At 37.9% G+C, this 72,089-nt stretch overlaps 1 long non-coding RNA gene and 2 pseudogenes across 2 annotated transcripts; all 3 read left to right on the forward strand.

The window, feature by feature from the left end:
• The first annotated feature begins 17,452 nt into the window (after positions 1-17,452).
• Positions 17,453-18,138, forward strand: LOC127104029 (PHD finger protein ALFIN-LIKE 4-like; annotated as a pseudogene).
• Positions 18,139-29,468: 11,330 nt separating this feature from the next.
• On the forward strand, positions 29,469-30,007 carry LOC127104250 (PHD finger protein ALFIN-LIKE 4-like; annotated as a pseudogene).
• Positions 30,008-39,375: 9,368 nt separating this feature from the next.
• Positions 39,376-42,613, forward strand: LOC127107423 (uncharacterized). Of its 2 annotated transcripts, XR_007795719.1 has the most exons (5): positions 39,376-39,630; positions 39,744-40,407; positions 40,639-40,854; positions 40,930-41,220; positions 41,301-42,613. It is a non-coding gene; the product is annotated as an uncharacterized LOC127107423 (long non-coding RNA). The 2 variants fall into 2 exon arrangements; XR_007795718.1 differs by having other exon boundaries at positions 39,376-40,407.
• Positions 42,614-72,089: the final 29,476 nt, after the last annotated feature.

Below are 72,089 nucleotides of genomic sequence, written 5' to 3' on the forward strand. Positions count from 1 at the left end.
TTATCTGTTTGATTTGATTCTTGATTGTATGTTTTGACTTGCTTCGGCTTGTCCATCACCACACGACGCATTCACAAGCATGATTGCAAAACACTTGCACATGTCATGATATTCTATCTCTAATATGCATTCTATCTCTTATTCGTATCCTATATGTTATCAGGTCTTCACCACTACACTGCATTGTTTAGTTTATATGCATCGTGTTCACTACTATCCCACGTGGATGATCGGGTTTGATTGCATTGCATTCTTCATTTACATGCACCGTTATCATATACGATCGTTACGTTTTGTCTCTGTTATCCTACACGGACATTCTGCATTTACGTGCACCATTATCCTAAACGGTCTTTTTTGTCTCCATTATCCTACACGGATATTTGGCATTTCCGTGCACCGTTATCCCATACGGTTGCTACATTTTATCTCCGTTATCCTATACGGACATTGCATTTTGTGTGCACCGCTATCCCATGCGCATGCTACATCTTCTATGTTATCCTACATGGACGATCCTATTTGTGTACGCCGTTATTCTATGCGGATGTTACGTTCTTTGAATGTTGTTGTTTGTTGTTGTTTCCATGAGTTTGGATTTAATTTGAAATGTCATATCAAGTTGAGCTCAAGTATGCATTTGTTCATAATTTTTTATCCGTAGCACTTGTATGCATTTTGTAATAATGGAAATCGCATCGGTAAGTGATTCCGGAAGCATTCTGATGATTTATTTTTGATTTCAGAATTTTACTTTTGGAGGTTTTTGGTTCTGTTTTTTTAAAAGGCTTAAAAGTCGTGCTTCCACTTGGGTTTTGGCCGAACCGAGTTCGTTTTGGGGTTCCTTATCCCGTTTTCTAGTCACCGTGCAATTTTTGTCTCGTTCGGAGTCGGTGATTTTTGACGCTTATTTTCCGATTTTATCGATTTTAAGTGTCGTTTTGTGTGAATTTTGTATTCTCACCTCCCTATTTGCATATGCTTATGTTTGTGTGCTTGTAGATGTTCATTGTGATTTTATTTGCAGGTTTTCGGATTAATTTTTCACGCATCTCAAGTGGTAATACGCGGCTGCCCCGGACGTTGTTCCGTTTTGTTTACATACTATTACACATGGATTCTTGGTTTCCTATTTCTCAGGAAATGTGCTTTGTTATCTATATTTGTTTGGTATTTACGTGATGCAGGTTCGCGTATACTGACGTCGTTGCGATTTATTTTCATCGACGGATTCCATTTGCATTATGGATTATGTTCCTCCTTCTAACTGCGTTTGGTTTGGTTGATGCTAGCTATTACGCGATTCTCTGGTTTTCTGTTTTTCTGCATCGCTTGCTCATTACGAATTTGATATCCGTTTGCTATCTGATGCCATGAGAAGTAGGGTAGACATTTATCATTGATTCCATGAGAAGTAGGACCTAGAGGTTCATTGAATAAGTCCTACTCTATAGGTGATGTTTGATGGGAGTTCGTGCCATGTGGGTAAGCAATCTGATTTATTTGTTTATTTTTGTGCTAAAGACCCCCAAATTGGCGTCCCCTTCCCAATACCCCTAATAAGCTCTCAAAAGAAGGCAAGCGGAGAGGGTCCGCAATCGACCCCCGCACTTTCGTTTGTGTCGTTAATTGGCTCGTATTACACGTTCACGCCTTTGAACCGATTCCCCCGCTCTTATTTTCTTGTCAGTCAAGTGAGAAAGGATCTTGCAATCAGATCCCCACACATTGCCTAGCTCGCGTCGCCCGACGCTGATGCTTTGTGCTCTAACGCACAATGACTGATATTCCTCATTTCCGCATTTGCCTTGGTGACTTGATACCATGGTTAAGGTAACATATTTCCAAACAGATGAGCTTGTTTGCATCGATCAACACAGCCTCGAAGCTAAATCCTTCCTCTATCCTACTTTGATCTAATATCACTGCTAGGTGCCCCATTTCCCTTAACCAACTTTGTTAATTCGATATCACTGCTTGACCTCCTTCTCCTTTACCTAACATTGATGTCATGTCATCTCGGTAAGTGTGTGCTACTCGGTGTGAATGGATATTCCTCAGGCGTGTGATTGTAATTGATTATCTGTTTGATTTGATTCTTGATTGTATGTTTTGACTTGCTTCGGCTTGTCCATCACCACACGGCGCATTCACAAGCATGATTGTACAACACTTGCACATGCCATGATATTTTATCCCTGATATGCATTCTATCTTTGATTCGTATCCTATCTGTTATCATTTCTTCATCACTACACTATGTGGTTGAGTTTATATGCACCGTGTCAACCATTATCCCATATGGATGCTCGCGTTTGATTGCATTGCATTCTTCATTTACGTGCATCGTTATCATATACGGTCGTTACGTTTTGTCTCTGTTATCCTACACGGACATTCTGCATTTACGTGCACCGTTATCATATACGGTTTGTTTTGTCTCCATTATCCTACATGGATATTTGGCATTTTCGTGCACCGTTATGCCATATAGTTGCTATGTTTCATCTCCGTTATCCTATACGGACATTGCATTTTGTGTGCACCACTATCCCATGCGGATGCTACATCTTCTCCGTTATCCTACACGGACGATCCTGTTTGTGTTCGTCGTTATTCTATGTGGATGTTACGTTCTTTGAATGTTGTTGTTTGTTGTTATTTCCATGAGTTTGGATTTAATTTGAAATGTCATATCAAGTTGAGCTTAAGTATGCATTTGTTCATAACTTTTGATCCGTAGCACTTGTATGCATTTTGTAATAATGGATTCGCATCGGTAAGTGTAGCGGGAAATTCATGATCATCAAGCTATTGACAAGCTAGAGATCAATTAACAAGAGTTGCCACCGCGCTTTTATTGTTTCCAAGGGAAAAGGGAAAAAGTATGAACAAAACCCAATAAGTAAGAAGTTTTCAAGTAAAAACTAATAAAAGTCAGAGATCACAGGTAAGGGGATTGGTTACACAGAGGGAAGGTGTTAGCACCCAAAGTGTCCTAGGTACTCCTAGGGAGCCCTTTTTTTGTGCATATGTATTTCGTACAAAGTGATGTTTACAAACAAATAGAATGGAGGGATGAGAAAAGAATTCATTAATTATATTTTTGTGTTTGACAAGACCTTCGTTCGTGGGCCTACGTACCAACATATAAATGAGGGATCAAAACCTCGTAGTTCATGCTACAAATTTCTATGTGGATGCATTGATTTTAACAAAGTTTAAGTTTGAAAGGCACAAAGGCATGAAAATGATTTGAATGAGTTAGATGTTTTTGGCTTTTTGAAAGTTTAACTCAAGTATAGTTAAATTTATTTACAAGTTTGATTGAAGAGAAGAAGTTTGAAATTGCAATGGCATAAGGCCAAAGTTTCTATCTTTTTGCAAAAGTGGTCAAAGTTTAGAACAAAAATAGTTCACACAAAGAAGTTTTTGAAAATGGAGGGAGAGATTTTGAAATTAAATAAATAGGGAGAAGATGAAGAGAATATCCTATGCACAAAATTAAAAGTTTAGAGTTGAAAAGATTTGACCAAAATTGGTAGCAATCCAATAGACAAGTATGTCAATAGAAACCCAGAATTCCCTTGGATTTTTAGAAATAAGCAACATACAAATGCACAATTATATTATCTTGAATAGCAAGGCATCAAATAAATATGGCCTCATCCAAGCTTATCCACTTCATGATCTTCTTCAAAATAGCCCATGCAACAGATGAATTCCACAAGTCACAGGTTCAAAATAACAGCTTAACAATGATCAATATTACAGATGAATCTTAGAGAGATCTTTAAAGATGTATCAGATGAATTTCAAATTGCAAGAACTTAGTTCTTCAACAAGTTTCCATTGGCCAAGTCCATTAGCATAGGATGTTGCCTAGATTCTAAGTCCATTTGCTCAAGATCCAACCAACAGTCCACTCAAAAGTTTTTTAGTGTTTTTGTTTTTTATTAGGTACATTAATGGTCAAAGACCACACAAACAAACAAAGTATACACAAACAAAAATATATCACACAATATGGTCCAAATGGACAAAGTGAAAGTTACATTAACATAATCAATTAGAATGATATGTACAATGGCAAATGAAATAGAGTGCTAAAAGTAAATCGCATTAAAGTAAAAGCTTGAAATTAAAAGTTAATAGTTAGTAAGTTAGAAGTTAGTTTTGTTTTGCTTTTGATTTCAAGACATTCTTTGGAGAATACTCAACCCACTTATCACAAGCATGGATCCTTGAACCAAAACATCTTCCAAAGGAAGGAAAGAAGGCCAAGTTTCCATACAATACCATGAAAGAGGGGAGACTTACAATCTTACTAACTAGAATGCTTATGCCTTTTGTATCACAAATTTAGCACTATGTTAAGCAATCGTAATTGGATTTATGTAGAATTCACAACTATTTGAGGTCGGGCAATAGACTTTTGGTGTTAATGCATGTTGGAGCCATAGTATTATGAATTATGCTTATAAAACATACCACACACACAAAATATGCAAAAGGTGTGGCCTAATCTCATCCATACTCATGTCAATTTTTCAATCAACTAGCATTAGGACTTTGAGATGTCATTGACCAAATGAAAATGAATGGATGAAGAAGGGGAATTAGATGAAGAGGGAAGGGGATGAATGAGATCACAAATTGGTCAAAGGAGGACTTTTACCAAATTAATATCATTCATTCATTTTGGGAGATGGAATGTACATTCCATTAATCCCCTAAATCCAATGATATTAACTTGACAAAGTCAAATCAACCTTGACCAAGGCCCAACAAGAAACAAGCAAACTCAATTAAGTCAATACAAATGGTCAACAAAATTTAAATGACATTTATTCAATTAAAAATAATAAAATAGTGCATTTAATTCAAATATGTTTTATCTAATTCCTAAAATATCATCAACACGCCAAAGAAATGGCCATGAGATTTACCATAGGTCAAGCAAGGTCAAAGGACCTTGGAGAAAAAAATTCATAATTTTTGGACATTTAACAATATTTTTAAACAATTAAAAACAAATGCAAAATCAATTAATTCATGAAAATATTAATAATGATCCAAAAAATAATTTTAATTCAGAATGTGAAAGAGAAAAATATTTGAATTTTTTTGGTGAAAGTCCCATATTTTTTGGATCAATATTAAATTTAATATGAATAATTGAAGAAAAGGAAATTAAAAAAAAAATCAGAAATTCTACAATACGTGGACCATCAGATCTCCCTCATTAATTGAGGTGGCAGATCTGATGATCCAAAACGCGCGCTCCACATGTACATGAGTCAACCACGTGGCACAAATGGTAATTCAAAGAAACGCTCAGGATTAGAACATAAGACCTGGATCCTATGGTTCAGAGGTTGTCCAAGTCATCGCCGGAGCCAGAGCTCCGATCATCTTCTCCGATGAGCCTCACCGGACTGGTCAACATAAACCATCACCAAAAAAAGAAACAAGGACATGATTTTAAAAAGAAAACATCCCTGAGCACGAATATCACCTCCAATTACTCCAATTCCAAATATATTAAGAGATATGTGGAATTGAAATCTGAGGTACATGAACTGAGTTGCTTCGATTTGACCTCAAAGCAACTCAATCTTCTTGCCTACATTGGGAGGACTTCAGACAACCAAAGAATCAATGGAATTGAGCAAGAATTTAAGAGAATCAAAGAGTTTAAAATTTCTGCAAATTACCTTCAATGGAGGTCTGAACTTGATGGATCTTGAGCTTGCTTGCACTTGGACTCACTTCAATTGCTTGCAGGAAGAGAATGGAAAGTTTTAGAAGCTATGGATTCCTGTAGAATTGAATTCCAAAACAGTGGAGATTCAAGCTCAAATTCAAATGAATTTATCAGGTTTATCCTATGAGAGTGAAGGGTTTTCAATGGGGAATCAAAGCTGACGCAAGAGTGTTGTGATTTCTAAGCAATTGAAGCTTTATATATAGCCAAAACTTCAGTCATCAACAAGTCTGCTTCGTGTCTATCCACACATCTGAGCAAAACCATGTCGAAGTTTCTCTTACACAGTATATCACCATTCAAGTAGAAATTGGCGGCTAATCTTCTAAAAGTCTTCTTATCTTTCAAAGATGCCCCAGACGGGTAAATCTGACTTTGGAGGAAACATTTGATGTCATAATACCACGGCTTCCCGTCCTTGATCTCTTCAATAGCAAACACATGAGATGGCCTATCAAGACGCATCACCAACAAATTGGGAACCTCATTCCAATACTTCACTACAATCATTGACGCCAATGTTGCAAGAGCATCTGCCATCCGGTTCTCATCTCGAGGGATATGATGAAACTCAACATTTGTAAAGAAATTTGAAATCCTCCTCACATAATCTCTATATGGTATCAAACCGGGTTGATTCGTCTCCCATTCTCCTTTGATCTGATTTACAACCAAAGTTGAGTCTCCGAAGACATCTAAATACTTGATCCTGAGATTCATGGCCTCTTCAAGCCCCATAATGCAAGCTTCATATTCTGCCATATTGTTTGTACACTTGAAAGTCAATCTAGTTGTAAATGGAAAATGCGTGCCTTGAGGAGTAATGATCACTGCCCCAATGCCATTACCATACTGATTAACAACTCCATCAAATACCATGCCCCAACGGGAACCAGGTTCTGGCCCTTCTTCAAGCAATGGTTCATCACAATCTTTCATTTTTAAGTACAAGATCTCTTCGTCAGGAAAATCATATTGCACTGACTGGTAATCCTCAATCGGTTGGTGAGCCAAATGGTCAGCCAAGATACTACCTTTGATCGCTTTCTGAGATCGGTATTCGATATCATGCTATGATAACAACATCTGCCAACGGGAAATTCTCCTAGTTAAAGCAGGCTTTTCAAATATATACTTGATTGGATCCATTTTGGATATCAACCAAGTGGTATGATTCAGCATATACTGACGCAAACGCTTAGCATCCCAAGCCAATGCGTAACAAGTCTTCTCTAGCATAGAATACCGAGTCTCGTAGTCGGTGAACTTCTTGCTGAGGTAGTAAATTGCAAATTCCTTCTTTCCAGACTCATCTTGCTGACCAAGAACACAACCCATACTATCTTCAAGCATAGTCAAATACATGATCAACGGTCTTCCTTCAACAGGCGGAGACAAAATTGGAGGTTCAAGCAAATATTCCTTGATACTATCAAAAGCTTTTGGTAGTCTTCGGTCCAATCACAAGACTGATCTTTCCGAAGAAGCTTGAATATAGGCACACATGTGGCAGTCATGTGTGAAATAAATCTTGAGATATAATTCAAACGACCGAGAAAACCTCTTACTTGCTTCTCAGTTTTGGGCGCAGGCATCTTTTATATTGCTTTGACCTTGGCAGGATCAACTTCGATACCCTTCTCACTGACAATAAAGCCCAACAACTTACCAGAACGAACACCAAAAGTACACTTATTGGGATTCAAGTGGAGTTTGTACTTCCTTAAATGCTGGAATGGCTTCAACAAATGCTCAACATGTTCCTCTTCATCAATTCATTTAGCAATCATGTCATCGGTGTAAACTTCGATCTCTTTGTGCATCATATTATGGAAAAGAGTAGTCATTGCTCTTTGGTGAGTTGCACTAGCATTCTTCAAACCGAAAGGCATCACTCTATAACAAAATAGTCCCCAAGGTGTAATTAATGTGGTCTTCTCCATATCTTCAGGTGCCATTTTAATTTGATTATATCCGGAAAATCCGTCCATAAACGAAGAGAATTTGAACTTAGCAGTATTGTCTACCAACATATCAATATGTGGCAGAGGGAAATCATCTTTCAGACTGGTTTTATTCAAATCTCTATAGTCAACACACATGCGGACTTTTCCATCTTTCTTCGGCACATGCACAATATTGGCCACCCATTGCGGATACTCAACAGTCACAAGGAAATCGTAGTTAATTTGCTTCTGCACTTCTTCTTCGATCTTCACAGCCATATCAGGATGCGTTCTTCTCAACTTCTGCTTGACTAGTGGCCATTCTGGCTTCAACGAAAATCTATGCTCCACAATCTCAGAATCCAAACCAGGCATGTCTTGAGGACCAAGCAAACACATCTAAATACTCTCGAAGAAGATCAATCAACCCCTTCTTAACATATGGACATAGGCGAGACCCAATTTTGACTTCCTTCACATCATCCTCGGAACCCAAGTTGACTAGCTCAATCTGTTCTTCAAACGGCTGAATGATTCTTTCATCATTCTCAAGAAGACGAGATAATTCATTACTCACTTCTTCATCACTTTCCTCATTGGCCTCAAACACAAGGAATTCAAAATTTGGAGAAGGAGAAGGATCATTGTATTCAATGTGGTTAGAAACCAACCTGCATAATGATTTGATATTTTGATTTTAGAGAAGTGAATTTTGGGACCAAATATTATGCAGATGGACATTATATTGTTTATTTATGTTTTTTGTGATTACCATTTTCAGAATAAAGCAAAAAGTAAAAACAACACATCATAGATGTGGATGAATAGAATTAATTTTATTAACGATCAATTTGAAAATGCCCAAACAATGCTCACTTCTCCCTTAGCATATGAGAAGGATATTAAAAACATATAAAAGCAATTACTTAGATCGATGCAAAATAACAAGCATATCAACAGCAGTCCAATTGTTGCAAGCCTTTCCATGCGTCACAAAATTGGCACAATCTTCCTCTTCGTCATCCTCTAGCACAACAGCTAAGTGTTGTTTATTGCCATGAATGAACCCTCCGCTACGGAAGCTAAGTTGCATATCTGTAGACCTTGCAGTTGATGAACCTCGCTAAAAACCCAGACTGGTTCTGCCTTTGTTGTCGGAAACCTCTACCATGTGCACCCACTAATCAACATTGCCTTCTTCTACAATCTTCTTTGCATCTTTCAATGAGGACATAGGTGCCCCAACTCTATCTTCAGCAGTAATAGACAAGACTTGGAACGGAGTTCCAACCTTATCCTCAGCTTCAACATAAGAGAAAGATGACAGGTGGCTAACCAACAGTGCCTTCTCCCCGCCAACAATCACAGGCTTTCCATTCTTCACAAATTTGAGCTTTTGATGCAATATGGAGGTAACAGCTCCCGCCTCATGGATCCATGGTCTTCCCAATAAACAATTGTAGGCCGGGTGGATATCCATTACTTGAAAAGTAATTTGAAAATCACTCGGACCTATCTTAACTGGAAGGTCGACTTCACCAATAACTGTTTTGCGCGAACCGTCAAAAGCTTTGACGATTACTCCGTTATACCTCATAGGTGCTCCTTGTAGCGGGAAATTCATTATCATCAAGCTATTGACAAGCTAGAAATCAATTAACAAGAGTCGCCACCGCGCTTTTATTATTTCCAAGGGAAAAGGGAAAAAGTACGAACAAAACCCAATTAGTAAGAAGTTTTCAAATAAAAAATAATAAAAATCGGAGATCACAGGTAAGGGGGTTGGTTACACAGAGGGAAGGTGTTAGCATCCAAAGTATCCTAGGGAGCCCTTTTTGTGTGCATATGTATTTTGTACAAAGTGATGTTTACAAACAAATAGAATGGAGGGATGAGAAAAGAATTCATTAATTACATTTTTGTGTTTGACAAGACCTTCGGTCTTGTGCCTACGTACCAACATATAAATGAGGGATCAAAACCTCGTAGTTCGTGCTATAAAATTCAAAATGATTGTGTTGGTTTTAACAAAATTTAAATTTGAAAGGCACAAAGGCCTAAAAATGGTTTGAATGAGTTAGTTCTTTTTGGCTTTTTGAAAGTTTAAGTCAAGTATAGTTAAGTCTATTTACAAGTTAGATTTAAGAAAATAAGTTTGAAAATGCAATGGCATAAGGCCAAAGTTTCTACCTTTTGCAAAAGTGGTCTAAGTTTATGACAAAAGTAGTTCACACAAAGAAGGTTTTGAAAATGGAGGGAGAGATTTTGAAATTAAAGAAATGGGGAGAAGATGAAGAGACTACCCTATGCACAAGAATTTAAAAGTTTGAAGTTGAAAAGATCTGACCAAATGGGAGCAATCCAATAGACCAGTATGTCAATAGAAACCCAGAATTCCCTTGGACTTTTAGAATCAAGCAACACACAAATGCACAATTATATCAATTTTGAAGAGAAAAGGCATCAAATAAAGATGGCCTCATCCAAGCTTATCCACTTCATGATCTTCTTCAAAATAGCCTATGTAGTAGATGAATTCCACAAGTCACAGGTTAACATAACAACTTAACAATGATCAATGTTGCAGATGAACTGGAGAGATCTTGAATGATGTATCAGATGAATTTCAAATTGCAAGTGTTTGGTTCTTCAACAAATTGGAATTGGCCAAGTCCATTAGCAAAGGAATGTTGCCTAAGTCCTAAGTCCAATTGGGGCAAGATCAAACCAACAATCTACTCAAAAGTCTTTTAGGGTGTTTGTTGTTATTATGTACATTAATGGTCAAAGATCAAACAAGCAAACAAAATATATACAAACAAAATAATATCACACAATATGGTCCAAGTGGACAAAGTGAAAATTACATTAACATAAACAATTAGAATGATATGTATAATGGCAAATGATAATAGAATACTAAAAGTAAATTGCATTAAAGTAAAGACTTGAAATTAAAACTTAAGGGTTAGTAAGTTAGTAGTTAGTTTTGCTTTGCTTTTTGATTTCAAGACATTCTTTGGAGAACACTCAACCCACTTGCCACAAGCATGGATCCTTGAACCAAAATATTTTCCAAAGGAAGGAAAGAAGGTCATGTTTCCACACAATACCATGGAAGAGGGGAGACTTAAAATCTCACTAACTAGAATGGTTATGCCTTTTGTGTCACAAATTTAGCGCTATGTTAAGCAATCGTAATTCGACTTATGTAGAAGTCACAACTATTTGAGGTCGGGCAATAGACTTTTGGTGTTAATGCATGTTGGAGACATAGTATTATGAACTATGCTCATTAAACATACCACACACACAAAATATGCAAAAGGTGTGGCCTAATCTCATCCATACTCATGTTAATCTTTCAATCAACTAGCATTAGGACTTTGAGATGTCATTGGCCAATTGAAAATGAATGGATGAAAAAGGGGAATTAGATGAAGAGGAAAGGGGATGAATCAGATCACAAATTGGTCAAAGGAGGACTTTCACCAAATTAATATTATTCATTCATTTTGGGATATGGAATGTACATTCCATCAATCCCCTAAATCCAATAATATTAACTTGACAAAGTCAAATCAACCTTGACCAAGGCCCAACAACAAATAAGAAACTCAATTAAGTCAATACAAATGGTCAACACAATTAAAATGGCATTTATTCAACTAAAAGTAGTAAAATAATGTATTAAATTCAAATATGTTTTGTCCAAATCCTAAAATCTCCTCAAAACACCAAATAAATGGCCATGAGATTTATCATGGGTCAAACAAGGTCAAAGGACCTTGGAGAAAAAAAATCATAATTTTTGGACATTTAAAAATATTTTTAAACAATTAAAAACAAATGAAAAATCAATTAATTCATAAAAAATATTAATAATGATTCAAAAAATAATTTTAATTCAGAATATGAAAGATAAAAATATTTGAAATTTTTTGGTGAAAGTCCCATATTTTTTGGATCAATATTAAATTTATTATGAATTATTTAAGAAAATGGAATTAAAAAGAAATTCAAAAAATTCAAAAATACGTGGACCATCAGATCTCCCTCATTAATTGAAGTGGCAGATCTGATGATCTAAAACACGTGTTCCACCAATGTTCTATTCAAACGCGCTGCAACATGAGTAATCAAAACAAGCGGTCCAGATTATAACGTGAGAATTAGATCCCATGGTCTAGATGCAAGCCACGTCATCGTCGGAGCCAGAGCTTCGGTCAACTTCCCCGGTGAGCTCCACCGGACTGGTCAAGATGAAACATCACTAAAATTCAAAACAGGGACATGATTTTAAAAAGAAAACATCCCTGAGCACGAATATCACCTCCAGTTCATCTAATTCCAACTATATTGAGAGATATGTGGAATTGAAAAATGAGGATGATGATCTGAGTTGCTTCGATTTGGCCTCAAAGCAACTCAAACTCCTTACCTACATTGGTGTTATCGCACAAGCTAAGGAGCCTAGATCTCACCAACGATCCAAATACATACTTAGGCGTTGTGTGAAAATATGTAAAGTACCTACGCTTGACAATATAGCTGACCCACTGACAAAGCCTCTTGCGCAGCAGAAGCATGATGGCCATACTAGATCAATGGGCATAAGGGGTATGCCTGATTGGCTCTAGTGCTAGTGGGAGATTGTTGGTGTAAGCCCTAGAGGCCAATACTTTTTGGTACTTGTATCGAATTAATAAAAGGCTTTTTCTTTATTATGATTGATTAATAAAGTCCCTAGAATAGATAGTCCGTTTAATGTATTAAGTGTGACTTAATCATGAGAACACATTAAACATAAGGGCGTTATTCTTAAAGTATCCGTAGTCGAGCTTTAGTGTGAAGTGGGATAACATTAAAGCATTAAGACTATTATGTTTGTAGACTGATGATCACATCTCATGGATCATGGATAAAGAGTTATCAAGTCTTAAACATAGGTATGAATATTAGGAGTAATATTTATACCGGATTGACCCGCTATGAGAATACTATATAGAAAGTTATGCAAAGTGTCATAAGTTATTCTCATGGTGATAATAGTGTATTCCACTCTTCGACCTGAAACCACTATGGATCCTAGATGTAGAGTCGAGTGCTTTATTGCTGATCCAACGTTGTCCGTAACTGGATAACCATAAAGACAGTTGATGGGTACTCCACGAAGCATGCTGAGGGACATGAGTGACCTAGATGGAATTTGCCCATCCTGCATAACAGGATAAGTGTCTATGGGCCCAATATTGAACTGGACAAGGATGACACGGTCTATGCCTTGTGTTCAATATAGACATAAGGGCAAAAGGGTAATTATACACATAATTATTATCACAGATGGTTTTGTCAGATCACATGACATTTTCGTGTCTTGGGTAGCAGTGATGTGTTGCTAGATACCGCTCACTGTTTATTATATTAAATGTGTGATTTAATATAATTGCCAACGTCACGAAAACCTACAGGGTCACACACAAAGGACGGATTGATGAGAGATAGAGTAACTAAGGAATACCGTAAGGTACGGTGCCCTTAAGTGGATTATAGAACATCGTAAGGTACGGTGTACTTGAGTAGAATACGAAATATGGTAAGGTACCATGGGCTTAAGTGATTTTGGGCATATTATAAGATATGGGCCAAAATACACTTAAGTGGGCTTTTAGCTTGAAGCCCACACAAGTGGTTCTATAAATAGAACCCTTGTGCAGAAGCACAGCGTGCGGTTGCATTAATTTCGTTTTCTCACTTTCTCTCTCTCTCTCACTCAAAGCCTTCATTCATACCAGCTAGCACTGAGATTGAAGGAATCCGTTCGTGTGGACTGAGTAGAGACGTTGTCATCGTTCAACGTTCGTGATCGTTTCGTGGATCTGCATCAAAGGGTTTTGATCGTTACAAGAGATCTGCACCAAAGGTTTCAATCGTCACAAGAGGTAAATATTCTATCACTGATCATGACCATTCGTAAGGATCTCTAAAGGAGAAATTTTAATTTCCGCTGCGCTTTGGGTCGCAAATTCTCCTTCAATTTGCACACTCTTTCCACTTTCCAAATTTGGTAAAATGATTATGCCTTGCTGCATGGGCGCGCATAGGCCCATGGAATGATGGTTTGAAAGTCCAAATGAATGATCAGATGCTTTGAAGATGGATTGGATTGCAAGGTACATGTGCATTGTCACTTGAAGATTGATCAATGCCAAATGATATCAATCTGTTTAAGCCATGCGCAACCTATGCATTTCAAGTCCAAAATGAATTAATTTGAGCTCTTTGGAAAGGTGAGATCAAGAGGAACAAGTTTAATGTTGAACACTTTTCCATTTGGAGCTTAGAACTTGGAGATATTTGAGGTGGCAGTTTGGAAAAATTTGACATATCAAAAATTTTCTAAGTGTCAAGCCATATATCTCAATATTCCACCTTGCTTAACGTTTTATGGGAGCTTCAAATAAGAAACGTGTATTCATCAAAGTTGTAGCTCTCTCAAAGACCTTCAAAATGGTCACCAGTTTCATGTCATTTGGATTTTAAATGATAGAGTTATGCATTTTTGAAGTTTGGAAAAATCACTTGATCAATGGTATAGGTCAAAAGTGACCTGTAATGTAGCCTCATATCACATGTTCAAAGAAGTTGAATTAGCTCCCACTCCAAAAATCAAAGTTGAATTAGACACATTTAATTTGATTGTGCAACTTGGAAATCTTTCATCTCATAAAAATGGAGCAAGTTATGGCCTTGGGAAGTTGACTTTCAAATTAGGGTTTAGACAAAATGACCTATGATGTTTCGATATAGAAAATGATTTTCCAAGCAATACTAGCTCTAGGTATAAACATGAAAGTTGTTTTGAATGTCCATTAGAGTAACTTTGATCTTGGAATCATTTTCATATGGTGAAAATTGTAGGAGATGGGGTCTAGAGAGACCCAGTTTTGATCAGATGAATCCATCTGGCCAACCACCATCAACCATCTTGCTAACTTCCAATTCTATTGACTTTATTGGCTCATGGTATATCATATATGCATAAGATGATGAAATTTGATGTGTCCCTTAAGAAATTTGATCAATTGGTGAGATAGTTTATTGGAGAAGTTACTCAAGATACCCAGTCAAACTAGGGTTTCCAAGGCAAATCACCCTCAAACTCTTAAAGAAAACTTGATAAATATAACATACATAGATCATTGGGACTAATATATGATGCTCATAACCATCCTTGGATCAATTCTTGATTGTGCTCTTTGTTCATGAGGGTCTCAAACCCTAGATGTGATCTTGATGAATTAATTGAGATCATGCCCTACCTACAAAAGAGTTAGGCAAATACAAAGACATACTTTTGGTATTTTGGTTATGAAATGATAGAATACAAGTATGATATAATCACAAAGTGCTTGGTGATCTCTCCCAAAACAAACCCAATGAAAAGGGATAAGGAGGATGTCAAGGTATGATCCCATGCTTATGCTTATGATGAAATTGCATGAGGGATCTTAGGGTCAAAATTGGGGTCTTACACTCCTTGATATGATAGCTTTGATAGAATTGACTTCGGAAGCACATTCAGTGACGACCCGGTGTCAACAAGCACATTCGACAAAGCATCACCTTTGCAATTCATAGAGATATGCAAAGCCAAGTTATGATTTCTGCCCTCCTCGGGGAGTTCTTCATCACAAAAGTTGAGATTGTTGCAGGAAGTGATGTTAGCCACAATATGATCAAACTGATCCACCGTAACATCATGTTCCACAAAAGCTTCTCTAAAACTCTCTGCAGTGCTTCTCTGTGCGCTTCTGAATTCACGAGCAGAGACAACACTGAAATTTTTGAGGGGGTTTGGAGCAGTTGCTCCACCATATTGAACTCACTTTTCTGGATCTATTAAACTACCTCATCATCATCATTAGCCTTCAAATCGCTGGATTCATCGGACTTACTGTCATACCCCGATTTTGATCCCGAAATTTTTCCGTTTTTTCTTTTTATTTTTGCATTTTGCATACATTCATCAGTATAAAACGGATTTTAATATCTTGACCTTTTATTTGATTTTAATTTCAAATTAAGTTTAATTCCAATTGTCAATTTAATCTTAATTATTTATTTTTACTAATGATTAAAACTCTAATTGATTTTTATTTCCAAATGAATGTTAGAGTGGATATCCAAGTAATTTTAAATGAATACTAAATTAATTTGATTTTTAATTTGGTTTTTACTGATTTGTTATTATTATTTAAATAGATATTTAAACCAACTTCTCAATTATCCATTTTATAATTAAAATCCAAAATCCAAAATCCATCCATGGTGCATTTCAAATCAAATAGTACCTACTCATTTCATAACATTCCAATAATTCATTCCAAAAAAAAAAAAAGAGAAAAAACAAAATCCAATAATAAACACATTAATCCAGTCATCAGGGAAGCCGAGTGAGACTTATACTTATGCTGACATCGAAACTGTATATAAGTATCTTGAGGAGAATTTGGTGCTAAGCATGAAGACATAATCCTTTATGGTCAATCCGTTGGGAGTGGTCCTACTTTGGATATTGCTGCTCGTTTACCCCAATTGAGAGCTGTTATTCTCCATAGTCCGATACTGTCGGGATTGAGAGTGATGTACCCTGTGAAACCAAAGTCCAAGGCAAAGGCTGTGAAGGCCAAGACAGCCGCTAAGCCCAAATCTGCTGCTATCAAGCCCAAACCCGCTGCCAAGTCAAAGGCACCTGTGAAACCAAAGTCCAAGGCAAAAGCCTGCAAAGGTTGCAAAGACATCGACGAAGACGTCACCGGGAAAGAAAGCTGCTACAACTCCTGCAGAAGAGACACTCTCTCGGCTACTAAAATCCAAAGTTGATGCAGATGAAACCGACGAGGTTGAGCTTCAGAATGCGATGGCAAATGTTGTGACATGTTTGGTACCATTCGGCGCAACGGTGTCGGAATATGCAAACTACAGCAGCAGCAACAAACGATGGCGCATAGCCTGAATGAAGGTCAGAATCCAATGCAAGTTGCTGCCAGGCGAATTGCATCCAGCAGCTGTATGGTTTCAGTTTGATACGCAAGAATCCTGTAACGAATTCATAACAAAATCACAACAGCATCAACTAAATCATGATCAAGTAATAATTAATGTTTTAATGGAAACTTTTACCAAACTTCACTGCTGGCACTAGATGGGCAGTCGTTATGTCTTGTGGAGTTGGATTCTCAAACCAGTATTCAAAGCAAAATATCCAGAAATTGAAGAATCCCATGGGAGTGATGCTTTGATGTGGGTACCTGTTAAACCACCAAACAAGGGATTGGATACCGTCACAAATGGAAGACAAATTGACTCAACCAAACAATGCAACAATTTCTCAGAAGCCTACGACTGCTATAAAGGAATTGCAAATTATTATGAAGCTTACAACCAATTTCTTTGTTCCTGGTCCATAACCGATCACATCAGCCATAACCTGCATAATACACACAGAAATGGTCATTTTATTACAACCCTGTTTTGTTTTCTAACACATCACAATAGTCCTTGTTCCGGTTACAAAGGCCATAGCAGAAAGTAAGAAGAACATAACAAGATCCAGAAAAAACTCACCGTAACCTTTTGAACTAGTTTGGTCTTCCAAATCCACAACAAACTCAGCATATTCCTCTCACTCCTACTTCACTCACACTCTTCTACTGCCAGGCCACGTGAACCTACAATGGACTCGCGCGCACAGTATAATCCTTGCACTGTTGAAGAGTTTTTGGGGATTTCAAGGGTCGTCGAGCTGGTCTCATCAAAGCTCTCACCACTGATGTTGAAGATTTCTATAACCAATGTGATCCTGATAAAGAGAATTTGTGCTTATATGGCTTTCCTAGTGAGCAGTGGGAAGTTAATTTACCTGCTGAAGAAGTTCCACCGGAGCTTCCCGAGCCTGTGCTTGGAATTAACTTTGCCAGGGATAGCATGCCAGAAAAAGATTGGCTGTCTTTAGTTGTTGTTCATAGCGATTCATGGTTACTTGCTATTGCCTACTATTTTGGAGCCAGGTTCGGGTTCGACAATTTGACAGGAGACGCCTTTTCAGTATGATCAATGAACTGCCATCGATATTTGAAGTTTGTTACTGGTACAGCAAAGAAACAAGTTAAGGAGAAGTCTTCAGTTTCATACCACAGTGGAAGCAAATCCAAGGCCATCCTCAAAAACTGCATCGGTTCAAGCAACCTGTTTTATTTCCTTGCAACCGCTTGATCTTCAATTTCCTGCACAATATTAACCACAGTGATATCAGCAGCAAGCAAGCAAATATTAAACAGTATCAAATAGAAGACACCGAGTCGCAGGTCAAATTCCTTCCGGCAGGTTGTCATTTTCGGATGATTCTCTCTTGTGTTCTACCAAACCGATACCAAGACATAGAAACTGATACAAGCACCAATAACAATACAGAGTGAAGAAAACACAGAAAATAGAAAAAGAAAAGCGATGATGAGTTTGAGTTGGAGTTGTTTATCACTTGCAAACCAACAACAACAATTCAGAAGATTCAAGATAACAACTCATAGTGTTTTTTGCTGTTGCATTTCTCCAATGTTCAATGTTACTGCAGTAATACAAAAACAATTGACAAGCATTAGAATCCAAAATTTCCCAAATTGAGCATAAGGACAAATTCAGAGAGAAAGAAAGAGTTCAAGGTACCGTTTCCGGAAGTGTAGCGTGAAACAGGATAAAAGCGTTTCTGAGCAACAAAAGTGCTTCTGAAACTTTCTCCTTTGAGCCTTTAAACACCAACCGAAACCCTAAGCTGCATATATAAAAAGGAAACGAGTTTGTGAGATGGGGAGAGAAAAAAATTGAGAAAGGAGAAAAGAGGGAGAGAGGGAGGCGGCCAAACCTAAAAAACCCGGAATCTTCATCAGCGGATCCTCCACCGTCAGCCACGACACCCTTTCAAACCCTTCTTGCCGTTTCGACGTCGCCGGATCTGAGCTCGTCATCATTGACCCGGCTTCGCTCCTATTGATCCGCCATTACCGGTAATACTATCGCCTCCATCGAATGTTTGGAAACACCTCCCTGTTCGGACCGAGACAACCAAAGGTCATCGCTTCCATCATCCATGAAAACTTCTGTTCACTCAATATCTCCGTCGCCGGTTGAAAGAGAGATTACAGATTGAGAGATCTGTTGTGCTGTTGGAGAAATAAAGGAAGAATGGAAAGGAAATTGTGAGAACCAGGTGCGCTTTTCTCGATCACCCTTCCCTATTTTGGAACACGTTTTTTCACTGATGTTTGGACATAGAGGTGATCGGATGGGCCTACGGCCCATTTCATCTTTTTTGTTAGCTTTTGTTATTTCATTTATTCTGGGTCATATGTTTGGTTTGCCATTATCATAGCAACTAACCATTCGTGGCCTAGTGGTGATGGAGATAGTTCATTGCCTCTTTGGTCACCAGTTCGATTCTGGGCTTAGGCGTTCTGTTTTCATTTTATTTATTTATTTAGATTTAATAGTTAGAAATTTAAATTAGATTTAGGTTTAGAGTAAAATATTAATTAAGTAGGATTTTTTATTTTGATTAGGGTAGTCCAATAGTTTCATATTTACTAGTTTTTTTTAGTTTTAATTTCCTTTTTTAATTTACCTTAGTTTATATATTTAGATTAGTATTAAATTATCAGTTAGTTGTTAAGTGGCTTGGTGGAGAGGAGTGGTGTTTAGGTCTTTAGTGTGGTGGGTTCGATACTCCTAGGTGTAATTTTTTCATTTTTTTTTATTATTTTCTTTTTATGTTTTATTATTCACATTTCTTTTTCAATTTATTGTTTAATAATATGATTTGTTTTTTCTTTTAACTGTATCATGCATGCAAAACCATTTGAAAATTATAAAAATCATATTTTCTCGATTTAATATCGAGCCCTTTTTCAAACCCTTGTAAGTCGATTGCCTTTTAAGCATCGCCATCAACCTCACATAGCTTACTCTTGGGCTTTCTTACAATGAGCCGGTTCTCTTGCACTTACACTCATGCATTATTTGTTTGGGCCCGATTTTATTTATTTCATGATTTTTTAATCCCCATTTGACAAATGTACCCCACTCCCCCAATGTGTAATAATTTTGTACTTTTTATTTCTTTTATTGTTTGGCTGTTTAGCTAGATACTAACACAAGAATAAAATCAACAATTTCAAAAAATACAAAATAAAGACTCGATCCAACGTCGAGCATTTTCTCAATAAACAAATCAACTCATTTCTCCCTCCTATTCCATCCCATTTCAAAAACTTCATCAAATGCTTGATCCAATGTCAAGCCATTTTCATAATAAAAACTCAAAAAAATATTAATTTATAGTTAAGACCTTTTCAATAAGATGGAAGTGGAACGTGGTGTATACTGCGCACTCCTGAGACTAGGATTCGAGATGTATATCTCGCCAATCCTCGCTTTCGCCATCATCCAATTTACCCACTTTTTTCTCTCAAACACTTATCCAAATTTCTTTTAAACGTCCATCAATACTTGATCTAGGTCAAGTCATTTTCACAACAAACTCAAAACACCTAATTCTTACTTAAACACTCTTTCAATAAAGGTGGAAATGGAACATGGTGTATGCCATGCACTCCTGAGGTTAAGATTCGAGATGTATGCCTCGCCAATCTTAACTCTCGCCATCGCCTAAAAATTGTCAATGCGGTTTCTTCAGACCCTTTCTCAATCAAATTCCAAAATACTTAATTCCTAACTTAATACTTTTTCAATAAAGATGGAAGTGGAACATGGCGTATGCCGTGCACTCCTGAGACTAGGATTCGAGATGTATATCTCGCTCATCCAAGTTCTCGCCATCACTCAAAATACATCCAACCAATCAAACTTTTTCTCGCCGCCGTGCGATTAATCAAAACCCTTTTTAAATGAAAGATATATTGTCTTAAGAGATACAAAACCATGTTTCGGCCACGATTGTTGAGTAGAGATAAATGACGCTTTTCCGAATGTAGATTTATAAATCCGTTCGATGTGTGGTACACGTTCACTCCTCATCTGTTTTGGGTAAAACAATGTTTTCGTCGATTAATACAGTATGACTTTCGCTAAAATCGACCAACAAACAAACATTTTTCTACCCAGAACTACGTAAGCCTTGATTTCTCTTTTGAGATACGTAGGAGCAGGATTTTTAAATCTTGTCAGGCCCACTAATAAAAAACTTAGGTTTAGTCCTTCGTCAAAAATCCAAAAACATTTTCCTCTCTTTTACTCTTTCTTTCCCACCTAATAAATTGAAAAGCCTAATATTTCAACTAACACTAACGCACACAACTGACCTAATGGTTCCCGTTGAGTACAACGGACGTGAGGGGTGCTAATACCTTCCCCTTGCGTAATCGACTCCCGAACCCTGATATTGGTTGCGATGACCATATCTTATCCTTTCATTTGTCTTGGGTTTTATCGATATTTCCCCTTTCCTTTTTAGGAATAAATAAAGTTCGGTGGCGACTCTGTTCAGTCCATCATTGCGAGCGTGCGATCGCGCTCCGCTTTGAAGTCGTATCCCCATTTTTTCGAGGTGCGACAGATGGCGACTCTGCTGGGGAAAACAAATCCCTAAGTGAGTCAAGCCTAGTTAGGACGTCTGTGTGCCTTTGTTTGTTTAATTGTGTGGCTTTTCTTTATTGTTTTTACTATCTTTATTGTTATATCTGTTGAATATTGGTTCTATTGTGATTGTTGGTACTTGGATCTTGATTGCAAACCATGTGGGAAAGACTCTACACCCGAGTCTAGAGTGAAAAAAACATAAGATAGGACGATGGTTGAGTAGTACGGACTCCCGAGGTGTATACTTCGTAAGAGTCTGTACGAGAACCTCACTTAGAGTAGATCCTTTTGCAAATATTGTCGCCCGAGGTGTATACCTCGTAAGCGGCGATGTTTCAAAGGGGTCCATGACTCTAAGGACCTTTTAGAACATTAAACCTTTGGCCAACTAGAAATGATGGTTGCGTAGTATGGATTCCCGAGGTGTATACTTCGTAAGAATCGATACGAGAACCTCGCTCAGAATAGATTCCCTAGATGGAGTTGATGACCGGAAAGTATTTTCCGTAAGCGTCAAACAGTCTTTCGAATCCATGACTCTGAGTACCCTGTCTAGAACCCAGTCGATGGTTGCGTAGTACGGACTCGCGAGGTGTATACTTCGTAAGGGTCGGTACGAGAACCTCACCCAGAATAGATTCCCTTAATGGAGTTGACGACCGGAAAGTATTTCCCGTAAGCGTCAAACATTCTTGTGAATCAATGACTCGGGGGATCCTTTATAACAAAGCCCTAGATCATACCCGGTGAGAACCCCATTTTGGAAAAGCAATCAAATTTATCAGTACCTCGGACTTTTGAACCCGTGTATTGAAGAAAAAACACAAATATGCATGGCTTGCATTGCATTCATTCATTGCATTTGCATCGCATCATAATGCATGTCATTCTCCAGACAAAATACCAAAAAAACTCATCCATCTTTTGTCCGTGAAGCAAAGTGATTCTCAACACGCGTTTAGAACAAAGAACCCTGTCTCAGGAGATGATGGACGACCTAAGGAAAAGCCAAGAAGCACTGAAGGAGGAACTCAATCTTTTGAAGAGCCAAATGAGATGGGTCTTGGAAACCCTGCAAGTCTTGTTGAGAAAAGAGGGTCACCCAATATACGCTGCTGCAACAAAGAGAGATGATACCCCACATCCATCTGGTGTTACCCCAAGTCAAGGGAAATTCTATGTGGCAACTCCTCATTTACCAGTATATGGACCTCCCTCAAGGCGTCATCAGCAACATCCTCTGGTTATTCCTCCTCAAAGTCACCAAAGCCAGGTTCAGAATAAAAATCAGAATCAGAACAAGAGGAACAAGGATCACAATGACTCGATTCCGGTGCCATATAGCAAGCTCTACCCGCTACTGATCCAAAATGCTTTGGTGACACCTCGAGCTCTCACGCCTGTGTCACCATACCTGCCATGGTACAATCCAAATGCAACATGTGAATTCCATAAAGGGGCATTGGGACATGACCTAGATTCTTGCTGTGCGCTAAAAGCCTTGGTACGAGGACTGATTAACAAGAAGAGCTTAGTCTTTGAAGAAGATCACCCGAAGATCAAGTGCGGATACCATACTGGGACAATGGGACACTCCATCGAGGAATGCAAGAGTTTTAAGCTCAAGTTGCAAGGATTGATTGACATAAGGTCACTAACACTCAAGGAGGAAGGGTCAAGTACATATACCCTGATTTCTGAGCCAGGTAATGAGAAAGGGAAAGGACCCTTGACACCCCTCAAGGTTTTGTACCACAAGGAAGATGTCAGGGATGTGGCTAGTGAGCTATCATTGTTTCCTGGTAAGAGCATTGAGATACCGCCTTGGATTTCCAATGTCACGACCTATACCAATGAAAGAAAAGGAGAAGTGAGTAGTGGATTCAAGAAGGTTCCGTTCAACGATGAGATTGAAGGAAAAGAATTTGAAGATCATCATGCCAATGTCAAAAAGCTTGTTGATCCCAACCTTCAAGTTTGAAGAAGTCATTCCCCAAAGCTGGCAATCATTTGGCTGTTTCAGCATTTCTTTTGTAGTTTCCTTGCATGTTGACTGTTAATTGCTTTTAAGCATTGTTGTTTTCTTTGAATTGGTAAGATTAATGAAATGTTTATGCATCTTTTGAATTAATCCATTCGTATTCACTCGTTTTTCATTTATGTTAAAAAACAAAAACAAAAATACTGCTCTCATTCACTTTTGTTTATCAAATCGTTGTGTTAACAAAGATTGGAGGGAGGATGATGAAAACGAAACACCTGAAATTGTTGCGGTATGCTTTTGAGTAAAACCTTGTCGATGATGTAAGGCATTGTTTCAAATCCCCAAACACTGAAGAGATAAGGAGTTAATCCCTAGTCAACCACTTTGAGCCTAGAAGTTGGTGTTTATTTCGGATCTAAAACCCTTAATCTTAACCTGGGGCAGGATAGTTATGTTCAGATAGTTTGATCATGCATTCGATCTTTCAAAAAAAAAATCGTCCATATGAACGCCCTCCAATTAGGTTCAACCACATGTTATCCTTCGCGCACATGTTGAAGTGTCGAAGAAGTTAAGAAAAGCTAAAATTAGTGTTGGTTGATCCTTATCCACCAATAATGTGGCAGTCAACACCTTTAAAAAAAAAATAGAAAAAGCCCACCAGGTCAATACCACAGGATGACTTAGGCAAAAATTAGGGCATCCCGATGGACCAAAAGCTTCAAAAAAACGGTCCAGACAAAATTAGGGATAAAGAAAATCAATCAAAAGAGGTCACCAAAATCCTCAACAAAAAAAATAATAAGGTGACTGCCATTTCAAGAAAATTCGTCTTGAATCCTCATCACACCTTCGAACCCTCTTGGAAGTCGAATGCGTGTATTGAATTAACTGAACGTAGGAACTGGAGATCATCAAGAAGAAGGGGTGGGTAAAAATAAATTTCGAGCCTTATATCCTTTTGTTTCAAAAAACCGTGAACCAGACCACGTTACAACCCTTCAAAGACCTAATTGAGGCAGGGTTCATTTTGAAAGCATACGATAACCAGGTGGTGTTAACTTGACTCCAAACGATTTTTGTTAATCATTTGATGGCACCAACTTGCATACTATGAATGAGTTGATCACCATTTGTGTTCTTATCAACGACTCGTTCACTGTATTTCACCCGTTCATATCAATAAATTTTGGTTTCAAATTTTTGCATAAGCATTGAATTAAAATTACCATTTTTGAATGCACAATCTTATTTGCGAGTCAACACTCAGCATCAAAGAAATTCAGTACACAGTTGAGGAACTAGATGGAGTGAAAGAAGTCTATTCGGGGGCAAATCATTTTGAGCATTAGTTAATTCGAGCTAACCACTCTAAGGGTCATCGAGGCAAGAGTAATCTGCTTCAAGAATCAGACCGGGGCAAGCCACCTCAGAGCTCAGTAAGTCCAATCACTCCATGGTTCAGTTAGCCAAGAGTAATTTGCTTCAAGACTTAGTCCGGGGCAAGCCACCTCGGAGCTCAATGAGTCCAGCTATCCAAAGGACAATCAATCAAGAGTCTACCAGTCCAACATTTGGTTAGTCAAGTTCAGACCGCTGCAAGTTTCAAACACTTGGGGCAAGCCATCTCGAGGTAGTCTCATGGCAAGTTGTTTCCAAACTCACTTTCAAAGCGAACATTTCCAAGGTCCCAACAAACTGGGGCAAGGTGAGCCACAGAGGGGCAGACCCCTTTCACGCTTTCAAACTGCTCAAACAAATTCTGCCATACGTCAACAACTATTGAGTTTAAGACGAGTGCCCGAAAATTATGTTAGCACAATTAATTTATCCTAGAAAAGGATCCATTGGCTAAGTTGTGGCCATCAAACTGGATAGAATCCTCCTTTGACAACATCTATCATAAAATATTTGGTTGAGTTCTCGGTGTTGAGGAATCATGAGCTTCCATAAAAAGCCTTTACCAACTCCCAGTCCACTCAGGTGTCAGCATTCTCATAGCATGATCATTCATATATCATGCATAAAAGAATACAAATCATGCATGGCCGAAATGTACTTCGTGCTCATTTTGCATTGACCCAGGTCTTGTTGTTGATCCTATATCCTTTGACCTTTGATTCCAGTCTGTATTTGGTGCCCTTAAACCCACATCCGGTTTTCGCAGTCATTTTCAAGTCCAACCCAGTTGGCACCTATTAGAAAATTTTCCATTAAGGTTCATTCTCTGTTTGGATTATCCGATGAATTTCCGGATTACTCCTTGGTGTATCGATGTATTTCCACGACTTGTCTGATGTATTTCCAGATGTTTCACCATCTATCGGGGTGTTCTTTGATGTGTCTATATTCTGATGTATTTCCAGAATTTCCTTGATATATTAACAGATGTGTCTGTATTCTGTTGTATTTCCGGAATATCACTTGTAATTCTGATGCATTTCCAGAATTTGTTTCTTTTACTCTCTGATGAATTCCCAGACATGTCACTTTTATTCTGATGAAGTTCCAGAACCCCTATGTCATTCCCTGGAATTATTTCAAGACTCATTGGTGTCTCCTAAAAATCAGTTGTTGCTAGGCATTATTCCAAGCTCAGTTGTTACTAGAACTCATTTCAAAGTCCAATTGTTGGTGGCAAAGTCCGTTAAAAGCTGGTTGTAGTCCATTGCTTACGGTCCGAGTCCAATTGTTTTTATTCCGGGGTCCGGTCATGCTTGAACCTACTCTGAAGATTCTTTGTTCAATCCTATTCAGGTCATGTACGAACCTGTCATTGAACCTTTTTATTCCGGGGTCCGGTCATGCTTGAACCTACTCTGAAGATTCTTTGTTCAATCCTATTCAGGTCATGTACGAACCTGTCATTGAACCTTTTTATTCCGGGGTCCGGTCATGCTTGAACCTACTCTGAAGATTCTTTGTTCAATCCTATTCAGGTCATCTTGAACCTGTCATTGAACCTTCTATTCCGGGGTCCGGTCATGCTTGAACCTACTCTGAAGATTCTTTGTTCAATCCTATTCAGGTCATGTACGAACCTGTCATTGAACCTTTTTATTCCGGGGTCCGGTCATGCTTGAACCTACTCTGAAGATTCTTTGTTCAATCCTATTCAGGTCATGTACGAACCTGTCATTGAACCTTTTTATTCCGGGGTCCGGTCATGCTTGAACCTACTCTGAAGATTCTTTGTTCAATCCTATTCAGGTCATGTACGAACCTGTCATTGAACCTTTTTATTCCAGGGTCCGGTCATGCTTGAACCTACTCTGAAGATTCTTTGTTCAATCCTATTCAGGTCATGTACGAACCTGTCATTGAACCTTTTTATTCCGGGGTCCGGTCATGCTTGAACCTATTCTGAAGATTCTTTGTTCAATCCTATTCAGGTCATGTACGAACCTGTCATTGAACCTTTTTATTCCGGGGTCCGGTCATGCTTGAACCTACTTTGAAGATTCTTTGTTCAATCCTATTCAGGTCATGTACGAACCTGTCATTGAACCTTTTTATTCCGGGGTCCGGTCATGCTTGAACCTACTCTGAAGATTCTTTGTTCAATCCTATTCAGGTCATCTTGAACCTGTCATTGAACCTTCTATTCCGGGGTCCGGTCATGCTTGAACCTACTCTGAAGATTCTTTGTTCAATCCTATTCAGGTCATCTTGAACCTGTCATTGAACCTTTTATTCCGGGGTCAGGTCATACTTGAACCTGCTCTGAAGATTCTTTGTTCAATACCCATTCAGGTCATGTATGAACCTGTTTGTTGAACCCCTATTCCGGTATCAGGTCATACATGAACCTGTTCTGAAGAGTTTTCTCCTTGATTATCCCCCAGCGTTGTCAGGTCATACATGAACCTGTTGTAGCATCTTTTCCTTTATTCGGGTTTAGTAAGTCATGTGTGAACTTACCACCGAAATCCCTTGTATTCTAAGTATCGATTATCAAATCTCACTTTGAATACTTCCCAGTGTGTGTCTGACTCTCCAGCAGGACTGTTTCCTCAACAAGATTGTTTCTTACCATTTGTCTGTCTCCCTGTGGATCATCAACATTCCCCACAGTTTGGTTTGTCTAGTAGCATCTCCCGCTAAGGGTCCACCATATCCCTAGCAGGAAAGGAAATATAAAAAAAAAAAGAAAATAAGAATCATGCATCCATGCATATCCATGCATATCATGGCATATCATATCATATCACATCATGTCATGGGGATTCAGGATCAAAATCCGGGTCTTTTTAGTATTTAATCATCTCCCACTATGATCATATGAAGAGTGTACCGCTTCATATTCTCTAGTCGAAGATACTTAAATAGGGGCAACTGTCATACCCCGATTTTGATCCCGAAATTTTTCCGTTTTTTCTTTTTATTTTTGCATTTTGCATACATTCATCAGTATAAAACGGATTTTAATATCTTGACCTTTTATTTGATTTTAATTTCAAATTAAGTTTAATTCCAATTGTCAATTTAATCTTAATTATTTATTTTTACTAATGATTAAAACTCTAATTGATTTTTATTTCCAAATGAATGTTAGAGTGGATATCCAAGTAATTTTAAATGAATAATAAATTAATTTGATTTTTAATTTGGTTTTTACTGATTTGTTATTATTATTTAAATAGATATTTAAACCAACTTCTCAATTATCCATTTTATAATTAAAATCCAAAATCCAAAATCCATCCATGGTGCATTTCAAATCAAATAGTACCTACTCATTTCATAACATTCCAATAATTCATTCCAAAAAAAAAAAAAGAGAAAAAACAAAATCCAATAATAAACACATTAATCCAGTCATCAGGGAAGCCGAGTGAGACTTATACTTATGCTGACATCGAAACTGTATATAAGTATCTTGAGGAGAACTTTGGTGCTAAGCATGAAGACATAATCCTTTATGGTCAATCCGTTGGGAGTGGTCCTACTTTGGATATTGCTGCTCGTTTACCCCAATTGAGAGCTGTTATTCTCCATAGTCCGATACTGTCGGGATTGAGAGTGATGTACCCTGTGAAACCAAAGTCCAAGGCAAAGGCTGTGAAGGCCAAGACAGCCGCTAAGCCCAAATCTGCTGCTATCAAGCCCAAACCCGCTGCCAAGTCAAAGGCACCTGTGAAACCAAAGTCCAAGGCAAAAGCCTGCAAAGGTTGCAAAGACATCGACGAAGACGTCACCGGGAAAGAAAGCTGCTACAACTCCTGCAGAAGAGACACTCTCTCGGCTACTAAAATCCAAAGTTGATGCAGATGAAACCGACGAGGTTGAGCTTCAGAATGCGATGGCAAATGTTGTGACATGTTTGGTACCATTCGGCGCAACGGTGTCGGAATATGCAAACTACAGCAGCAGCAACAAACGATGGCGCATAGCCTGAATGAAGGTCAGAATCCAATGCAAGTTGCTGCCAGGCGAATTGCATCCAGCAGCTGTATGGTTTCAGTTTGATACGCAAGAATCCTGTAACGAATTCATAACAAAATCACAACAGCATCAACTAAATCATGATCAAGTAATAATTAATGTTTTAATGGAAACTTTTACCAAACTTCACTGCTGGCACTAGATGGGCAGTCGTTATGTCTTGTGGAGTTGGATTCTCAAACCAGTATTCAAAGCAAAATATCCAGAAATTGAAGAATCCCATGGGAGTGATGCTTTGATGTGGGTACCTGTTAAACCACCAAACAAGGGATTGGATACCGTCACAAATGGAAGACAAATTGACTCAACCAAACAATGCAACAATTTCTCAGAAGCCTACGACTGCTATAAAGGAATTGCAAATTATTATGAAGCTTACAACCAATTTCTTTGTTCCTGGTCCATAACCGATCACATCAGCCATAACCTGCATAATACACACAGAAATGGTCATTTTATTACAACCCTGTTTTGTTTTCTAACACATCACAATAGTCCTTGTTCCGGTTACAAAGGCCATAGCAGAAAGTAAGAAGAACATAACAAGATCCAGAAAAAACTCACCGTAACCTTTTGAACTAGTTTGGTCTTCCAAATCCACAACAAACTCAGCATATTCCTCTCACTCCTACTTCACTCACACTCTTCTACTGCCAGGCCACGTGAACCTACAATGGACTCGCGCGCACAGTATAATCCTTGCACTGTTGAAGAGTTTTTGGGGATTTCAAGGGTCGTCGAGCTGGTCTCATCAAAGCTCTCACCACTGATGTTGAAGATTTCTATAACCAATGTGATCCTGATAAAGAGAATTTGTGCTTATATGGCTTTCCTAGTGAGCAGTGGGAAGTTAATTTACCTGCTGAAGAAGTTCCACCGGAGCTTCCCGAGCCTGTGCTTGGAATTAACTTTGCCAGGGATAGCATGCCAGAAAAAGATTGGCTGTCTTTAGTTGTTGTTCATAGCGATTCATGGTTACTTGCTATTGCCTACTATTTTGGAGCCAGGTTCGGGTTCGACAATTTGACAGGAGACGCCTTTTCAGTATGATCAATGAACTGCCATCGATATTTGAAGTTTGTTACTGGTACAGCAAAGAAACAAGTTAAGGAGAAGTCTTCAGTTTCATACCACAGTGGAAGCAAATCCAAGGCCATCCTCAAAAACTGCATCGGTTCAAGCAACCTGTTTTATTTCCTTGCAACCGCTTGATCTTCAATTTCCTGCACAATATTAACCACAGTGATATCAGCAGCAAGCAAGCAAATATTAAACAGTATCAAATAGAAGACACCGAGTCGCAGGTCAAATTCCTTCCGGCAGGTTGTCATTTTCGGATGATTCTCTCTTGTGTTCTACCAAACCGATACCAAGACATAGAAACTGATACAAGCACCAATAACAATACAGAGTGAAGAAAACACAGAAAATAGAAAAAGAAAAGCGATGATGAGTTTGAGTTGGAGTTGTTTATCACTTGCAAACCAACAACAACAATTCAGAAGATTCAAGATAACAACTCATAGTGTTTTTTGCTGTTGCATTTCTCCAATGTTCAATGTTACTGCAGTAATACAAAAACAATTGACAAGCATTAGAATCCAAAATTTCCCAAATTGAGCATAAGGACAAATTCAGAGAGAAAGAAAGAGTTCAAGGTACCGTTTCCGGAAGTGTAGCGTGAAACAGGATAAAAGCGTTTCTGAGCAACAAAAGTGCTTCTGAAACTTTCTCCTTTGAGCCTTTAAACACCAACCGAAACCCTAAGCTGCATATATAAAAAGGAAACGAGTTTGTGAGATGGGGAGAGAAAAAAATTGAGAAAGGAGAAAAGAGGGAGAGAGGGAGGCGGCCAAACCTAAAAAACCCGGAATCTTCATCAGCGGATCCTCCACCGTCAGCCACGACACCCTTTCAAACCCTTCTTGCCGTTTCGACGTCGCCGGATCTGAGCTCGTCATCATTGACCCGGCTTCGCTCCTATTGATCCGCCATTACCGGTAATACTATCGCCTCCATCGAATGTTTGGAAACACCTCCCTGTTCGGACCGAGACAACCAAAGGTCATCGCTTCCATCATCCATGAAAACTTCTGTTCACTCAATATCTCCGTCGCCGGTTGAAAGAGAGATTACAGATTGAGAGATCTGTTGTGCTGTTGGAGAAATAAAGGAAGAATGGAAAGGAAATTGTGAGAACCAGGTGCGCTTTTCTCGATCACCCTTCCCTATTTTGGAACACGTTTTTTCACTGATGTTTGGACATAGAGGTGATCGGATGGGCCTACGGCCCATTTCATCTTTTTTGTTAGCTTTTGTTATTTCATTTATTCTGGGTCATATGTTTGGTTTGCCATTATCATAGCAACTAACCATTCGTGGCCTAGTGGTGATGGAGATAGTTCATTGCCTCTTTGGTCACCAGTTCGATTCTGGGCTTAGGCGTTCTGTTTTCATTTTATTTATTTATTTAGATTTAATAGTTAGAAATTTAAATTAGATTTAGGTTTAGAGTAAAATATTAATTAAGTAGGATTTTTTATTTTGATTAGGGTAGTCCAATAGTTTCATATTTACTAGTTTTTTTTAGTTTTAATTTCCTTTTTTAATTTACCTTAGTTTATATATTTAGATTAGTATTAAATTATCAGTTAGTTGTTAAGTGGCTTGGTGGAGAGGAGTGGTGTTTAGGTCTTTAGTGTGGTGGGTTCGATACTCCTAGGTGTAATTTTTTCATTTTTTTTTATTATTTTCTTTTTATGTTTTATTATTCACATTTCTTTTTCAATTTATTGTTTAATAATATGATTTGTTTTTTCTTTTAACTGTATCATGCATGCAAAACCATTTGAAAATTATAAAAATCATATTTTCTCGATTTAATATCGAGCCCTTTTTCAAACCCTTGTAAGTCGATTGCCTTTTAAGCATCGCCATCAACCTCACATAGCTTACTCTTGGGCTTTCTTACAATGAGCCGGTTCTCTTGCACTTACACTCATGCATTATTTGTTTGGGCCCGATTTTATTTATTTCATGATTTTTTAATCCCCATTTGACAAATGTACCCCACTCCCCCAATGTGTAATAATTTTGTACTTTTTATTTCTTTTATTGTTTGGCTGTTTAGCTAGATACTAACACAAGAATAAAATCAACAATTTCAAAAAATACAAAATAAAGACTCGATCCAACGTCGAGCATTTTCTCAATAAACAAATCAACTCATTTCTCCCTCCTATTCCATCCCATTTCAAAAACTTCATCAAATGCTTGATCCAATGTCAAGCCATTTTCATAATAAAAACTCAAAAAAATATTAATTTATAGTTAAGACCTTTTCAATAAGATGGAAGTGGAACGTGGTGTATACTGCGCACTCCTGAGACTAGGATTCGAGATGTATATCTCGCCAATCCTCGCTTTCGCCATCATCCAATTTACCCACTTTTTTCTCTCAAACACTTATCCAAATTTCTTTTAAACGTCCATCAATACTTGATCTAGGTCAAGTCATTTTCACAACAAACTCAAAACACCTAATTCTTACTTAAACACTCTTTCAATAAAGGTGGAAATGGAACATGGTGTATGCCATGCACTCCTGAGGTTAAGATTCGAGATGTATGCCTCGCCAATCTTAACTCTCGCCATCGCCTAAAAATTGTCAATGCGGTTTCTTCAGACCCTTTCTCAATCAAATTCCAAAATACTTAATTCCTAACTTAATACTTTTTCAATAAAGATGGAAGTGGAACATGGCGTATGCCGTGCACTCCTGAGACTAGGATTCGAGATGTATATCTCGCTCATCCAAGTTCTCGCCATCACTCAAAATACATCCAACCAATCAAACTTTTTCTCGCCGCCGTGCGATTAATCAAAACCCTTTTTAAATGAAAGATATATTGTCTTAAGAGATACAAAACCATGTTTCGGCCACGATTGTTGAGTAGAGATAAATGACGCTTTTCCGAATGTAGATTTATAAATCCGTTCGATGTGTGGTACACGTTCACTCCTCATCTGTTTTGGGTAAAACAATGTTTTCGTCGATTAATACAGTATGACTTTCGCTAAAATCGACCAACAAACAAACATTTTTCTACCCAGAACTACGTAAGCCTTGATTTCTCTTTTGAGATACGTAGGAGCAGGATTTTTAAATCTTGTCAGGCCCACTAATAAAAAACTTAGGTTTAGTCCTTCGTCAAAAATCCAAAAACATTTTCCTCTCTTTTACTCTTTCTTTCCCACCTAATAAATTGAAAAGCCTAATATTTCAACTAACACTAACGCACACAACTGACCTAATGGTTCCCGTTGAGTACAACGGACGTGAGGGGTGCTAATACCTTCCCCTTGCGTAATCGACTCCCGAACCCTGATATTGGTTGCGATGACCATATCTTATCCTTTCATTTGTCTTGGGTTTTATCGATATTTCCCCTTTCCTTTTTAGGAATAAATAAAGTTCGGTGGCGACTCTGTTCAGTCCATCATTGCGAGCGTGCTTCGTGACATTCGCGTAAGATGTGGCTTCAACCCATTTGGTAAAGTAGTCTATGGCCACCAAGATAAATCTATGTCCATTAGATGTTTTGGGTTCTATCATTCCGATCATGTTGATGCCCCTCATAGAGAAAGGCCAAGGTGATGCTATAACATTTAGCGGGGTAGGCGGTACATGTACTCTGTCAGCATAGATTTGACATTTGTAGCATGTTTTGGTGTAATGATAACAGTCAGCTTCCATCGTTAACCAGTAGTAACTTGCCCTTAAGATTTTCTTCGTCATTGCATGCCCATTTGTGTATGTGCCGAAAGACCCTTCGTGTATGTCCTTCATAAGATGATTAGCTTCATGTTTGTCCACACACCTCAACAAAACCATGTCATAGTTCTGCTTGTACAATATCTCTCCATTTAAAAGGAACTTTAATGTCAACCTCCGCATGGTCCTTTTATCAAGGCTGGAGGCCTCTGCATTCTTGCTTCTCTAGATACTGTTTGATATCAAAGAACCAGGGTTTACCATCTGGCTCTTCTGCTGTCGTCAGGCAATGCGCGGGTTCATCAAAACGCCTAATTTCAATGTGGGGTTGATGGTTGGGCCATATTAACTTATACATGGAAGCCAAGGTAATCCCGAGGAATATGAGAGAATATGAGAGAAAGGCATATGCCATCTAATTCTCTTCTCGAGGAATATGAGAGAAAGTGATTTTGTTGAATTTTGGGAGTAACCTTAGCACGTAATCCCGATATGGAATTAGGTTAGCATGTCTTGTTGCCCAATCACCTTTGATATGATGTATCACTAGAGCGGAATCCCCGAATACTTCTAGTACCTTGATCTTCAACTCAATAGCTTCTTCCAACCCTAGTATCCAAGCTTCATACTCGGCCATGTTATTTGTGCAGGTAAAATAGAGTTTTGCGGTGAACGGTAGATGGAAATTCTTGGGAGACATCAGCACTGCCCCAATTCCACGACCTATTGCATTTGAGGCGCCGTCGAACATGAGAGTCCAGCCTGCTTTTAGCTCAAGACTCTCCTCTAGTTCGGAGTCTTCAGCATCCTTAACAACCATGATGTCCTCATCTAGGAAGTCAAACTTCAAAGGTTGGTAATCCTCTAGCGGTTGGTGAGCAAGATGGTATGCTAATACGCTTCCTTTGATTGCCTTTTGTGTAACATATTGAATGTTGTATTCTGATAACAACATCTGCCATCGGGCAATCCTACCGGTAAGAGCTGGTTTCTCGAATATGTACTTGATGGGATCCATTTTAGATACCAACCAAGTCGTATGAGTTAGCGTGTACCGCCTGAGACGCTTAGCGGCCCACGCGAGTGCACAACAAGTCTTCTCGAGTAATGAATATCTGGTCTCGCAATCATTAAACTTCTTGCTCAAATAATATATGGCATGCTCTTTTCTACCAGTCTCATCTTGTTGTCCCAATACACAGCCCATGGACTCGTCGAGCACTGTTAAATACATGTTGAGAGGTCTCCCTTCCGTAGGGGGCATTAGAATCGACGGTTCTTGTAAGTATTCTTTGATTTTATCGAAGGATGTTTGACATTCATCATTCCACTCCACACCTTGGTTCTTCCTTATAAGCTTGAACATTGGTTTACATGTGGCAGTAAGGTGAGAAATAAACTTGGCGATGTAATTCAGTCTTCCTAAGAAACCACGAACTTCCTTCTCAGTCCTTGGCGCAGGCATGTTCTGAATGGCTCGAACCTTGTCGGGATCTACTTCAATTCCTTTTTGGCTTACAATAAAGCCTAAAAGCTTCCTAGATCGAACCCCAAATGTGCATTTGTTAGGATTAAGTCTCAACCTAAACTTCCTCAAACGAGCAAACAGTTTCTCCAGGTTAGTGATGTGCTCTTCTTCTGTCTGGGATTTGGCAATCATGTCGTCAACATACACCTCAATCTCTTTATGAATCATCTCATGAAAGAGAGTCATCATAGCACGTTGATATGTTTCCCCAACGTTCCTTAATCGAAACGACATCACTTTGTAACAAAAGGTGCCCCAAGGGGTAATGAACGTGGTCTTCTCCATGTCCTCGGGATCCATAAAGTAAAATACTGAGAACTAAGCTGTGTTATCCACCAATACATCAATGTGAGGTAATGGGAAATCGTCTTTGGGACTAACTCTGTTTAGGTCTCGGTAGTCGACACACATGCGGACTTTCCCATCTTTCTTCGGTACCGGCACAATGTTGGCAACCCATTGTGGGTACTTAGCGACTTCCAGGAAACCAGCGTCAAACTACTTTCTCACCTCTTCTCTGATCTTGAGAGCCATATCCGGTCGATTCTTCTTAGTTTTTGTTTGACGGCAGAGCATTCTTCTTTAAGGGGAAGCTTGTGGGTCACGATGTCAGTGTCTAATTCGGGCATATCTTGGTATGACCATGCAAACACATCATTATATTCGTGGAGGAGCTCTATCAATCTTGTCTTCACTGCATCTTGAAGCGCGACGCCTACCCTTACTTATCTCTTGTCTTCTTATGTTCCCAGGTTGATAACTTCGACGTCCTCTTGGTGTGGTTGATTGAACTTCTCTTCTTGTTTGAGTAATCTGGTCAACTCTTCAGGGAGTTCACAATCTTCCCCCACTTCATTTTCATCTTGGTAGATTGGACAGTCAAAATCATGCCAGACCCTAGCAGTGTCGTTATCAATGGTCTCGGTGGTGTCTCTGCATGTTATGATTTATGCAGTTTATTTAGAAAGTGCGTGCATAAGAATTAATGTCATTTTATTGTAATACAAAATGAAAGGAAAGGAACAAAAATTTGAATGCAAATTGCCATTTTATTAATGATATTCAGAAACTCTTGAAAAGATAAAGAGGGCCCTACAACACGCCATTTTGCCTTGGGTAGAGCACAGGGTTTTGTTTAAAATAATAAAATTACTTTTGAAAAAATTGGGGTACTTCCACAACCTTCCAGTTCGTCAGTTTTTCATTAGGTGCGACTTGTCGTATCCAGCTAGACACCCCATCTTTACGAACTTCATCATCGATCATTGCCACCTGATTGCCAAAAATATGGCCAGCGCTGGTGAATGTTTCTTCTACAGAAGGAATCTGCTCTTTGTCATGTTGGTTACCAGATTCATTTGATGACGGGTCATACCCTAAACCAAACTTATCCCGCTTCTCTCGCACTTCCACCACTTTGCCCCAATCTTGAGCATTTTCACTCTCCATAACAGCTTTAGCTCCTTGCCACGGGGCCATGGACGATCCTGATTTTGGTGTCTCCAACGCCTGCTGAACGACCATTATATTTACCACTTCCAAGGATTGGAATGGTGTCTCGGTTATCTCGCCATCCACCTCGATATACCGAAAAGACGTTAAGTTAGTAGGTTCCCGAAGTCATCAATCACTATTTAAGAAGGTTATTGTCATGACGAAAGCTCATCCGCCAATAACGTCCCTAAAAAGAGTCTCGTCTGGGTGAGGCCTTCATATGGTCCCAAAGAGGAAGACTCCTAGTGGGTCCATACTACGCAACTTTCGAGTCCAAGGTTCTAATAAGGTTCTCAGAGTCATAGATCGAGGTTGGGAATATTACTATAAGGTAGTAATACGCCCAAGGGATCTCATCAGATTGGGGCTTTCGTATTAACCCAACAAGTCTGAAACTTTTCAGGTGAATACTACATAACCGCCGGATATAGTGGGTTAAAAGGTCCCTAGAGTCATTGATCCAACTTGAGAATACTATCCTCGTGACGAAAACTCGTCGGGCAACAATATCTCAAGACAATCTCCTCTAGGCGGGGTCTTCGTATCTTCCCAACAAGGAAGACTCCTTGTGGGCATCCATTATGCAACCACCAACTTAAACTTACGGTTTTTCTCAGACTCGGGTAGAGAGCCTATCTCACAAAGCACCACTAATAGAGAGCCCCAAACAAGACATAGCCAATAAATCACAAAACAATAATTACGACAGAATAATAATAATAGAATAAAAATAACAAACAAACAAACAAGATTAACACACAATACAGAAACAGAACTAAATTAGGCTTCACTCTCTTTTGCTTGGAGTTATTTCCCTAGTAGAGGCGCCATCTGTCGCATCTCAAAAAATACGATTCCTCGCGATGGTCGCGGAAAAAATTAGTTCGAATAGAGTATCCACCAAACTTTATTTATCCCAATGAAGGAATAGGAAAATATCGATAAAACCTTTGAAGAATTGAATGATGGTCGTCGCAACCGTATTCTGGTTTGGGAGTCGATTACGCAAGGGGAAGGTATTAGCACCCCTCACGTCCGTTGTACTCAACGTGAACCTTTTAGTTTAATTTGTGATTTGAATGTTAGCTTATGTTTTTTGTTTTCTTCGAGTGATAAAGATATTGAAATGAGATGGATGGAAACCTCAGAAGGGGGAAAAAGGAGGTTTTTTTTATTAGTGTGCTCGCCAAGATCTCGCAATCTCGTGCCTACGTATCCTTAGGGTGCAATAAGGAAATCAGAGCATTCGTAGTTCGGGGAACTACGGTTGGTTGGTGTCTTTTACCGAACAACTGTTTAGATCGCGTTCTAAAGGCTAAACGCTGACTTGTTTACTCTCAGCGGAGGCTTAAGCACTAGTTTGTTGTGCACATTAGAAAGGATTAAATAATGTTCTTTTTTAAAAGAGTTTTGGTTACACGAGGGTGACAAGTTAAATTAATATGTTGGATGTTTTGTTGGATGACAATTACTCGGATAGTCGAGTAAAATAACTCGTATCCTAATAGTTGAGGAGAGGAATCGAAGGCTCTAGACGATCTCCTATTTCATCCTTAATTGTGAAAGTATTTGATAATACTTAAGGTATTTTAAATGGATGACGATTACTCGGACAGTCGAGTAAGACAACTCGTATCCTAATAATCGGAAAAGGGAATAGAAGACTCTAGACCACTTTCTTTTTCATCTGAGTGATTATGAAAATAGGTTTAGGTATGGTTGATGTATTTTAGAATAAACAACAAGTACTTGAGTGGCTGAGTAAGACAACTCATATCCAAACATTTGAGGAAAGGAATTGAAGACTCAAGACCATCTCCCTTTTCGCGTAGATTATTGTGAAAGTGATTTGATTAAGTTATATGTTTGTGGAAAAATGACAATTGCTTGACTAACCGAGTAAGAGAACCCGTATTCAATCAATTGAGGAGAGGAGTTAAAGGCTTAAAACCATCCCCTTTTTCATTTCGTTATTATGAAAATAATCCATTTTGATTTATTAATTTGTGAAAAAATGACAATTGTTCGACTAACCGAGTAAGAAAACTCGTATTCAAAGAAATTAAAGAGAGAAGTTAAAGGCTCAAAGTCATCTCCCTTTTCATTTTGTTATTATGAAAATAATTTAATTTAATCGTGGTTTAAGGTTTGTAAAGAAACGACGATTGTCTAACTGACCGAGTAAGAAAACTCGTATTCAAACAATCGAGGAGAGGAGTTAAAGGCTTAAAACCATCCCTCTTTTCATTTCATTATTATGAAAATAACCCGACTTAATTATGCTTAAGCGGATAGAAATGACAGTTATTTGACTCACAAGGATGTGGAAATGAGTTTGATATTAAATCGAGAATTTTGTGGTATTTTGTGTTGGAGTGGTTTTGAATTGGTGAATTTCGCAATGGTTTGTCGTGATTGTAACGCGCCACACATATGAAATTAAGTAACTTGTACACACAAATGAAATATATAATTCGAATAAATTCTAAAAGTAAAAAAAATAAAAATCTAAATTATGATGATAATACAATATATTAATTTATTAAATAGTAATAAACTATATAATTGATGTTTAAATAACTAAGATAGTAAAATTTTAATTAACAAATGAAACTCATGTTTTTTAAAAAATAAATTCAAATGAATTATTATGCTAACAAAAAAAATGAAAGAACTATATAAAAAAACACAAATGGGCCCTGAAGGCCTCTGAAGCCCATCAGGGCGCACAATCATCAAAGAAAATAGATGGGCCTAAACACAGGAAGCCCAAGGGGCGAAGAACTAGCTTTGGTCCAGTCCACAACCTGGGTTGGATTCCAACCGAGTCTTTCCCACTTATGCAGGGAGACTAACGAGGAAAGAAAAGAGAAAACCTTTTCAAATCCCAACGGTCACATGAAAGGGAAATGAAAAACGAGGCAGCAATTATGAACCGCGGCGGCAGACCTCGGGCAGCGAGTGAGGAAAGATTCCTCATCAATGACAATAAATTCACTTAAAACCAGAAACAGACATAACTTGGAGACGAATGTAAACGTAATATTTCTAAACCTATCTAGATTCTTCTCTGATTATAATGTTCATCATGTCTCTTAAACAAAACTCAAAGAAAACCAGAGTTTCCTCTCAAAACCAATTGATTGTGACAGCAGGAAAGTAGATCTATTGATCGGTGTAAACCATAAACTACGGTGAAGTTCTATCAAAATTCAGCCACAACACAAGAACCTCAAAATGACAGACATGAACAAATCATTTATGCGCCAATGTACAAATCGCGCCAGAAGAAAATCGGCCACACATACATTCGGTTGCGTTAAAATCAACAGATCGAGAAATAGAGGGTTAAGATTGTACCAAATCAAGAGGCTTCAGAGACGAATAACTAAGTATGTGTTTTGTCTGATCTTCCTTCTTCTTCGATCTTTCTTTCTAGTGCTTTCTCGTTCGTGTATTCCGTTGAAGGATTTGAGCTCTTCAACTTTGGTTTTCAGTGTGAACATCAGAGTTGAGGTTTTTAACTGAGCTTTGAGTGCAAGGTTCCAGGGAATTTCAGCAGAGATTTGGTACCTTTTTCTTAATGGATGGGGTTCTCCTATATAGAGAGGTGGTACGAGGTTTGTACGTAGTATGAGCTGGAGAATCAAGCGAATCATTCCGTTTATAAAACGAATTTTCTCAGATTTGCTGTGGTCCCTCAAATGTGGGTGGTACGCATGAATTTTGTTTGTAGTGAAATCTCTTTAGACGCGTGGCCACTTTTGCTGAATCCTTTGTTGAATTCTTACTGCTGTAAAATCTTTACTTGCTATGGTAAGAAACTAATTCTTACTGTCATGAAAGTTGAATTTTAAATGGTATATAATTTGAATTTTCCTTGGCTTTAAAAAATTAACTTCGTGGCTTTCTGGGGTTTTTATTGATATGAAATGAAAACGATTTGAGTTGGTTCGTGCATGAAATCCTTGGAAAAGAGTAACTTGTTCTTCATCTGTTTGTACTCTACTTATGTTCTATTGATTGCTTGGCTTATTGTTTTAACAGGTGTTGACTTATTGCAAGCAGGCTGCAGGTTGTGTTTTATGTGTGTACTACTGCAGGGTATATTGCAGGCTTTTTATAATGCCCTGGTTTGATGCAAGTGGTTTGTTTGGCATGGTAATATGGTTTGCAGGGTGGTCTTCTTCATGACAAAGATTGGTAGACGACACACTTTCTGCAACAAGCTTATTGTAATATTGGTTGGGGCTTAATGATCAGGTATTTATTGGCATGACCTTGGTGCAGACAAGTATTCTTATCCTGTATTATTACTGACTACTTATACATTGCCAGGCTGCTGCTATAATCATTGACGTATCAACGCTGTTTGGTTAGTCGTTGTAGACTTGTACTCTGATTTTGCAGCAGGTTGGTGTTGCCTTGGGCAACACGATTCTCATAGCCAAATGGATTATATGTAAGGTTAAAGGTCTACAGAAGTTTGTTGCTTGAGGTGATAATTCAGCCACAACATGATGAAGTGATTGATCATCATCCTCACTAACTATGCTGTATTTGCAGGAACTACCATTGTTGTGACCATCCTTCAATCTCTGATACATGGAGACAGCTGACACCAGATTGGTGAGCACTTTTCGAAAGGCGTGGGGGTTGCATTTCACATGTTTCTGCTAACGTATTATCGGTCTTGTTTTCTAATTCAGGGGAATGCATGCATTTAGAGAACAATCCGCATTATTGTCTTCAGATTTGTTTGGCATTGAAGAGGTCACATTCGCGGTAGAACTGATGCTTTCAGCCTTGTCCGTTGGCTTTTGAAGTTGCCATCTCGTTATCTTATTTTTTCTTTGATAAACCACGACTGTAAAATCTCCACTGCCTGCCCTCCTGACTTCCTCCACTTGTGAGTAATTGTTTCTGATAAGAAACATTTCTTCATCACAACCCAAAACTCTTGTAGCATCCAAACAAGCAACAAAATGAATATCCTGCAACCCGCACATTTAACAAGAAAAGTGGTGCCTGTAATATATCTTCAGTTATCCTTTTGTTCATCTCTGGCCAAGATCACCAATTCCAGGTTCAACATTTATATTTGAACCGTTTTCAACAACATCTACTTTCCTGCATTATTTTCTGCATACTTGAGTGTAGTTGTATATTGAGTCTATTTGTGGCGGTATTTTGGCTTTTATGCAGCTTCCGTTCTACATTACTATTGGAGCTGCTGTTAGATGTTTCTTATAAGTTTTGTTTGTGTAGTTTGTTTGGAGTGATGTGCTTTAGTTCACTGTAGCTTCAACTTTTGGAGGCTTGAAGCTTTAGTGCCGGCAATAGTTCCATCTGCCTTGGGCCACTATCTTCTTGCAACATCCATGGACAATATATTGGAACAGTCCGTGACATAGCCTACCTTGGAAGGAGTACTCCAAGCCATGTCTAAATTCTGCTTTTGGTCCTACGACATGTCGTTTGTTGCTTTGTCGTCCAGCAGCCTGTTGCAGCTTTTTTCCAAATTGTTTACTTTTGCTTTGTCTCTTTTCTTTTCCCATGTAAAATCTTATTATTTCAAATATGTAGGAATGAACAATGGTTTGGATTGGGATAGGTTTTGGTTTACTGGATGGATTTGGTTTAGGTGAATGGATTGTGGTTGCAAGATGGTTAATGCAGGTCTATTCATGATGATGCACTTAGAATAGAGACATTCTTTGTGGAGTGCATGCTCTTTAAGCATCTGTGCACATTTTGGTCAAATCGTGCTTATGTTTGCCATACGCAGTAATGCGTTGGCTTGATTAATTGGTTTAGTAGGTATGTCACAACAAGCATAACTTGCCCCCTGAAGAAAATGAGATGGAAGTAAATAGTCATGGAATTTGGATGATGAAGCAAGACAAGATGGGTTAGGTTGAGTCTTAGGGTGACCAATGTAGGTTATCTGACTTGGATCAACCGGGTTGATCGAAAATCCAACCGTTCACAAAAATAGTCAAACTTGTAATTTTTGTACGATACAGTCTTTGAATGATCAATAAAATTTGAAATTTGATACTCCCTCCGTTATTTTTGAAGTGTCTTTTTTTTAATTTTTTACACATACCAAGGAAGTTAATTATTATTGTTACTTTTCAAACAATAATTCTTCTTTTACCTATAATATCCTTAATTATTTATTACATTCACTTTATTTTTTCTCTCTCTGCAATCATTATCTAGGGGTAATTTTGATAAAATTGCAATTAATACTACGTTGAACTTTACAAGTGACAATTAAAAAGAAACAATTTTTTTTCAAGAAAGTGACACTTATAAAGGAACGGAGGGAGTATTATTTTGCGAATGAATGGATTTGAATGAAAACGTATGGGATGGTAAATCTTAACATTACCATGCTGAAACATACCAAAGTTCCATGAATAAACCATGTAGAAACAAGACCAAACCAATGGATGGGTATGGACATCATAAGCCTTAAATGAATCAAAAGAACGGTCAATGATTATTACCTCACCGAGGGTCCACGGGCAAAGCATTTAGGCATTGTGCATAGTGTAAAGCGGGTTTGATCTGACCAAATAAAATGGGTTCTAGACAAAGCAAGACCTTTGGTTAATCCTGAGACTGACTAGGTAAAACGGGCCTTGGTAAGCCATAAGCCAGGTATTAGGAGACGATTGGACGCAATGCCAAGGACGAATGAATGTAAATGAAGGTTTTGGGACCAAGAGCTTAGACTAGAACCAGGAATTACGAATACGTGAATATTTAGCGAACTCTTGACCATGCAGATGAAACCAAATGTCATGAAGGATGAATAACTAGACGACGTTAAAGTTAGGAGGTTACGCAATGAATGCTCGACCTAATAGGGGTTTATGGATCTTTGTTGAACACAGGTCTAGGTCATAACAAGAAGAAATAAAACCTGAATTCGCCCTGTATTAAAATCCTTCATGTTTTAAGCCTAGGTGCCATGTTCTCTCTTTTTTTTTTAAAGTTATAAATACCTATGAAGGCTCTAGACGGTCTTGGACAAAATTGGGTGTATGACACATATATATTTTATACAAATGGATGTATACAAACAAATAGAATGGGGGGATGAGAAAAGAATTTATTAATTATATTTTTGTGTTTGACAAGACCTTCGAACTTGTGCCTACGTACCAACGTAAAAATGAGGGATCAAAATCTCGTAGTTCATGATATAAATTTTGAAGTGGATGCATTGCTTTTACCAAAATTTAAGTTTGAAAGGCACAAAAGGCCTAAAAATATTTTGAATGAGTTAGTTCTTTTTAGCTTTTTCGTCAGTTTAGGTCAAACATAATTAAGTCTATTTACAAGTTTGATTAAGAAAAGAAGTTTGAAAATGCAATGGCATAAGGCCAAAGTTTCTAGTTTGCAAAGTGGTCAAAGTTTAGAAAAAATAAGTTCAATCAAAGAAGATTTTAAAAAGGAGGGAGAGATTTTGAGATTAAAGAAATGAGGAGAAGATGAAGAGACTATGCACAAAATTAAAAGTTATGGGTTGAAAAGATTTGGCCAATGGGTAGCAATCCAATAGACAAGAATGTCATATAGAAACCCAAATTCCCTTGGACATTTAGAATCAAGCAACACAAAAATGCAAAATTATATCAACCTTGAATAGCAAGGCATCAAATAAAGATAGCCACATCCAAGCTTAGCCACTCCATGATCTTCTTCAAATTAAGCCCATGTAACAGATGAATTCCACAAGTCACAGGTTCAAAATAACAGCTACAAAATGATCATGTTGTAGATGAACTCAAAGGGATCTTCAAAGATGTATCATATGAAGTTTCAAATTACAAGCACTTGGTCTCTCAAAAGTTGGCATTAGCCAAGTCCTTTAGCATAGGGAGGTTGCCTAGATTTCTAAGTCCAATTTGTCCAAGATCAAGTCAACAGTCCACACAAAAGTTGTTTAGGGTTTTTGTTCTTATTATGTACATTAATGGTCAAAGACAACACAAACAATCAAAATATACACAAGACTATATCACACAATATGGTCCATATGGACAAAGTGAAAATTGCATTAACAAAAACAATTAGAATGATATGAATAATGGCAAATGAATAAAGACTAAAATTAAATTGCATTAAAGTAAATGGCTTGACATTAAATGTTAGTTGTTAATGAATTAGAAGTGAGTATTGTTTTACTTTTGCTTTTTATTTTGAAGTCATTCTTTGGAGAACACTCAACCCACCTTTCACAAGCATGGATGCTTGAATCAAGACATCTTTCAAAGGAAGGAAAAAAGACCAAGTTTCCATACAATACCATGAAAGAGGGGAGACTTACAATCTCACTTACTAGAATGATATGCCTTTTGTGTCAAAATTTAGCGCTATGTTAAGCAATCGTAATTGGACTTATGTAGAAGTCACAACTATTTGAGGTCGGGCAATAGAATTTTGGTGTTAATGCATGTTAGAGACATAGTATGATGAACCATGCTCATGAAACATACCACACACAAAAAGAATATGCAAAAGGGGTGGCCTAATCTCATCCATACTTATGTTGATTTTGTAATCAACTAGCCTTAGGACTTAGAGATATCATAGGCCAATGAGATGAATGCATAAAGAATGAGAGATAGACGAAGAGGGAGGTGAATGGATCAAAACTCAAATTGGTCAAAGGAGGACTTTTACCAAATTAATATCATTCATTCATTTTGGGTGATGAAATGTACATTCCATCAATCCCCTAAATCCAATGATATTAACTCAACAAAGTCAAATCAACCTTGACCAAGACCCAACAACAAGAGTCAAAATTACACAAATCATCACAAGAGGTCAACCACTTATTTGGCATTTATTCAAATTGAAAATACTAAAATAAGGCATTTAAATTAAATATGGTTTGTCAAATTCCTAAAACCTCATCAAAACACCAAAGAAATGGCCATGAGATTTATCATAGGTCAAACAAGGTCAAAGGGTCTTGGAGAAATTTTTTCAGAATTTCTAAAGACTTAAAAGTATTTTTAAACAATTAAACATATTCATAAAATCAATTAAATCATGAAACGTATTAATAATGATCCAAAAAATAATTTTAATTCAAAATATGAAAGAGGAAATTTTTTGAATTTTTTTGGTGAAACTCTCATATTTTTTGGATCAATATTAAAATTAATATGAATTAATAAAAATCAAAGGAATAAAAATTAAAAAAAAAACGTGGACCACTTGATCTCCCTCATTAATTGAGGTGACATATCAAGTGGTCTAAAACACGCGTTCCACCAAACACACGAGTCAACGCGCTGTACCAATGGTAATCACAACTGGTGCTCAGGATTAAAACATTTCAAACTCATCTAATGGCTCTGAACGCTTCCAGCTCATCGTCGGAGCCAAAGGCCGATCATCTTAAATGACAAAAAGGACATGATCTAAAAGATAAAATGGCGTAGATTCACGAATATCACCTCAATTTTAACTAACTCCAAATATATAGAGAGAGATATGGAGTTGAATTTGAGGTGTGTCAACTGAGTTGCTTCGATTTGACCTCTAAGCAACTCAATCTTCTTGCCTACATTGGTAGGACTTCAGACAACCAAATATCCAAGAGAACTGAGTAGAATTGAGTGAGAATCGAAGAGATAAAGTTTTTTGGAAATTACCTTCAATGTTGTGCAAAACTTGATGTTGCTTGCTTCAAACTCGATCTGATCACACTTGAGAAGCTTGTAGGAAGTGATTAGCAATGGTGCAAGGCTTTGGATCCTGGAGTTCTTGAATCTCCAACAGTTGAAATTCAAACTCAATTTTCAAGTTGAAAATTATCAGGTTTTCCTTTAGAATGAGAGGGTTTGAATTGGGGGGCAGAGCTGGTGCGCAAGGTGTGTTTGAAATGAGCTCAGAGGCCACGTATTTATAGCATTTGGAATTGATAATTGCACACTTGAAAATTTGCTAAATTTGGCAATGTGATGCACAAGCTTGCATAGGCGTGTACAGGCCCATGAAGCAATCCATTTTGATCCAATTGCAACTGTACTGAAGTTCAAATGATGCTTGATATGCAAGGTGATGTGAAATGGAGTTTTGGACATTTGATTTCTTCCAATGGTGCAGCTTTGTTAAAGCCATGCGCAACCCTAACAAACTTCATCCAAAATGCATGAACTTGGGTTCTTTGGAAAGCTTGGATCAAGGGGAATAAGTTTGACGTTGAACACATTTTCATTTGGCGCTTGGATCATGGTTAATTTTGAGGTGGAAATTTGGAAATTTCAACATGTTGAAATTTTTTCTAAGTGTAAAGTCATATATCTCAATATTCCATGTTACTTAACTTTTTATGCGAGTTTCAAATGAGAAAAGCGTCTTTATCAAAGTTGTATATCTTTCAAAGAACTTCAAATTGGTCACCAATTTTATGGCATTTGGATTTATAATGATAGAGTTATGCATTTTTGAAGTTTGGAAAAATCACTTGTTCAATGGTATAGGTCAAAAATGACCTATAATGTATCGTCATATCAGATGCTCATAAAAGTTGAATTTGCTCTCACTCCAAACATAAACGTTGAAGTAGACATCTTGAATTTGATTGTGCAACTTTGAAATATTTCATATCATAACAATTGAGAAAGTTATGGCCTTGGGAAGTTGACTTTCAAATTAGGGTTTAGACCAAATGACCTATAATGTTTCAACATAGAAAATGATTTTCCAAGAAAAAATAGCTCTAGGTCTAAACATGAAAGTTGTTTAGAATGTCATTTAGAGTAACGTTTCTCTTGAAATCATTTTCATATGGTTAAATTGTAGGATATAGGGTCTAGGGAGACCCAGTTTTGATCAGATGAATTCATCTGGCCAACTACCATCAACCAACTTGCTAACCTTCAATTATTTTGACTTTATTGGGTCATGGTAGATCATATATGCATAAGATAATTAAATTTGAAGTGTCCCTTGATAAATTTTATGAATTGGTGAGATAGCTTGTTGGAGAAGTTACTCAAGATACCCAGTCAAACTAGGGTTTCCAAGACAAATCACCCTCAAACTCTTGAAGAATACTTGATCAATATAACATGTAGAGATCATTGGGACTCATATATGATGCTTGTAACCACTCTTGGATCAATCCATGGTTGTGCTTTTTGTCATGAGGGTCTCAAACCCTAGATATGAACTTGATAAATCAATGGGGATCATGCCTTACCTACAAGAGAGATAGATAAATGCAAAGACATATTTTGGTATTTTGGTTAGTAAAATGATAATATACAAGTATGATACAATCACATGGTGCTTGGTGATCTCTCCTAAAACAAACCCAATGAAAGAGGGGTAAGGAGGATGCCAAGGTATGATCCCAATGCTAATGCATATGATGAAATTGCATGAGGGGTCTTAGGGTCAAAATTAGGGTCTTACAGGATATACGTGGCAACTATATTTCCTTTAAAGTCGTCATAAATCCCAATGCAGATTGCACATGGCTAACTTCAACATGGCTGTGATTTCTCATATCCTTATTTTCCTGAACTGAAGCCATGGAGAATTCGCCACAGTCATGTCTTTCTAATCTCTTCGACCTCACTAAAGGGTCAACATTAAAAGTTTTAGTTCTGACATGATAAACTTTGTAAGGGACCGGGACCCCCGAAAAGTAGATATTTTAGAAATAGACCCATGATGGTGTGTACTCACTTGCTGAAGACAAGAAAGTATGATTAGAGGGGAAAGATTGAAGGGGAAAGGAAGATGGTGAATGAGTGGTGAGTGTTTTTTTATTTAATTATGAAATTTAATGATTGGTTGACCTATTTCGAAACTAAATGAATGGATTTTCTATAAAGATGAATTATGGTGAAAAATGAGAGTTAAATGTGTGAGATACTTGAATGAAAATTGAATGGTTTAATGGGAATTGAATTAATGGGATTATAGATTATCATTAGAATTGGTTATGGTGGACATAAAATCTTGGATTTGAATTGAAATGAATCATAAGCGTGACTTGGTTATATCAACATAGTCTATGAATAAGGCAATGATTTGATGAATAAGGCTAATGTTTGAATGAAACACTAATCGTTCATTAATAAACATAACCATACTTAAATTGAAACACAGTAGGACTTGATGACTTGAATATACAATGTCGTGAATACACCCACAATCCATGGACAAAATGACAAGACATTGACGAATATGATGAATTAGATTTTAAAACAAGGACCAGGAAAAAACATGCCACGAGTGGACTATATACCTGGGAGGATCAGATGAAATGGGCTCAAGCAAGGCATGATCAAACCATGGGCTAGTCACTAGGCATGAGGGTGATCTAGATGAAATGCCACGAATGGAGAGATAATGAGAGTTATGGAACCATAAGCTTGGGCTAGGATAAAAGGTTATGGGGGAAAGGATCAAGCGAGGACACTCATCATGCCACGGATGAAGCAATGGATGAAATTAAGGTTTGGGGCTATCCAAATGAAAAGTCAAGCTCTAGGACCAAATCCTTCTTGATTAAGGTTTCAATTGGGTATGTCTTTCAACCAAGGTCTTTAGATCAAACTGTTGGTGTAAGCCTTAAAGGCCAATACTTTTGGTACTTGTATCGAATTACTTATTAATAATAAAAGGCTTTTTCTTTATTATGTTTGTTTAATAAAGTCCCTAGAATAGCCAGTCCCTTTAATGTATCAAGTGTGGCTTAATCATGAGATCCCATTAAACATAAGGACACTATTCTTAAAGTATTCGTAGTCGAGCTTTATTGTGAAGTGGAATAACATTAAAGCATTAAGACTATTATGTATATAGATTGGTGATCACATCTCATGGATCATGGATAAGGAGTTATCAAGTCTTAAACATAGGTATGAACATTAAGAGTAATATTTATACTGGATTGATCTACTATGAGAATACTATATAGAATGTTATGCAAAGTGTCATAAGTTATTCTCATGGTGATAATGGTGTATACCACCCTTCGACCTGAAACCACTATGGACCCTAGATGTAGAGTCGAGTGCCTTATTGTTGATCAAACATTGTCCGTAACTGGATGACCATAAAGACAATTGATGGGTACTCCACGAAGCATGCTGAGGGACATGAGTGACCTAGATGGAATTTTCCCATCCTGCGTAATAGGATAAATATCTACGGGCCCAATATTGAACTAGACAAGGATGCCACGGTCTATGCCTTGTGTTAAATATAGACATAAGGGCAAAAGGGTAATTATACACATAAGTATTATCACAAAAGGATTTATTAGATCACATGACATTTTTGTGTATTGGGTAGCAGTGATGTGTTGCTAGATACCGTTCACTATCTATTATGTTAAATACGTGATTTAATATAATTACTAATGTCGCGAAAACCTACAGGGTCACACACAAAAGTACGGATTGATGAGAGATAAAGTAACTAAGGAACACCGTAAGGTACGGTGCACTTAAGTGAATTATAGAACATCGTAAGATACAATGTACTTAAGTAGAATACAAGATATGGTAAGGTACCACACGCTTAAGTGATTTTGGCATATGATAAGATATGGGCCACATACACTTAAGTGAGTTTTTTAGCTTGCAGCCCACACAAGTGGTTCTATAATAAGAACCCTTGTGCAGAAGAATTTGTGCAGTTGTAATTTCATTTCTCTCTCTCTCTCTCTCTCTCTCTCTCTCTCTCTCTCTCACTCAAAGCTTTCATTCGTAGCAGCTAGCACTGAGATTGAAGGAATCCGTTTGTATGGACTGAGTAGAGGCGTTGTCACCATTCAACGTTCGCGATTGCTTCGTAGATCTGTATCAAAGGTTTCAAGCGCCATAAGAGGTAATTATTCTATCATTGATCATGCCCATTCGTAAGGATCACTAAAGGAGAAATTTTTTAAATTTCGCTGCATTTTGGATCGCTCTTCTCCTTCAGTGGTATCAAAGCCACTTACGAAACCATGTATCTGATAGCTGTTTATTTTCTATATTTTCTATATTAATATAATTAAAAGACATAATGAGTCAAAGAATAAATAAGTAATTAAATTTGGCATCATGTGTGTACGATTTGGATGATTGATATTGACTATGCTTTGGAATCCGAAGTTAGTATGGTGAAGCAGCATTACATCGATCGTCCATAGGTTACGCAAATGAGATCGATCAAGTTATATATATGATATAAGTTATCCTAATACAAAATATGGTATATATGATATATTGTTTATGTTTCGTTCATTCAAACACTTAATGGTTGTTTTCCTTTGAGCGATCAATGGTCATTTTCTTCTTGATCCAACATTAGTATGGTGAATCAATGACGTCTTGATCAATCATACTGAATTAACAATCGAGGTGTGTTTGACAGTCTAAAATTGGTGCATTAGGGTTCATGATGGTGTAAGACCCCAATTTTGTCCCTAAGATCCCTCATGGCCCATATCATATCATATCATGGCCTCAAGGATCATTGCATACCCTAGCTTCCCTCCTAGTGGGTGGGTTATCTTGTGAGTGTGGTTCTTGATCACCAAGCATGTATTGCATTTATATATCATTGCTTTTCATATGTTTACTAACCAAAAGTACAAAAATATTGTCATCTAACCATGTCACTTGCAGATGAAGCTAACTAGGTCAAAACCGTCAAATCATTCATTGAGCAATGGATGGTGGCCATTCTTGAAGAATTTGGACACCATGATCATTCATAAAGAGTTCATATAAGTTGTGATATCATTTGGAACCAAGATCTCAAGTGGAAGAGGCTTGGAATTCATCAGAACATGGCTCAGTCAACCAAAACCCTAGCAAAGTCAACTGTGGTCAACTGTGCATAAAATCAGGGATTGGAAGGTGTGGGGTGGTTGGAAATGTCTCATTCATGTCCATACAAGTCTCATTTGACGTTTCAAAGATCATCATTGAAGAATTTGAAGTCAGGCAAAAAGTTTCCAAAAATAGAAATGACCTGTAATTTTCACCTGCCAAAAATGGAAAGTCTTGTTCCTCAAAATTACATGTCCAAGCAAGCTTCAAATCAAATTTTGTCCAACATGAAAGTTGAGGATCTTGCTCTCACCTTTCCAAAAAGTCCAAGAACACTCATTTCCCATGTGTGGTTGGCAAGTTATGATCAAATCATTTTCAGAAAAAGTTGAAATTCAAAGTGGCATAACTTTTGAATGGAAAGGCCAAATTGGGTGATTCTTCTTTGAGCAAACCACATTTGATGTGTACTATCCAAATCCATCATCACATTTCATCAAAAACCTTCACATAAAAAGGTCATTTTTCAAGTGAACCATTTAAAAATTGGTGGGAAAAAAGGCCAATTTCAAAAATACAAAGGATTTCCATGCCAAACCAATTCAGTTCACTCCCAAATGCAATTTGTGACTTGCTTCAAAACAGAAATCACTGTTCCATTGGTCTTAAGTGCAAAAGGGCAAATTGGCCAAAATGCATAATATGTGAAATTTGCTAATCACTCCAATTATGCTAAACATGATTAAGGCTTTGGATTAAGAGGTCATATTTAAGTCTAATCATAACAGAAAGTTCAGGGAACAATCACATTTTCAGATCAAATTCACAAATTTCACAAATTCTCTCAATTCTCTCCATTTTCACATACACTTTTTCTCACTCATTCATCAAGAATTCTTGCTTTTTTTCTGCTTTTTCTCTTGTGAATCATCAATTGCAGGTGAATTTGTAGATCTGTTGAAGCTCACAGTAGATGAATCTTGAAGAATTGTGGTAGTAGAACTTGGATCTTGCATACAACAATTGGAGATTGCTGCCAATTCAAGTTGCCTCGAGCTGAAATTTTGATTTCATCTTCTTGTCCATACCTTACTGCACATCTGTTTCACGATTTCAAGACTTGAATTCACCAAATCGATACCTGCACTCAAACTCAGGTCAGAAATCGAATGTTCCAATTGCTTGAATTAAGATGTGGCTTATGTAGATCTTGGAATGTAGATTATCACGCAATTTAGATCTCTTAAAACCATGCAGTATTGATGAAGTTATTTCGATTTGAAGATTGATGATTGAATTTGTTTTTGCTCGATTCGTTGAGTATGATTAGAATTAGGTCATATGTGTGTTAGATTCATGATCCTTGTTGAACGCCGGTTCCAACCATATATGGCATGTTGATTTCCATGAAAATTTGTTCATGAGCTTGATGAACATCAAGAACATGATGAAGGCTTCAATTTTTGGGTTCAGAACGCGCTTTGATTCGTTTCACCTGGCTTCCATTTTCAAATCCTGTTTCCCGCGGCTTTTAGCCAATTGCATGATGCCACCGTTTTTAGTGAAACGGGGCGTTTCGCCCCTGGCTTGTCATAATTACAAAATTGCCACCCGCTTCATTTAATTTCATTTTAATAGTTAAATAAATATTTCATTTCATCACCAATCTTCAAAATTTCATAATTAATTCATGGTTGATCCAAATTGAGTGAGGATTTTTGTGTTCACCTCAAAATTCTCTCTAGTTTTTTTTAGGTATGATAATCAAAGTTGTGCCTGATTGATTTTTAATTTTGCCTAGAGACTTTGGACATGTATACTTTTGACATATGTTTTGCCATTTCATTCATAAAATAATGATGCCTTATCCAAAATGTGTGAGATTTTACATGGATGTTCTTGACTCTTTCCTGGTGATTTTGATGTATAGTTTGCTAATTTTGAGTTCCTGGTTAGAGAGATATGATGTGCTCAAGTTGAGTGTGACAATGTGTGTCACACTATATTATGCCATGTTCTTGAATTTTGTTTCCATGCTTGTGATAGGCCAATTGCCCTGGATTTTAGCATGTGATACCATATGTGTGTCTAGTTTCACCATGATTTTTTGTAGGAATTGTTGATCCATTTCCTATTTGATTGATAATTTTGTTTGCTGTTTAGTCTTTTTTGGGCTTCTCTTGAGTGATCCACTTACATGACTTGTAAAATGTTCATACCTTATTACATGAAGATGAAATTTGGTGGAGTGATACTTAACATGTTCAACTTCATTTTGGCATTGGTCCCATTCATTTATCATGTTTGATTTATGTTTTACACTTGCTTGAAGTTGGTACATGAGTTGTGACCTAGTTTGGGTTGATTTTTGCATACCATGACTTCTTGGATTTAATTTCCCTACTTCCTCTTGTCCAAATAGCATGAAATTTGATATGATGCTCATTGAATATATTCTGTTTAGACTTGAATTTTTGTGGAATTTATTGAGCTGTTTTGCTATTGGTTTGATTGTGATCATTCTGTTTGTTCATATGTGGTTCACACTTGCCTACTTTGACCTAATTTGTGCATGATATAAATTTGGTGCATTGTTTTGATATGAGACCAATTAGAGTCTCTTATTAATTGATTAATCTTGGTTGTGATCATTTTTCACTTGCTGTTTTAACTTTTTCACCTCCTTTTGACCCTAGGCTTGTCCTAGTGGTCTTGTTTCTCATGTTTGAATGTGATTTTCAGGTTGAAGATGCAAATGCTTTAAGGAGATTAATTCAAGTTGATTGAGTTTGGTTTATGTGATTGTTATGAACTAACTTGGTTTATTTTGTAGGATGCCTTGGCTCACTTGAGTTGATTGTGCTTTGCACATTGCATTGTTTGATTGTACATTGTCTGTTGGCTCTTATGCTGTTTGTTTTGATTTTGTGATTGGGATGCTGATTATATTTGATTGATTTCAGGTACCCTTAGTTGCTCAGTTCTCTTAAGAACTTGCATTGCTTTGCTTGCTAAGCATTTGCATTGAGGTAGAATCTCTTGTCTCCATGTAGTCTGGAAGACCTGGCTTGTTACTTAGCCAGGCACCTGTCTGAAGTCCTCCTTAAGAGGCGATGTTTGTGCTTGTTTATTTTTGTCCCAAGCAGGAAAAGTCCTTTTGAATAAGGCAATTGGTAGAACCCAAGAGATATGTAGCCTATCTCCTACTATTCTGTGAGTCTCTCACCTTGCTCACACCACATGTGTTGATGCATAGTGAGTAAAAGCCCAAGATCTATCGAGTCAATAATCTGTGGAGAGAGTTCCTACTTTCTGAACTCCCACATCTTCTTTCATCTGATGCTCTCCCTGACCAGGGATAAGAGTGATGAGGCACACCCCTCATGTCCTTTCATCTGCTTCACCTTGACCCCTCAATGGCAAGATTAAGAGCACCCTTAACCCTATTCCAGTTGGCTTCAATGGCTAACCCTTTGTATGAGCCTGATGCTTGGTTATAGTGTGTGCTAAATGACTTTGATTGATTGATTGCTTAGTTCATTTGTACATGTCTGCTTGTATGCTTTGTGCATTTATCATCATTACTTGCCCATTAGTGCATGATCATTTCATTTGTCTTTGTGACATATCTTTGTTGTTTGCCCATTGAGGACAATTGTAAGTCCATTCCTTTGGCCATTGTTCCTATGATATGGAAGTGAGTATAAGACCATCTCATTGGCCACTCATCTTCTCTTTGCTTGATGCATTTGTTTGTTGTATGTGAGGATGCAATTGTAAGTCCCTGTAAGTTGGCATTTGCTTTCATATGATCATATGTTGGATATTGGTATAAGCCCAGATAGATTGGCATCCGGTATCCAAGTTTCGTTTTGTTTTAGGAGATTGGAATAAGACCATCTATTGGCTTCCGGTATACTTGTTTCTTTGTTTAGGAGATTGGTGTAAATCCATTTAGTGGTATCCGGTATCCGCTTTGTTTGTGAGATTGGAGTAAGACCATTTAGTGGCATCCGGTATCATTTGTTTGCTTATTTTGTTATTGCTCATTGCCTATTCCAAAGGACACACTTGAATCATCTTCTATATGATTTCAAGAGGTGAACCTCCTAGGAAGTTTTACACTCCATCTTCATCCATTCACCCTCTTTGTCCTAAACCTTTTCACACATCGCTTTCAAAACTTGAGATGTATATTGTGCAAACATTTTCATGCTTTTTCAAAATTAGAAACCTGGACCCTAAGTCCTTGATTTTCAAACTCCTCTTTTGTTAACACTCCTTTGAATCGATCTTAATCATACTTTGACCCTCCTTTTGTGAATAATCATAATCAATTAACTTCACCCACTCAATTGTTTTGGCTTTGTCCATTGTTAATATGTTTTCATGCATTAGCCATAGGTTTCAATTATCATTGTGGTTGATGTAAACCTCACCCCATCCTTAGTGAGTCGACTATAAAACTTCCGTACTGAAAACAGGGTTAACCCCTCTAGTACGTCGAAGCTATCCTCGCATGGTGGATGTTGGTCTTGGTCGAGTTTTCTCCCATTGATAATGAAAAGCCTTAAGTGCTATTGTTTAAAATTGAACTCACAAACCTTTTTGGAAATCTTTTAGCCGAACTACGACGTTTTGATCCTTTACCTTTGATGGAAAGGTACGTAGGCAACGGGTTCATCCGTTCAAACACAAAAATAATTAATACGTACATTCTTTTCTCACCATCCCAATCATGTTTGCACGATACTTATGTCATAACAAATAACAATTTTCAAACAACAAGTGTGAAAAGGGCTCCCTAGGAGTACCTAGGACGCAGTGGGTGCCTAACACCTTCCCGTTGCGTAATTTACCCCTTACCCAGACTCTCTGATCTTTTCATTAGTTTTCTACGTGTAAAACTTCTTAGGCTTTTGTTCGCTTTTTAGCCGGTCCTTTGGATAAATAAAAGTGCGGTGGCGACTCTATCTTTGTATACTTTGCTTATGATTTAATCAATAGATCATATAGTGACGAATACACCGCTACAGAAAAGTGGCGACTCTGCTGGGGAGACATTAGACCTTCCCTGGTGGTATTGCCTACTTTTCACCCTTGTTGTGCTATATTGTTATTTGTTATATGACATATTTTTGTACAATTTGGGATAACTGTATTGATTGTAATGTTTGAATTGCTTGATATACAAATGCTGTTTGCTTTGGGGATCTGTGAGATGAGTTCTATACCCGAACTCGAGTGCACTCTAGGATAGGAGAATTGCATAGTCTTGTTGACTGGTGTGGAGTATTCCTTATCCAGTTGACTTGCGAGTCCATTCACTTGGTGGAGGTCATGTTGGATTAATAATGTCACACAAGTCATTTGTGGTTAGGCATTATTCTTTCAATCATGTGCCTTAGAAGCCAAGGACCTTAGTTTACCAAGCTCATCTTGGCCTATTTTTTAGGACGTAGTGCGGAGGTCGTTCAGATGTAAGTTCTGATGCGATTGTTACGCGATACTACACTCATAAGAGTTTCTCTTGAGAATATTTTTGGAATACGCGTATTCGTTCCTCCGATAATATTCGAAAGATGGAACGATGATTATGGGAACCTCTGGTAGAACATGTCCGGCAGGTTTAAACCCTAGTACACTCCCTTTGGGTGGTTCTTAACCAAGACTCCATGCTCGTGACTCTCAGCAAACCCGTGATTCATGGTTGAGTCGTTCAGACACCGTTAATATCAATGGAACCTGGGTGTTGATCAGGTGTAAAACCTAAATCCACCAAAACAGATGATTGATATTAAGGATGTCAGAGCCGGTTCACGTACCGTTAATATCAATGGAACTTGGGTGTCGATAAGGTGAAAGTCTAAATCCACCAAAATGGATGATTGATATTAGGGATACAATGAGCTTTCCCATGACCTTTGTTTGGTGTGCTTTGCTTGATCCTTGAGTGTGATTGTTGCATTCATGCATTCATACATTCATCCGCATTCATGTCATCAGATAAAAAGAACATTTTCAAGGAACTCAAAGGAGTTTATTTGCAAAAAATTTAAAACATGAAAAAACCGGAAAAAAAATTTCACCTGATATATCTGATGAGATATTCTCATATATGATCAAATGTTAAAATTTCAAAGTTTGCAAATAGAACCCTCGAGTTCCTTTGAAATAAAAAACAACCATATGCATAAACACTTCATGCATCATTTGCATAAGCGGGTGTTTTGTTCCGAGCTCCTGTCCTGTGGTCTGATCCCCCTGCGATCTTCATTTATTTTGAAGGCGCACCTCGCCGGTACTATACCAGAGCCGATTCTTCGAGATTGATGGATCATCTTGAGCAAGAGAATTGTGAACTCAAGGAGGAATTTTCCCGACAGAGTGCTTTTGATGGATAAATCCCGGGCTGGCATTGGCTACTGTTCTGGGGCACATAATGAGCAAGGTTTGTTCACGAGTGGAGGATTCATCCATGATGACCAACCTGAAGAGGAAGCTGCTGCTATCTTGGAAGAGGATGCAGAGGATGTGAACAACTTCATTATTCCTGGTGGTGTCTGCCACAATTGGGTCGCTGTAGATGTTCCTACAGTCATCCATAGATCAGAGTAATATGCTCACTTTGTTTAAAACCCTTCTCCCATGCCAAAAGGAGAAGTGATGACATTGTTGGCAAATCATTTTAATACAATGATATTTTCATTCAATTATTGCATTGTTAAGACATTTGTTTTTCCATTTGTTTTCACTTTTTGCTTTTGCATGAAATCAGTGATCACAAAAAACCCAGAAAAACAAGAATAAAAGCAATCTTTTTCATCTGCATAATGGTTTGCTTGTTTAAATTCTAAAGCTTTTCATTAACCAAAATCATTATGCAGGGATTTCTAAACCCATTGAACATAATGATCCGACGCCATCTCCCAATTTTGAATTCCCTGTATTTGAGACAGAGGAAGATGACATTGAGGGGATTCTTGATGAGATCACCCGTCTCCTTGAGCACGAAAAGCAGATCATTCAGCTGCGTCTCAAGAACCCAGCAACAGTCAGAATGGGGCATTACAAATGTAATGTAAAAAAAAAAGAGAAGAGGGTGAAAAATCAAAATAAAAGCAAAAATCAGGAAAAAATTTTCAAATAGAAAAAATAAAAGAATGATACCCTCAAGTCCCTAGTTGACTGATGCTGAATGGATTCAGAGTCGTTACGACCAGTTGAATTTGATTGAAGAGAAGCGATTGACTGCCATGTGTCATGGTCAGTTATATCAGCAGAGAATGAAGAAAGCATTCGATAAGAAGGTCAAGCCTCGTGTGTTTCGAGAAGGTGACCTCGTGCTCAAGAAAGTTTTGTCTTTCGCGCCCGATTCCAGGGGCAAGTGGACTCCGAACTACGAGGGTCCATATGTTGTTAAGAGAGCCTTTTCAGGCGGTGCTTTGATGCTTACAACAATGGATGGGGAGGATTTCACTCGTCCTGTGAATTCAGATGCAATCAAGAAATACTTTGCCTAAAAAAAAGGGGTATACGCAAATGAAAAAACAGAATAGCTCGCTAAGTTGAAAACCCGAAAGGGCAGCTTAGGCAAAAATGAGCGTCTCGGTGGAGAACCCGCAAGGGTAATCCAGGCAAAAATTAGAGACTTGAAAAACAAAGAATATTTGCATCCCGCTAGATTGAGTACCTCACCCTGGGGCAATCTAGGCAAAAATTAGGGATTTGGCAAGTAACTGCATCCTGACAAGACTTTCTGTTCCACAGCTGTCTGTTCGTCAGAAGATCCTCGATTCGTCGTCAACTGAAGCTTCGAATACACCGAGATTCGAATTGGTAGAGAAAGGATCATTATGTTCAATGTAGCCCTCTTCCAATATATATCACTGGTTTCAAATTTGTACAGATCTATGGAGTCTTGCCCTTTGCAGGCTACCATTCCATCAAATGAATTTGAGCTTTTATCCAATTATTTGCACTCTTATTTGTTTCGATTCAACAAATGTTTTGCATGTTTTAATTGATAAAATGTCATTGTTTTAAACAAATAAATTTTTCAAAAATTGTTGTTTTAAACAAAGTGAATATTCACAATGATGAAAGGATACTTAAGAATATCTCAGTGCTCTCCCGAGGGTGGCATGATCTCCAACAGGTAAGACATTTGTTCATATTCCTGCCTTGGCTGTATCCTTTTTCTCCAGATTTTGTTGTTGGGGTTGTTCCCCAGGCAGAGATTGTTGTTAGGGTTGTTCCCTAAGCAGAGCTTCTATTGAGATTTTGATTCCCAGAGCAGAGTGGTTGTTGAAGACTTCAGTTGCTTCTCCAGCAGTAGTCCCTCAGCATGGACGTTCTCCTTCTTTTTGAAAGATTTGGTGGTTAGTGGTTTGATGCCCTGATACCCCATCACTCCCTAGTGCAGTTGCCAGCGAAGTTGCCTGGTTTCCTCAGCATGATCACTTTCTTTTTGAAAGATTTGGTAAGTCAGTGGTTTGATGCCCGATACTTTACCTTTTCCCCGGCGAAGTCGTCTGCGGAATTGTTGCCATCTCTCCATCAGAGTGCTTATCTCCCCTTCAGCAGAGCAGGATTTATTTTCCTATACAGTGGTTGTTTGGGTTTTCCGTGGAAGTTGCAGTGGTTGGTTGGGTTGACATCCCAGTATTTCATCCATCTTTTCCTCAACGTAGTCTGCAGAATGTTTGTTGTGGCAGTTTCGCCTGTTGAACGCTCCGTCAATCCTCAACAGGGTCGGTTAGTGGCTCTAGCATCCAGAGAATGGATTGATTTCCTGACTGTTTGTGATCCCCAGTAGAGTGGCTTATATTGCAGAATCTACTTGTGATCAGTTGGCTATGTATATTTTCCCCAAGTAGAGCGGCGTTGCAAAATCTACTTGTGTGGTACATTCTCCCTCAGTGGGTTGTTCCCCAGCGGAGTTGTGTGGAGTTGCTTCTACAGCAGTTCGTGCTTGTGCAACACACTTTTTGTTTCTCAGTTGACACTGGGATCCCCTACAGATATCTTGGGATTTCTCTTGTTCCCCGACAGATTTGTCTTGGTGGCAGCTTTGCCTGTTGTGACTTTCTGTGCCCCTGATTGGGTTGGTTGATGATTCATCATTCAGAGATTTGGTGTTTCCTGATATCTCCGATCCTCTGCTTTCCCAGCAGTACCAGCAGATCTTTGCTTCTCAGCATATAGATCTCCAGCAGATTGGCTTTCCAGTTGGTTTTCCCCTGGAAGTATAATACCGGGCGTTTGATTCCTGGACCTGTTGTGTTAGATATGGCTGTTTTGTCAGCACTCATCAAACATAAATTACGCATATTCATGCATATTCATAAATATTCAGATATTCATGTTGCATTTCTTGCCATATATCCTTTGTTTGTTGTTCCCTGCTATGGTGATACGGATATTCTTTATAGATCTCCCCTAGCAGATGTCGGGTGTTAAATCTCTCCATATAGAGTCAGCCCCGTAAGCAGAAAAAGTCTATCCTTTCCTGCCATTTCCCCACTGAGATACATCCTCGTGGATGACGGTTTCTTCCGTTTCCTCCCAACAGATATATTGGGATGGGGTTTCCTATTTGAGTTATATCCTCATTAGGACGAATCTTGATTCAGTCCGCCTTTTTGGTTTGATCCTGAATAGGCCCCTTTTTCAATTGTCTCTCGCTCTTCCCTGTGGTATAAATGAATAGTAGCTTACTAACCGGCGCTCATTCATCTTTTCCTCAGTGGAACTTTTGGCCTTCTGCCTACAAACCAGCAGTCATAAGTCCTATCTTTGCGGTGTTCTACCCACAAACCGGTAGTTATAAACCCTATTTTCTTCACTAGCAGAGTTAACCTTGTTGTTCATCCCAACCGATGACAGTTACTCTTCTGTGGTTTTCTACCCAATTTCTTTTGGTAGATGTAATTCCCTCTTTGTGGGTATCTTCATCTAGTACTTGATGTTGATTTTCCTTTGCTTGGATGAGTTGCTCAGATAAGCACTTATATCCCCAGCAAGTCTTTTGTGGATAATTGCCGTATGCTAGCAATTTTATCCCCAGCGGGTCCTTTCACCTTTTGTCAGTGATTGTGTTCCCCGGATCATTGATTTTCATCAATGCATCCCCGGCGAGTCTTCTTTCATTTACCCTCTTGTCGGTAATGTCTGTTGCTCCCTTTGACTGGTCATCACTATATACCTCGTTTGGTATCCCGATGCCTTTCTTTTCGGATTTTATCCTATAAACAACCTACAACTCGGTTAAGGATAATCTTCCATGCGAGGTTATTATTCACGGTCTGCCGGTAATGAATAATATATCTCATGCACTCTTCAGTCGAAGCCTTTTGTGTTTCCCTGATCGAGTAAGATTCGCTATTTCCCTTTGCAGAATCGAATATTTCTTTGTTGTCGGATAATTGCCGGATGCTTGCAATTTATCTCTTTGAGTTGTCTTTCGTTTACCCGGATGCTTGGTATCGATTGTCTCTCTTTTTTGGTTAGTCACCTATTATATACTTCGGTATCTCTGGTGTCTTTTCCTTTCGAGTATATTATTCACGGTCTGCCGGTAATGAATAATATGTCTCATGCACTCGTTGGTTGGAGTCCTTGTTGATTTTCCCCAGAGTAAGATTCGTATTCTTGGTAGAATCGAATATTCATCCTTTAACCAGTTTGTGTTTCGGATGTGTGTTTTGGCATATATACCAATTCACGTTTTCGGTAGATCACCTATTATATACTTCGGTATCTCTGGTGTTTCTCACCATGCGAGTTTATTATCTACGTTCTGACGGTAATAGATAATATATATCTCATACGAGTATTCTATCCACGTTCTGACGGTAATGGATATTATATCTCATGCACTCTTTGGGTTTGTGTCCCCAGTGAAATAAGATTCATTTTCCCGTTGTGGATCCGAATGTCCATCCTATAAGTCGATTTGCTTTTTAAGCCCTCCTTTCGGATGATGAGTGTCTTGACATATATACCAATTCACATTTTGGTCGGTCACCTATTATATACCTCGGTATCCCTGGTGTTCCTTCCTTTCTACTCCCTATCATGACCTTGGTCCCCTATGGAGTCAGATTTTTCTGAGTTTTGTACCTGTTTCAGGTCTTTCTCAGATGTTCGGTTGATTGATATCTCTCACCTTTATACCGGTCTTAGATATTCATTCTTCCTGAGTTTGTTACCCTTATACCGGTAACACCTCATTCTTTGGTGCTTCCCCAGTGGAGTTTCCTGTTGCTTCTCCCCAGGAGTCGGCTTGTGTCTTTCCAATGGATTTATTTTCCTTTGGAATCTTCTTTTCCCCAGTGTGAGTCCTTCATTTCCCCAGTGAGGTCTCCAGTCTGATTTCTGTTATTCCCTAATCAGAGTCGTGTCTTGTTCACGCTGTGTCAGTTTTGTCTTTCCCCAACTCGGAGTCGTGTCCTGCTCACGCATTCTTTTTCTTCTACTATCCCCAATAAGAGTCTTGTTAGAGTCTCTGGTCCTGGTGAGTGTATTACTCCGATGGGTCGTCTTTTCTTCTGTGTGAACCATATTCCCCACAGAGTTTGTGTCTTTTGCATACATACATTTGCATCATGAGGTCTCTTAGGGACCAAAATTTGTCTCATTACTGTTATTTAAGCCCATTCTACCGCGTCAAGATGAAGATTTCAAAACATCACTTCTCCGGCTAGAATGACCTTACATAGGGGCATCTGTAAGACCCCAATTTTGTCCCTAAGATCCCTCATGGCCCATATCATATCATATCATGGCCTCAAGGATCATTGCATACCATAGCTTCCCTCCTAGTGGGTGGGTTATCTTGTGAGTGTGGTTCTTGATCACCAAGCATGTATTGCATTTATATATCATTGCTTTTCATATGTTTACTAACCAAAAGTACAAAAATATTGTCATCTAACCATGTCACTTGCAGATGAAGCTAACTAGGTCAAAACAGTCAAATCATTCATTGAGCAATGGATGGTGGCCATTCTTGAAGAATTTGGACACCATGATCATTCATAAAGAGTTCATATAAGTTGTGATATCATTTGGAACCCAGATCTCAAGTGGAAGAGGCTTGGAATTCATCAGAACATGGCTCAGTCAACCAAAACCCTAGCAAAGTCAACTGTGCATAAAATCAGGGATTGGAAGGTGTGGGGTGGTTGGAAATGTCTCATTCATGTCCATACAAGTCTCATTTGACGTTTCAAAGATCATCATTGAAGAATTTGAAGTCAGGCAAAAAGTTTCCAAAAATAGAAATGACCTGTAATTTTCACCTGCCAAAAATGGAAAGTCTTGTTCCTCAAAATTACATGTCCAAGAAAGCTTCAAATCAAATTTTGTCCAACATGAAAGTTGAGTATCTTGCTCTCACCTTTCCAAAAAGTCCAAGAACACTCATTTCCCATGTGTGGTTGGCAAGTTATGATCAAATCATTTTCAGAAAAAGTTGAAATTCAAAGTGGCATAACTTTTGAATGGAAAGGCCAAATTGGGTGATTCTTCTTTGAGCAAACCACATTTGATGTGTACTATCCAAATCCATCATCACATTTCATCAAAAACCTTCACATAAAAAGGTCATTTTTCAAGTGAACCATTTAAAAATTGGTGGGAAAAAAAGCCAATTTCAAAAATACAAAGGATTTCCATGCCAAACCAATTCAGTTCACTCCCAAATGCAATTTGTGACTTGCTTCAAAACAGAAATCACTGTTCCATTGGTCTTAAGTGCAAAAGGGCAAATTGGCCAAAATGCTTAATATGTGAAATTTGCTAATCACTCCAATTATGCTAAACATGATTAAGGCTTTGGATTAAGAGGTCATATTTAAGCCTAATCATAACAGAAAGTTTAGGGAACAATCACATTTTCAGATCAAATTCACAAATTTCACAAATTCTCTCAATTCTCTCCATTTTCACATACACTTTTTCTCACTCATTCATCAAGAATTCTTGCTTTTTTCTGCTTTTTCCCTTGTGAATCATCAATTGCAGGTGAATTTGTAGATCTGTTGAAGCTCACAGTAGATGAATCTTGAAGAATTGTGGTAGTAGAACTTGGATCTTGCATACAACAGTTGGAGATTGCTGCCAATTCAAGTTGCCTCGAGCTGAAATTTTGATTTCATCTTCTTGTCCATACCTTACTGCACATCTGTTTCACGATTTCAAGACTTGAATTCACCAAATCGATACCTGCACTCAAACTCAGGTCAGAAATCGAATGTTCCAATTGCTTGAATTAAGATGTGGCTTATGTAGATCTTGGAATGTAGATTATCACGCAATTTAGATCTCTTAAAACCATGCAGTATTGAATGAAGTTATTTCGATTTGAAGATTGATGATCGAATTTGTTTTTGCTCGATTCGTTGAGTATGATTAGAATTAGGTCATATGCGTGTTAGATTCATGATCCTTGTTGAACGCCGGTTCCAACCATATATGGCATGTTGATTTCCATGAAAATTTGTTCATGAGCTTGATGAACATCAAGAACATGATGAAGGCTTCAATTTTTGGGTTCAGAACGCGCTTTGATTCGTTTCACCTGGCTTCCATTTTCAAATCCTGTTTCCCGCGGCTTCTGGCCAATTGCATGATGCCACCGTTTTTAGTGAAACGGGGCGTTTCTCCCCTGGCTTGGCATAATTACAAAATTGACACCCGCTTCATTTAATTTCATTTTAATAGTTAAATAAATATTTCATTTCATCACCAATCTTCAAAATTTCATAATAATTCATGGTTGATCCAAATTGAGTGAGGATTTTTGTGTTCACCTCTAAATTCTCTCTAGTTTTTTTTAGGTATGATAATCAAAGTTGTGCCTGATTGATTTTTAATTTTGCCTAGAGACTTTGGACATGTATACTTTTGACATATGTTTTGCCATTTCATTCATAAAATAATGATGCCTTATCCAAAATATGTGAGATTTTACATGGATGTTCTTGACTCTTTCCTGGTGATTTTGATGTATAGTTTGCTAATTTTGAGTTTCTGGTTAGAGAGATATGATGTGCTCAAGTTGAGTGTGACAATGTGTGTCACACTATATTATGCCATGTTCTTGAATTTTGTTTCCATGCTTGTGCTAGGCCAATTGCCCTGGATTTTTGCATGTGGTACCATATGTGTGTCTAGTTTCACCATGATTTTTTGTAGGAATTGTTGATCCATTTCCTATTTGATTGATAATTTTGTTTGCTGTTTAGTCTTTTTTGGGCTTCTCTTGAGTGATCAACTTACATGACTTGTAAAATGTTCATACCTTATTACATGAAGATGAAATTTGGTGGAGTGATCCTTAACATGTTCAACTTCATTTTGGCCTTGGTCCCATTCATTTCTCATGTTTGATTTCTGTTTTACACTTGATTGAAGTTGGTACATGAGTTGTGACCTAGTTTGGGTTGATTTTTGCATACCATGACTTCTTGGATTTAATTTCCCTACTTCCTCTTGTCCAAATAGCATGAAATTTGATATGATGCTCATTGAATATATTCTGTTTAGACTTGAATTTTGTGGAATTTATTGAGCTGTTTTGCTATTGGTTTGATTGTGATCATTCTGTTTGTTCATATGTGGTTCACACTTGCCTACTTTGACCTAATTTGTGCATGAAATGAATTTGGTGCATTGTTTTGATATGAGACCAATTAGAGTCTCTTCTTAATTGATTAATCTTGGTTGTGATCATTTTTCACTTGCTGTTTTAACTTTTTCACCTCCTTTTGACCCTAGGCTTGTCCTAGTGGTCTTGTTTCTCATGTTTGAATGTGATTTTCAGGTTGAAGAAGCAAATGCTTTAAGGAGATTAATTCAAGTTGATTGAGTTTGGTTTATGTGATTGTTATGAACTAACTTGGTTTATTTTGTAGGATGCCTTGGCTCACTTGAGTTGATTGTGCTTTGCACATTGCATTGTTTGATTGTACATTGTCTGTTGGCTCTTATGCTGTTTGTTTTGATTTTGTGATTGGGATGCTGATTATATTTGATTGATTTCAGGTACCCTTAGTTGCTCAGTTCTCTTAAGAACTTGCATTGCTTTGCTTGCTAAGCATTTTCATTGAGGTAGAATCTCTTGTCTCCATGTAGTCTGGAAGACCTGGCTTGTTACTTAGCCAGGCACCTGTCTGAAGTCCTCCTTAAGAGGCGATGTTTGTGCTTGTTTATTTTTGTCCCAAGCAGCAAAAAGTCCTTTTGAATAAGGCAATTGGTAGAACCCAAGAGATATGTAGCCTATCTCCTACTATTCTGTGAGTCTCTCACCTTGCTCACACCACATGTGTTGATGCATAGTGAGTAAAAGCCCAAGATCTATCGAGTCAATAATCTGTGGAGAGAGTTCCTACTTTCTGAACTCCCACATCTTCTTTCATCTGATGCTCTCCCTGACCAGGGATAAGAGTGACGAGGCACACCCCTCATGTCCTTTCATCTGCTTCACCTTGACCCCTCAATGGCAAGGTTAAGAGCACCCTTAACCCTATTCCAGTTGGCTTCAATGCCTAACCCTTTGTATGAGCCTGATGCTTGGTTATAGTGTGTGCTAAATGACTTTGATTGATTGATTGCTTAGTTCATTTGTACATGTATGCTTGTATGCTTTGTGCATTTATCATCATTACTTGCCCATTAGTGCATGATCATTTCATTTATCTTTGTGACATATCTTTGTTGTTTGCCCATTGAGGACAATTGTAAGTCCATTCCTTTGGCCATTGTTCCTATGATATGGAAGTGAGTATAAGACCATCTCATTGGCCACTCATCTTCTCTTTGCTTGATGCATTTGTTTGTTGTATGTGAGGATGCAATTGTAAGTCCCTGTAAGTTGGCATTTGCTTTCCTATGATCATATGTTGGATATTGGTATAAGCCCAGATAGATTGGCATCCGGTATCCAAATTTCGTTTTGTTTTAGGAGATTGGAATAAGACCATCTATTGGCTTCCGATATCCTTGTTTCTTTGTTTAGGAGATTGGTGTAAATCCATTTAGTGGTATCCGGTATCCGCTTTGTTTGTAAGATTGGAGTAAGACCATTTAGTGGCATCCGGTATCATTTGTTTGCTTATTTTGTTATTGCTCATTGCCTATTCCAAAGGACACACTTGAATCATCTTCTATATGATTTCAAGAGGTGAACCTCCTAGGAAGTTTTACACTCCATCTTCATCCATTCACCCTCTTTGTCCTAAACCTTTTCACACATCGCTTTCAAAACTTGAGATGTATATTGTGCAAACATTTTCATGCTTTTTCAAAATTAGAAACCTGGACCCTAAGTCCTTGATTTTCAAACTCCTCTTTTGTTAACACTCCTTTGAATCGATCTTAATCATACTTTGACCCTCCTTTTATGAATAATCATAATCAATTAACTTCACCCACTCAATTGTTTTGGCTTTGTCCATTGTTAATATGTTTTCATGCATTAGCCATAGGTTTCAATTATCATTGTGGTTGATGTAAACCTCACCCCATCCTTAGTGAGTCGACTATAAGACTTCCGTACTGAAAACAGGGTTAACCCCTCTAGTACGTCGAAGCTATCCTCGCATGGTGGATGTTGGTCTTGGTCGAGTTTTCTCCCATTGATAATGAAAAGCCTTAAGTGCTATTGTTTAAAATTGAACTCACAAACCTTTTTGGAAATCTTTTAGCCGAACTACGGCGTTTTGATCCTTTACCTTTGATGGAAAGGTACATAGGCAACGGGTTCATCCGTTCAAACACAAAAATAATTAATATGTACATTCTTTTCTCACCATCCCAATCATGTTTGCACGATACTTATGTCATAACAAATAACAATTTTCAAACAACAAGTGTGAAAAGGGCTCCCTAGGAGTACCTAGGACGCAGTGGGTGCCTAACACCTTCCCGTTGCGTAATTTACCCCTTACCCAGACTCTCTGATCTTTTCATTAGTTTTCTACGTGTAAAACTTCTTAGGCTTTTGTTCGCTTTTTAGCCGGTCCTTTGGATAAATAAAAGTGCGGTGGCGACTCTATCTTTGTATACTTTGCTTATGATTTAATCAATAGATCATATAGTGACGAGTACACCGCTACAGATGGTACAAGGGTTGTGCTGTCAAAGAGTTATGCGATTAGGGTTGTGACTGCGCAAGAGTTGTGCTTTAAAGTATCAAGTGTTGATGCGAAAAACAACGTCGATTTCAAATGAATTGTTCATTAAAATTTTGCGTCGAGGCGCTTCCCCTAACAACCCCGTAGGGGGCACTTCCCCCTTGATCCCCGTCCGCTGAACGGTCAGCGAAACCCCCGGCTAACTCTACATAGTGTGATCGGTCGCCGAAATTTAATTTGGTTTATTTAATTAACAGAATTTAAATTAATAATAATAACGTCTTTATTATTATTGTCTTGTGGTGATCGGTTATGACCTTAGTTTTTTTTTTTGGGATTTTAAAATACGACCTGCGTGTTGTGCCTCTCTTTTAATCTCTTAATGTAACTTCTTTTCTCATCTCACTCCCTCGTATGTAAAACGATTTTATTTTATGTAATGTAATGTTATGAAGAAAGAGAAGAATACAATATCAAAGGAGGATAACCTTGAAGATCTTGCTTGGAGAAGCTTAGATCGTTATTAGGTTAGCTTAGGTTCTCTCATTGGCTTGGGAGAACAATTGCGCTAGGGGCCATAACTGTTTCATTTTGTATGTACGTTGATGCTTTGAGTGTATGTTGATGCATGTGAGAGAAGATTTATATGATAAATAAGCAGATAAGATCAGGATAATTGCAAATTACCTCAAATTAAATATTAAGTTTATGCTTTCCAAGTTTTAGCACTCATCAAGACTAGTATCGAATAATGTAGGTTTCGCCTACGCGAGGTGCATATTCTATATTAGTAAGGTGCGATGGGATAATTGTAATATCCAATTGCTAAAACAATGGGTCAAACTTAAATAAACAAATTATAATAAGATTATACATGCTTAGAAGTAAGAGTTGGAAATGATCCATGTGATGGATTGGAATAAGGAGTTATTCACCTAACTAAAATATTTGAGAGTTGTGTTAGATACAATTGGAAGGAGTTCCTACCTAAATAACCTAGTTTTGTGTAATCCGCCTACGCGGACTTAAAACAAAGTGAAATATGGATCTCGACCCACTAGAAAATCTTCCAACGGGATTTTCCGAATCAAATGGTGAAGGTCATTTGTTTTGAGTAAAATAGTGGGAGCATATTTAATTAAAGGCCTAATTAAACATGTTATTGATACTTATATTTTCATTATTTTCATGTATATTACCATGACAACAAACACCTCTAACAATATTTTGCGATCAATCCTTGATAAGGAAAAATTGTCAAGGACAAATTTTCTGGATTGGCACAGAAATCTGAGGATTATCCTCAATCATGATAGAAAGTTGTACGTCTTGGAGAAACCTGTTTCTAAAGAGGAACCTCCTAGTTTTGCGCCTAAGGCAGAAAGAGATGCTTATAAGAAGCATGTTGATGGTGCCAATGAAACTGCTTGCCTCATGCTAGCTACCATGAACTCAGAGTTGCAAAAGCAACATGAGAACATGGCAGCATTCGATATGATCGAACACCTGAAGATGCTCTATCAAGAGCAGGCAAGGCATGAAAGGTTTGAAGTTTCAAAAGCCTTTTTTCAAGGCAAGTTAGATGAGGGAGCCCCTGTAGGTCCCCATGTGCTCAAGATGATTGGGCATGTGGAGAACCTTGAGAAGTTGGGTTTTCCCCTCGGAAAGGAACTCGCGACTGATTTAATCTTGCAATCGTTGCCAGATAGATTCAGTCAATTTTTCCTTAATTTCAATATGAATGATATGGATAAATATCTTCCTGAACTGCTAGCCATGTTAAAAACTACTGAGCAGAATCTGAAGTCAAAAGGGAAGTCTATTCTAATGATCGAAAATTGAAAGAGACAGAACAAAAGACCCACCAAGCAGGGTGATAAAGGGAAAGGCAAGGAAGTTGCCAAACCCAAACCCACTGATCCTTCTTTGAAGCCTAGTGGAGGCATAGCAAAGGAAGGCATCTACTTCCATTGCGGTAAGACCGGACACTGGATGAGAAACTGCCCAAAGTACCTGGAAGATAAGAAGAATGGAGTAGAGACCTCAACTTCAAGTATTTTTGTTATTGAAATTAATTTATCTACTTATGCATCATGGGTATTAGATACTAAATGCGGTTCTCACATTTGTACCAATGTGCAGAGGCTAAAAAGGAGTAGAGATTTGGCAAAAGGTGAATTTGACCTACGAGTTGGCAATTGAGCAAAGGTTGTTGCTTTAGCTGTAGGAACTTATGTATTGACTTTACCTAGTGATTTAATAATTCAGTTAGAGAACTGTTATTATGTACCTGCAATTAGCAGGAATATTATTTCCGTTTCTTGTTTAGACAAGTTTGGTTTTTCATTTATAATAAAGAACAATTGTTGCTCCATTTATTTGAATGATATATTCTATGCTACTGCATAAATGAACAATGGACTATATATCATTGATCTTGAAATGCCTATTTATAACATTAATACTAAAAGGATGAAACCTAATGAGTTAAATCCAACTTAACTTTGGCATTATCGATTAGGCCACATAAATAAGAAACGCATTTCCAAACTCCATAAAGATGGGCTCTTGGACTCCTTTGATTATGAATCATATGAGACATGCAGATCTTGTTTAATTGGAAAGATGACAAAGTCTCCATTAACAGGAAAAGGTGAAAGAGCTAATGATCTTTTGGCTCTCACACATACTTGTAGCGGTAAATTCATGACCATCAAGCTATGGATAAGCTAGAGATCAATAAAACCAGAGTCGCCACCACACTTTTATTATTTCCAAGGGAAAAGGGAAAAAAGTACGAACAAAACCCAAAAGATAAGAAGTTTTCAAATCAAAACTAATAAAATGCCAGAGATTACAGGTAAGGGGGTTGGTTACACATGGGGGAGGTGTTAGCATCCAAAGTGTCCTAGGTACTCCTAGGGAGCCCTTTTTTGTATGCATATGTATTTTGTACAAAGTGATGTTTACAAACAAATAGAATGGAGGGATGAGAAAAGAAATCATTAATTATATTTTTGTGTTTGACAAGATCTTCAGACTTGTGCCTACATACCAACATAAAAATGAGGGATCAAAACCTCGTAGTTCGTGATACAAATTTCAAAGTGGATGCATTGCTTTTAACAAAATTTAAGTTTGAAAGGCACAAAGGCCTAAAATGGTTCGGATGAGTTAGTTTTTTTTTAAAGTTTAAGTCAAGTATAATTAAGTTCATTTATAAGTTTGATTAAGAAAAGAAGTTTGAAAATGCAATGGCATGAGGCCAAAGTTTCTAGTTTGCAAAGTGGTCAAAGTTTAGAATAAAATAAGTTCAATCAAAGAAGATTTAAAAAAAGGGAGAGATTTCGAAATCAAAGAAATGGGGAGGAGATGAAGAGACTAATCCTATGCACAAATTAAAAGTTAAGGGTTGAAAAGATCTGACCAATAGGTAGCAATCCAATAGATAATAATGTCAATAGAAGCCCAAATTCCTCTGGATATTTAGAATCAAGCAACACACAAATGCACAATTATATTATCTTGAAGATCAAGGCATCAA

Source organism: Lathyrus oleraceus, chromosome 7 (assembly GCF_024323335.1).
Source record: "Lathyrus oleraceus cultivar Zhongwan6 chromosome 7, CAAS_Psat_ZW6_1.0, whole genome shotgun sequence".
In the NCBI taxonomy this organism is placed as follows: Eukaryota; Viridiplantae; Streptophyta; class Magnoliopsida; order Fabales; family Fabaceae; genus Lathyrus; species Lathyrus oleraceus.